Here is a 72,089-nt window from a genome sequence, read left to right on the forward strand (position 1 = left end):
GAGGGCATTCGGTTTTAAAGAGTGAAACAATGGAAGCTGAAGGTTAAACACTCTGTCTCTTTCCTGCATGACCCTGAGGCAAACTAAATTGCATTTTAGTTCCTGTCTACTGTAGTGGCTAGAGATTATAAATATACAGAATCTGGGAGACTCATGTCTGAATCTCCACTCTGCTGTGAAAGCTCACTGGGTGACATTGGACCAGTCCCTCTGTCTCTCAGCCTAACCTACCTCACAAGTTTGTTGTTGTGAGGAGAAAACAGAAGAGGGTAGAAGAATGTTGGAAGATGTGTTGGGTCCCCAATGAAGAGGAAAGCAAGGTAGAGATACCTAAGTAACTAAACAAATAAACATAGTTGTCCTTGATACTTCATGACTGGGCCTCCTATAGGAGGAAAGAGGGTACAGCAAATTCTGAAATCTTATGTTAGAGGGGGGGAAAATAGCTTGTTCCCTTGATTCTGTCTTTTCCCAACCCCAAGATTTTTCCTACAGACCTGGAAAAGAAAGCTAAGTCTTGCACCTTCAGGTTAGCCCCTTAAGCCTATCATGCCTCACTGCACCATTCTTGAAAGAGAAAGTGCACGACAGTGTACCTGAGATTTATCCTCAGCTTCTGAGCAGGCAGCCATTCCTCAGCGGTTTCAGATTTACAGCAATGCAGAGCCCTCTGTGGTCTTACTTCAGCACACTGGTGGAATGAGGTTGAGGGGGCGAATTACCTATTTCCTTTTCAAATGGAGATTAAATATTTCAGTTTGATTTGCTGGTTTTACTGTAAGCCATTCAGAACATAACACATGAAGAGATACCTGAAGAGGGCAGCTTAGAAGAAACCCCTTGCTTCAGCCAGCAGCCATGTCAAGTGAGGTCTGGCAGATGTTGGGAACTGGATGTGGTCTCTGAGCTCTACAGTGATTGTCCCAGTAACAGAGTTCAGATGCACGTAACAATCGCTCTGGAAGGCTTATGAATCTCCATTAGGGTTTGGCTGAGGCAGCATCCTTTCGGGACTGGTCTAGATAAAAGGAGAAAAAGGATAGGAAAGGGGTAGGTTGTGTTCTAGTTGCTTTTTTAATAGATGGGTTTGAATGGATTTGTATTATTATCTTAACCATAACCCAGGTCTCTGGGGGAAGCATATACATTTTTAAATAAATAAATACGTAGCTTGGAACTGCTAGGATAATGGAGGGGGAGGCAAAGTGAGTCAAGGGAAGCTCAAAAAAGATCTTGCTAGCTGGTTTGGAAGGATGAAAACGAAAGGCAATCTCACCTAATTCCACACTTTACTATTGCTTACTACATCATACATAGCTGTGGGGTTTAAAGCATACATTCAACTGTATATGCAATAGAAGAAGAAGAAGAAGAAGAAGAAGAACAACAACAACAACAACAACAACAACAACAACAACAACAACAACAACAACAACAACAACAACAACAACAACTGCAGATTTATACCCCGCCCTTCTCTCTGAATCAGAGACTCAGAGCGGTTTATAATCTCCTTTATCTTCTCCCCCCTACAACAGACGCCCTGTGAGGTGGGTGGGGCTGAGAGAGCTCTCACAGCAGCTGACCTTTCAAGGACAACCTCTGCGATAGCTATGGCTAACCCAAGGCCGTTCCAGCAGGTGCAAGTGGAGGAGTGGGGAATCAAACCCAGTTCTCCCAGATAAGAGTCCATGCACTTAGCCACTACACCAAACTGGCTCTCTTCCCACCTCCCTTTAAGTTGAATGTTAACACGAGAATTATTCAATGCATGTAGCACCGCACATGGATGCTACATGCATTCATTGTAAACAGGGCTCTGATCTCCACTGGAAGGAAGAAAAGAAGGAAATGGATACAAAATCTTGTTCTTGGAATCAAAAACACACTACTTATGTTCTGGCCCTCCCTGCAGACAGTCTCTTATCTGTACTACAAAGAGACTCATTTGTTAACTCTTGGTTTGAATTTGTAGATTCTAAACTTCAGACCTTGGGATTTAATGCTTTTTTGTTGACTTTGTCTTATTCCAAAGCTCGATCCCTGATGAAAAAAAGACTGTTTCAGTGGGACTTAAACAGCACTTTTCCCATGCTTGTCGCGTGTGCTCTCCTGCCTTCTTTGGTTTTACATATTTCAAGTCCTATTGTCCCTATATAGATTTTCTGACCATACCAGCTTACAGAAGAGCGTTCTTTTTAGCCAGGTTTAATGTGCTTCCTAGTGCTGTTCTTAGTGGGCACTACATGAGAAAGCCCTATTTTGAGAGATTATGTGGTTGTGGATCCGGCTCTGTTGAAACTGTAGAACATGTCTTTTTTGTTTGCCAAAGGTATAACTACTTAAGAAAACAGTTTATTGACCCATTAATTTTTGATATTGATCTGCCTGTGGCAAATAAGCTCCAGCTTTTGCTTGGTGGATTTGATCTAACCATCACGGTTTCAGTTGTAAGTTTTCTTCTGGGAGTGTTTAGATTTAAGAGACAAGAGGGGGATTTTAAGAAAATGAGAAATGATGTTTTAAGTTGTGCACTTTGCTGATTTTAAATGCTTATCTTGTAAAAATTGTAAAATCTATATTATTGATGAATTTTGTATCTCATTGCCATTTGCTTATGACCAAATGGTCTGTGAGCAATAAATATATGTGTGTGTGACTGCTTATGTTCAGTGTTGCCTCCCCTGACTGGTGGCTAGATCTCAGGCAAAAAAAGGCCTTTCCCAATACTTGCGCCCAGAAACCATTTTAAAGAGGAGATGCCAGGGGTTGAAACAGGAGCTTGTGCTTATTACTGTCATGGACTCTCCCTTGTATACTTACATGGACTGACTTCATTTGCTTAATTTCCAAAGTCCACCACTGACAGTGCATTATCAGTGTTATTTTGTTGTTGTTTCAAATCAGGGAAAGCTTTCTGGGACTTGCATCAGTACAAATGATAATATGAAAAACTACCAGGATGTTTACTAATTGTATTCACCGAGATAGCCTTGGATAGCAATATACATAACAGTCTCCATGTGGGTAAACAGCGAAGACGACCACAGAAGGACCAGCACAAATACAAAACAGGCCCAGCGCTAGGGTTTCTAGCACCCCAGGCTAAATGCCATGCCCCTGCCCCTTCAGATTCTTAGTGATATCATCAGGCCATGTGCACTTCCCACGACCGCTCAGCTTGTCCCTCTCCTGCTTTAAAGGGAGGTGGGAAGAGGCCACATCCTTCTTTCTTGTGAAGAAAGAAGGAGACGGCCTCGTTTCTGGGTCCCTCTGAAGCAGGAGAGGGCCAGGCAAGGTGAGGGCATGGGCCACATGTTCTTTCTTTGAGAACACACAGCTCGGCACGCCCCCACCCCTTGCCAGTCCCTTTCCGGCTTCAGAGGAACCCGAAAATGAGGCCACTTCCCTCTTTCTTCACAAGAAAGAAGGATGTGGCCTCTTCCTGGCTTCCTTTGAAGTGGGAGAGGGGTGGGCAAGTGGCAGGGGTGTGCCAAGCCATGTGTTCTCAAAGAAAGAATGTGAGGCCCCCACCCGCCCCTTGCCTGGCCCTCCCCCGCTTCAAAGGAAGCTGAGAAGAGGCCACCTCCTTCTTTCTTGCCTCTTCCTGGCGCCCTCTGAAGCTGGAGAAGGCCAGGCAAGGGATGGCATAAGCAGGGATGACATGAGCAGAGATGGGGAGGGGTGCCAGCCGCCGCCCCCACAGCGAAGTGGTGCCCCAGGTAGCCGCCAACTTCACCGACTCCCATGCGCTAGCCCTGCCTACTAAAGACAATTGCTATTCTTCTTTCATAAAGCGTAAGTTCATATAAAAGTCAATCCATACACTCCAGTCCAAATTATTTTTCAATACTATCCATTCCAACGCTGTGATACTCATCCAATAATTGGTGCCAAATTCTTCAGTAATTGGTGCCAAAAATGCAATCTTGTACTGGACCGCGTAATCCACGTCCAATGTAGCTTCTCTCGCTGATTAGCTCATTTCAAGTACTTTCCTCATGGAGGGGCAAAAAAATTCTCCACATGCATCAAGTTCCAGTCCACTTAAATAGGTTCAAACAGCATGCCAAGCACAGATCATCTTCTATAGAGATAAACACCATAGAACTTGGAGAAGAATAGAGACTTTGCACAAGCACTTTATTGGATGAGTATCACATTGTTGGAACGGATTGTATTGAAAAATCGTTTGGACTGGAGTGCATGAACTGAGATTGGTTTTATATGAACTTATGTTGTATGAAAGAAGAATAGCAATTGTCCTTAGTAATTAGACCATGGTCTTATTTTTGTATTTGTGCAGTCCCCATGTGGGGCCTGAAGATCTCCTGGAATTCCAACTCCAGACTATACAGATCAGTTCCCTTTCCTTTGGAGGGTAGACTCTGGTTTTATAACACCCCAAGGTCCCTCGCCCCCACCTCAAACTCTCCATAGCCTCTCCATAGCCTCCACCCCCCAAATTTCCCAACCCAGAGTTGGCAACCCTATGACCTAAGCCAGGGGTGTCAAATATGTGGCCCAGGGGCCAAATCAGGCCCCTGGAGGACTCCTATCATGCTCTGAGCAACTGGCTGTCATATGCTTCCTTCTGTGCTTTTTGGCAAAGCAAGCTTGCTTAATCACACAGGAGCTTCAGAGCAAAACCTCTATTTTCTCCATTGGTGCAGAAGGAGCGGAAGGATACCTTGCTTCAAAGGAAGCTCTGGCTCTTTCCTTCCTTCCCAGGGGACCAGGAGAGGGAAGAGCCTCAGCCAGTAGAAAGAAGAGAGGCTTGGCTCAGTAGCTCTGCTGTGCAACTGAGAGAGCCTGGACTGCATGAGAGAGGTACAAAGAAAGCACCTTTAAGACAAACAAGTGCTAATGTTCTAATGTTCTAAGCATGTTTTAAGTTTTGTAAAAAATCTTTCTGTTTGTCTGCGTGCTACCTGGCATTACATTTTAATGACACACATGGCCCGGCCCAGCAAGGTCTCATTTACATCAGATCCATCCCTCATAACAAATAAGTTTGACTTCTCTGACCTAAGCAGTGTTACAACCTTCTCAGTCCTTTGAAGTCAATGGGTTTGGAAAGGTATAGCTCTGCTCAGAATAGCAATGTCAGATCTTGGGAAAAAGAAACAACCAAAAGGTCCCTCTCTTGGAAATCCATTAGTTTCCTCAATACCTTTCCAGCACACACACACCCCCATGCAATACAAGGGACCTGGGGCTTCACTGGAGTTGGCCCAGGAGGTATGGCTTAGCTCGAAGTATGCCAGGTGATGCATGAAAACCCTGTTGCAGGCCACATGCTTTTAAGTGGTTCCATCCCCAGTGGGTGGATCTTGCCTTATAACCAAGTGGCAAACCAAGAAGGGTTAATGCTGAAGTTGATGGCACAATGTTGGGGAAATAAGGGCTGGCAGAATCAGCTGCCTCCAAAGCTGACTTGAGGATTTGAAGACCTTCTTGAAGAGATTAGGTGGCTTTGCCATCTAATGATAGCAACACCGTCCTGCTTAACCCTGGGAATTGCGTGCTTAGTCATTTTGAGGACAGTTTGATTGGCAGCACAGAGCAGCCATTGTTGCTTGCCAGACTGCTTGCTGATTTTGCCCAAGTGCCCATGGACATTTTGGTTAACCACTTGGATTTTTGCTAAGAAGGGGAAGACATCAGGACACTTCGTATGAAAACCATGAGGCAATTTTGCGTAAGTATGGGCAGGGGACTCCTGGCTGTGATGATGGGTTTAGCATATTTTATGACCGGGCTGTGGTCCTGGTCCTGATGCCCCCTCCAATGCCTGGCACAAATATTTCCCCCCAACTTTAAAACATTCAAATGCATCAGCCCCATAAGATAGCATTAACCCCAGATAGTCCATTATCTGCACTGTAGTTCCCAATAGTTTGGGTTTTATTACTGCTATGTTATTGTTGCTATTACTGCTGAGAGCTAATATGGCATGGCATTTAGAGTGTGGGAGATCTAAGTTAAAATCCTCATTCATGCCATAGATGCTCACTTGGCGACCTTGGGCCAGTCACGGATGCAGTGCTTAGCCTACCTTGCAAAGTTGTTGTGGGAAGAAAGGAGGAGCATAAATGAACTAAGAAAACAAATTTTGAATCACTGCTGCTTCTATCGTTCTTGTTTAATATATCTGTGTATTATATAATGTATTTGTACCATTATGGTAGAAATGTGGTGTGTGTGTATCCCCAGGCTAGAGCAGAGACTGAATAGCTCACCAAACGCCACCTGGTTAGGAAGAGCCAGGGCTTCCTGATTATAAACTATACTTAGCATTTATGGAGTATTTTTACTGTTCATAGTGTTGCGCTCACAGTCTCTTGCCATAGCCCTTATGACAAACCTGCAGAGTAGGCTCGGATTCCTGCAGATGGGAATGGTGGGGGAGAAAGCCTTGCCTTAGACTACCTGGAGAACTCATGGCAGAAAAACTTGGCCTATTATTCACTAAGCCAATATGCTACAACAGCCAACTGTGTCCACCAGAAGAGGACACAATGGGGGGGGGGGGGGGGGGGCGGGAATCAGTGCTGGTTGAACATATGAACATATGAAGCTGCCTTATACTGAATCAGACCTTTGGTCCATCAAAGTCAGTATTGTCTTCCCAGACTGGCAGCGGCTCTCCAGGGTCTCAAGCTGAGGTTTTTCACACCTATTTGCCTGGACCCTTTTTTGGAGATGCCAGGGATTGAACCTGGGACCTTCTGCTTCCCAAGCAGATGCTCTACCACTGAGTCACCGTCCCTCCCCAATGTGGTTGTGGCACAGTGGTCAGAGAAGTGGACTAGGATTTAGGAGACCCCAGTTCAGATCCGCACTCAGCCATGAAGCTCAATGGCTGATACTGGATGTGTTACAGGCTCTCAGCCTAACCTACCTCATAAGGTTGTTGTAAAGACAAAAGCAAGGAAGAGGACCACATACGTCACTCTGAGCTCCTTGGAGGAAGTGCCAGAATAACACTTTTGAATGGATAAATGGCAGGCTCCTCTGCAGTAGGCAGGCTAGAGAAAAATACTGGCCCTAGCCTTCTCAGCCAATGTTGACCATGGGCTCTGGTTTATAGAACCATAGAGTTGGAAGGGACCTCCAGAGTCATCTAGTCCAATCCCCTGCACAATGCAGGAAATTCACAAATACCTCCCCCTGAATTCACATGATCTTCATTGCTGTCAGATGGCCATCTAGTCTCTGTTTATAAACCTCCAGGGGAGGAGAGCCCATCATCTCCTGAGAAAGCCTATTCCACTGAGGAACCACTCTAACAGTCAGGAAGTTCTTCCTAATGTTCTTCTTCTTTTGATTTAATTTCAACCCATTGGTTCTGGTCCTACCTTCCGGGGCCACACCCGGAAGGTGTGCACCATCCTCTATATGCACCATCTTCTATATGACAGCCCTTCAAGTTCTTGAAGATGGTGATCATATCACCTCTCAGCCATCTCCTCTCCAGGCTAAACGTGCCCAGCTCCTTCAATCTTTCTTTGTAGGTCTTGGTCTCCAGACCCCTCACCATCTTTGTTGCCCTCCTCTGGTCCCGTTCCAGCTTGTCTATATCCTTCTTAAAATGTGGTGCCCAAAACTGAACACCATACTCCTAGGGTTGCCAAGTCCAATTCAAGAAATATCTGGGGACTTTGGGGATGGAGCCAGCAGACTTTGGGGGTGGAGCCAGGAGACATTAGGGGTGGAGCCGAGATCAAGGCTGTGACAAGCACAACTGAACTCCAAAGGGAGTTCTGGCCATCACATTGAAAGGGACCGCACACCTTTTTAAATGCCTTTCTTCCATAGGAAATCATGAAGGATAGGGGCACCTTCTTTTGGGGCTCGTAGAATTAGACCCCCTGGTCCAATTGTTTTGAAACTTGGGAGGTATTTTGAGAAGAGGTACTAGATGCTATACTGAAAATTTGGTGCATCTACCTCAAAACACAGCCCCCCTAGAGCCCCTGATATCCGCAGATCAATTCCCCATTATTCCCTAAAACTGCTGGAGATCTGGAGCTGTGGGGGGTGGGGCTTCCCCCCCCCCCTCTGCTGGCTAGCTGGCTGGGGGGCGGGGGAAACTTGTAAAACCAGGAGATCCCCCGCTGGGACCTGGGGATTGGGAAGCCTAAATACTCCAGATGAGGTCTTACCAGAGCAGAGTAAAGTGATGTCATCACTTCACGTGATCTGGACACTATACTTCTGTTAATGCAGCCCAATATTGCATTTGCCTTTTTAGCCACCACACTACACCGTTGATTCATTTTCAGCGTAAGTTCCACTAAGACCCCTAGTTCCTTTTCGTGCATACTACTGCCCAGACAAGCCTCCCCTATCCTATAACTATGCATGGGATTTTCCTACCTAAATGCAGAACTTTTACATTTATCCCTGTAAAAATTCATTTTATTGGTTTCAGCTCATTTTTCCAGCCTGAAAGGGTAAAGCCAAGCTGGCTTGGTGTCATGGAGTGTGGCCTAATATGCAAATGAGTTCCTGCTGGGCTTTTGCAAAAAAAAAAAAAGAGCCCTATTCTATAGTAGATAGTTATGTGGCCTACCAACATTTGAAAACCCCAATCAATGATTGTTAGGCTCCTCTCTCTGAGTTGAAGTCCACACATCTATTTGACTCATGAAGAGAGTAAGGATATGGTAGTAAAAAGTGCTGTCAAGACACAGCTGGCTTATGGTGACCCCCAAGAGTTTTCAAGGCAAGAGATGAACAGAGATGGCTTCTGCCATTGCCTGCCTCTGCATAGCAACCCTGGACTTCCTTGGTGGTCTTCTACCCAAGCACTAATTGGGACCAACCCTACTTAGCTTCTGAGATCTGATGAGAACGGGCCTACTCTGAACCATTCAGGTCAGAGCAACAGTGAGGGCTATTCATACCATCTTTCAAATCTTATTAGAAAATAATACCAAATTATACTTTCAGTGGGTTAAAGTCTTCTACTGTACAAACATTAATGGTAACAATGCACTGTTCTCTCACTGTTTTGTTTCTTATTAATTATCCATTATTTAGAAATTCTGCTGAATGTGATTGGGTACAGAAGCTGCCTGTGTATTGTGAATTGCCTGTGAATTGTGGTCACGATACACAACAACAACAAATTTTATTTATATCCCGCCCTCCCCGCCGGAGCAGGCTCAGGGCGGCTAACAACATAGTTCAGGGTTAAATTATACAAATGAATAAAATTACATTAAACATTATAAGCATTTAATTAAAATCTGGTTAAGTTTTAAAATTAAATTGATTGAATTTTTAAAAGTGCTAATGCTATGTTTACTTTTTCTGATTGCGGTTTCCTTCGCAATTTCCATTTTCATCAGCGAAAGCCAGTCTGAAGAGGAAGGTCTTGCAGGCCCTGCGGAACTGTTCTAGGTCCCGCAGGGCCCGCATTTCCTCTGGAAGTTGGTTCCATAGGCTCGGGGCTATAGAGGAGAAGGCCCGGTTACGGGTGCTTTGCAACTTCACCTCTCTCGGTCCGGGGATAGTCAGCAAGTTTTTCCCAGCTGACCTCAGTGCTCTCTGGGGTTCATATGGGGAGAGACGGTCCCTAAGGTAGACAGGTCCTCGACCATATAGGGCTTTACCCCCGCTATCTAACTGACAGGGCCTTCTCGTGGTGGTACAAGATTTTCCTTCTGATGGAGGTTCAGAAGGAAATTTCCTTCTAATGGAGGTTTATATAGCTCAGTCATTGCTTGGTTTAAAGTGACATCGCATTTTCCAAGGGCACTTGGGCAACTAGGTTTTATGTTATTCTCTGATGCGCTCCCTGCCCCATCATTGAGTTGTAACTTTACAGCTGCTTTATCTACTTTTTTATTGCTATAGACGCTTTATCTACTTTGCTTTATCTACTTTTTTATTGCGAATATATCATTGTTTGGTTTTGTTGCCTCATAGGAGTATGAATTAGAAAAGGTAAAATATTTTCAATAAGCAAACAAATAGAGGCGAAGTGGGGACATCAGCTGCATGCTGAAGAACTGCCAGGGTGGCATCACACAAATTGTTTCATCAGGATTTGTGCAAAATCCTATTTATCTGCCAATAGAGCAGCTGTCAGGATTAGAGTATCAAACGGAGGGATTGGGCAGCTGAATTTCAGCCTATGAGATCCACAGCCACACTCTTGATCTAATTGATGCAAGGAGACCTAATGGCTTTGTTATCACGTTGCTCACACTGGATTTATTCTTGCATTGCAGTTACCCCTAACTGTTCCTCGGGATGATCCAACCACAGACTGACTACGTCTCTCAGCCACAGACTGAATACCTCTCCACCACAGGGCCCTACAATTATGAACAGCCCCTTCCCCCTGTGGCTCGGACAAATGCTGTCACCCAGGTGCCACCGGCTAAGAAGATAACCTTCTACAAGAGTGGGGACCCTCAATTTGGAGGTGTCAAAATGGCCATCAACAAGCGCAGCTTTAAGAGTTTCAATGCCCTCATGGATGACCTCTCTCACCGGGTCCCCCTGCCTTTCGGGGTGCGGACCATCACAACGCCACGGGGGATCCATTGCATCAGCAATCTGGACCAGCTTGAGGATGGAGGATGCTACCTGTGCTCCGACAAGAAATATGTCACACCCATCAGCTTTGGTGCTCCCAGCCGGAAGGCCGTCCCTCCACGGAATAGTCGGCCAACCAGCGCACTCAGGAGGGCGGCCCAAGAGGCCAAGCGTGAGGATTATGCTGGGACTTTTGCCCAGCAGAGTCCAAGGATACCAAAGAAAATTACACTGGTTAAGAATGGGGATGTCTCCACCAGGAGGCCAATTATTCTCAACCGGAGGAATGCCCGGAGTTTCAAAACGCTCTTGGATGAAATTTCGGAGATCATGCAATTCACAGTGAAGAAGCTCTACACAGTTGATGGGAAGAGGGTGAGTCTTTGCAATTCATATAACAAAGGTCTGAGAGAGGCCAATGAACTTGGTCTCTGGATTTTCTACATTCCATATATCCTGAGGATATGACATAAATGTTTGAGTGCAGAAGGCTTTGATCTAGCAAACCTAGCACTTACTTTGCTAGAACTCTGGAGAGCCTGAGCTGCTAGATAAAAGTTAGCTATATAAAAGTCATTTTGCATCACAATACTGGAGAAAAATCTACCTAATTCACTTTATCCCATCTTTCTCCCAAGGAACTCGGGATGGTGAACATTGTCTTTCCTTCCCTTTATTCTCCCAACAAGCCTGTGAGGTAGATTGGTTTGGGTGTGCATGAACAGCGCAAGGTCATCCAGTAAGCTTTATGGTAGTAGAGAGATTGAATCCAGCTTTTCCAGACTTGCTCAGATTTTCTAACCTGTCTCTCTCACACACATACACACACTCAGAGTCACGCACACAAAAAGGCCTAATTCTAATGACACTATAGATAAATATTTGGTAAATAGTACCCTTTTGAGCCTTACACACTAATGAGGTAGCAAAATCATCCCTGGCTTATACCACATCTGACTGTAGGTGGGGAGTCAGCATAGTTGAAGGCCCCACACAACAAAATCCCCTGCATGTAGGAAACGAACAGATCAAGGAAAGAGCTCAACTAAAACTCTTCAACTTGGCAGCTAGTTTCTATATGTGGGGGATTTTAAAAAAATATATAGAAAAACATTCAAGTACATCTCTCACTCACAAATCTTCAGTGGGACAGTCCATGAATCTCAACACCCACCCATCTGCTGTCTGGGAGGCAGGAAGAACTTCTTACTGATGCAGGTGGCTCAAAGTAGGTTGATGGTGGTGAAAAGTGCCATCAAATCACAGGTGATTTATGGCGACCTCGTGGGGTTTTCAGGGTAAGAGACAGAGGTGGTTTGCCATTGGCTGCCTCCACACAGCAACCCTAGACCTCCTTGGAGATCTCCCATCCAAATACTAACCAAGGCCTACTTAGCTTCCAGGATCTGACGAGAATGGGCAAAGACCAGGTCAGGGCCAAAGAAAGTTAGCTCACTAAAAGGGCTACAAAAGGTTGCAGAAAATGCCATTGCAAAACCTATCCTTTTCAAATGTATGAGGTCAAGTAATCTAAAGTTCAACAGAAGCGACACCAGAAAGAGAGGTGGAGGTCAGGGTATGGTAAGAAAGTGTATTTATTTTACTTCATTAGGGCTGGGTCCAAACCAGCATTTTGAGCCAGTAGACAGACAAGACACAGGCAGACCAAAAAAGCGTGATGAAACGTGCGCATCTGCCTCCTGTCCCACTCCTGCCCCCAACCTGTCCGAGGACTATCCCACTCGTACCGCAAAAAGTGGTAGCTTTTGGCAGCGCAAGTGGGACGGCCTGTGGGTGGAAGTGGGACGGGAGGCAGACGCATGCGTTTGGCTGCACATTTTTTGTCTGTCCATGTCCCGTCCGTCTACCAGCTCAAAATGCTGGTCTGGACCCAGCTTAGGTGTAGTTTCAATAGGGAAGGGAGACTAAGTGGTTGTGCTAAAGGCTCAGTGGAAATAGTGCGCTTTGAGGAGGGGCTTGATGGAAATAAGAGGGGTGGCATCTTTTAGGGTTGCCAGCCTCCAGGTGAGGGCTGGAGGTCTCCCAGAATTACAACTGATCTCCAAACTACATAAATCATTTGTTATTCATTTAAAATATTTGTTCCACTTCTCCTAGGGAAAATGGCTGCTTTGGAAGGTGGACTGCTCAGCATTATATCCTATCAAGGCCGCTCCCTTCCCTAACCTCTACTGTCTCAGGCTCCACCCTCAAATCTCCAGGTATTTCCAAACCTGGAGTTGGCAACCCTACATCCCATAGGTGTTCTGTGAGGTAATTTTAGATCGGGGTGGCCAGGCTGCCGCTCAGGAGCAACATGTGGCCCTTTCACACATATTGTGTGGCTTTTGAAGCATTTGTCTCTTTAAATCATTTCTCCAAGCCAAACCAGCTGGCAGCTTGGAGAATTCATTTAAAGTTAAAGTTCCTTTCTTTTCACCTCTCTCTCTCCCTATTTGCTTTCCTCCCTCCCTCTCTCTGTCTTGCGGCTTTCAGACATCTGATATTCATGTTTTGCGGCTCTCAGATACCTAATGTTTATTCTATGTGGCTCTTACATTAAAGCAAGTTTGGCCACCTAGATCGAAAGGATCGCCAGATAGGCAGCAGGAGATTGCTAGGAGTGGTGAAGCCATACATATGAAGGGCATAGTCAGGGTTAAATCAGGATATTAGAGCAGTAAGAGGAGGGAGGGCAAGCCCATGGAAAGCTTGGAAGGTATTACTAGCTAGTAATATCCAGCGACTTATTTCACTTTTGCTTTAGCTTTCAAACCATGTTCCAGAGAATGAGAGATTCCTTAGAGGTTTATCAGAAGTTCCTCATTCAGAAAATCCCTAATGGCTGCCTAACTTCCCTGAAAAAACATGACACACACACCCCATGCACAGTGCAGCTGAAGGGCAGTGTTGGGTGCTGTTTCAGCCAGGACCGGCCACAGGGCACATGGCACCCTAAGCAAACTTGTGGCCCACCGCCCCCCCTCTGCAGTGCCTCACTGCCCCCCTCCGTCCCCCCTTCCCTTCCCCACCAGGTCTATTTCAATGCCCAGGAATGGGTGGTCAAGCACTGCACTTCTGGGCTATTTAAAAGTGATTGCCGGGTAAAACACGCCAGAGGCTCCCGGCTCCTATGCCGGCCCACCTGCGCGCTCAATGTTGGTGCCGAGTTGAGGGGGCAGGCCAGCAGCAGTGGGAAGGACCAGCAAGCCACTGAAAAAGTGGCAACCACCACTGCCTACTCCCCACTTCCTTCCCAATCCAGGAAGGAAGTGGGGAAAAGACAGTGGCGGATGCCACTTTTTCAGCAGCTTGCTGGTCTTTCCCACTGCTGCTGGCCTGCCCCCTCAACCCAGTACCAACAGTGAGCATGCAGGAGGGCTGGCATAGGAGCCAGGAGCCTCCATCATGGTTTTACCCGCCAATCAGCTGATTGGCAGGGGGGGCGCCATTAGATAGCTCGGGAGCGCGGCTCCACCACCCATTCCCGGGCATTGAAATAGACCTGGCGGGGAAGGGAGGGAGTAGGAGGCTGGAAAGCAGGCCAACTAGGCATTTGCCTAGGGGGGAGGGGGGAAGGCCAAGTTTACCTAGTGGGTGAGCTGGCCCTGGTTTCAGCATATGCAGAATGACAGTAAGGCAAAAAAGGCCTGACTGGTGTCCTGTGCAAACTGTGTACTTCAGACCAATTCCCAGAATTTTCTGCAACACCCAAAGGCTCATTGCCATACATGTGGGAGTTCCTCAGCAGATAAGTTGATGCAACAGGGTGCTGTAAGGGTGAAACTTTGAAAACCTACTGCAAGATAAAAGCCAAGACTTTTCATGGGACATATTACTTTAGAAAAATACAGCGAAGGGTAGTGATACCAGCAGAACATGCATGTCCTCTTCTCTATATTCCAGCTTCAGCAACTGATAGGGGTCACCTTCAGTGCAAAGGGGAACATTATGTATGTACGTCAATGCCATCGAATTGCAACCAACTAATGGCAACCCCAGCAAGAGGTTTTCAGAGCAAGTGAGAAGCAGAGATGGTCTGCCACAGCCTTCCTCTGCAGTGTCCCTGGGCATCCACTACATCCAAGTATTGACATTGCTTAGCTTCCAAGATCTATTTCCAAGGAGAACATTCTCTGCCTGGTTTCCATCTAATGTTGAGATAAATCCCCCTCTGACCTTTTACACACCCCTTCCAAAAAATTCCACATGCAATGCCTTGGGTGCCATTTGCACAGTGCTCAAGATGTCACAGCTTGGTGCATTCTAGCTAATGTAGCCTGCAGTATCCTAGACATTAAGTTGTCCAATGCCAGTGAAAGGAAGAGGCTAGGCAGGGGAAGAGGGAGCGATTCTCTTTTCTGTCTACCTAGTCATAATAAGTGATATGAGCAAGGAAGAATATGATGGGGTTCCTTATTCGAGCCATTCTAAGTTCAGAGTTGGGCTGGAGGGTGGACTTGATATTTGCAAAAATTGGTAGTGGTGTTTCCCCCCACAAGCCCTGTTCGAAGATGGTCTCATGGGTTTTTTTATTTTGATTCAGCAGTAGGGGGGGGGGGATGTCCCCAAACTGGCTGGGCCTGTTGGTAGGTTTGAAATGTTAAGAAAAGGTAGTAGTCACAACCCAGAAAAATATGTTTTGTAAGCTAAATTAATCGGGTCTTAAGTATAACAAGTCAAACTGGAGTTTTGTGAACACTCATGTGGTTCCCATGTAATGAGTGTCTGGGGACCTCACTACCAACTAGGAGTAATCATCTGCCATGTGGTATCAGGCACATGTGGCTCCAGCCCACCACCACAGAGGCTGTGCTAACATCAATGGAATTCATATAAACATATGAAGCTGCCTTCTACTGAGACCCTCAGTCCATCAAAGTCAGTATTGTCTACTCAGACTGGCAGCGGCTCTCCAGGGTCTCAAGCGGAGGTTTTTCACGCCTATTTGCCTGGACCCTTTTTAGTTGGAGATGCTGGGGATTGAACCTGGGACCTTCTGCTTACTGAGCCATTGTCCCTCCTGTCATGATGACTTCTGGCTGAGTCTTGCTTATTTGTATGGATTGGCTTATAGTTGACATAAATTTCTGTTTTCAGTAGCTGTTCACTATTTTTAAGAACATAAGAGAAGCCATGTTGGATCATGCCAATGGCCCATCCAGTCCAACACTCTGTGACACACAGTGGCAGAAAAAAAGGAGGTTCACAAATGGGGCTAGAAGCCCTTCCACTTTGCCCCCCCTCCAAGCACCAAGAATGCAGAGCATCACTGCCCCAAACAGTTCCAATAATATGCTGTGGCTAATAGCCACTGATGGATCTCTGCTCTATATTTTTATCCAAACCCCTCTTGAAGCTGGCTATGCTTGTAGCCGCCACCACCTCCTGTGGCAGTGAATTCCACATGTTAATCACCATTTGGGTGAAGAAGTATTTCCTTTTATCCATACTAACCCTACTGCTCAGCAATTTCATTGAATGCCCATGAGTTCTTGTATTGTAAGAAAGGGAGAAAAGGACTTCTTTCTCTACTTTCTCCATCCCATGCATAATCTTGTAAACCTCTATCATGTCACCCCGCAGTCGATGTTTCTCCAAGCTAAGGAGCCCCAAGCATTTTAATCTTTCTTCATAGGGAAAGTGTTCCAAACCTTTAATCATTCTAGTTGCCCTTCTCTGGACTTTATCCAGTGCTATAATGTCCTTTTTAAATGTGGTGACCAGAATTGTACACAGTATTCCAAATGAGACTGCACCAGTGATTTATACAGGGACATTATGATACTGGCTGATTTGTTTTCAATTTCCTTCCTAATAATTCTAAATAATAACATAATAAATAAGAAAATAATATATAATAAATAATAAAAAATATTTTTTTATTTTAAAAAAAACTCATATTGCCAAACAAAGAGGAGATTTGCACATGCACACATTTTCATTTCATGCCTCTGACAAAGTAGCTCTTGACTATGAATATTTGTTGCCAACCTAAATTTGTTAATCTTTTAAGTACTCTTTAGCTGTAGAGTTATCCTGCATAGATTGGAAACAAATAAGAACATAAGAGAAGCCATGTTGGATCAGGCCAATGGCCGATCCAGTCCAACACTCTGTGTCACAGTGGAGTCCCCTCTCCAAAACCCTCCCCAGAATCCACTCCCAGATATCCAGGAATTTCCCAACTTGGACGTTGGCAGCCTTAAAGTTCATATACATTTGTTGAAACATTCACCTCTACCCACATTTGCCCCTTATTAGGAACTCACCTGCTTTTTCTTTCACTGCCTTCCCTTTGTGCTCAAGCCCCAATAATTCGCACTCAAGCTCTCCACAAGGGTCGTTTTTCTTTCAACAGTCACAGAACCTGTCTTCTAAAATGTGCCTTCAATCTGGATAATAGAGAGGGACAGTTTAGACATCTAGGAGAATGACAGAGAATTTATATGCAGTTCACATGATAGTAGTTTCCTGGACTGTACCATTTTAGTCTAAAGATGGTGGTGGGAAAACTGCATGCTTCAGCGTTCTTTCTTTTTCTAATTCACATCCCCACACACACCCTCCATGTTCACAGAGAAACAGCAAGACAGAGAGACTAGGACAGACATTTACCCAATATGGACAACAGTTCAAATATGCATAATCTCTCATCTATAGACTGAAAGTAGAGAATCCAAGAAAAAAAATTATCACTTTATGCTGAAGATAACAACAACAACAATAAGCATACAAGCAAGTAGTTTTCTTAGGTAGTTTGAAGAAGTGAGATTCAAATCATGGACAGTTTGATGATACAAAAGGACTATCCCAATGTTCTTCCTCAGGGATTTTTTTTAATTATTTGTTTTAAGGAGAATGGAGTATTTCTTGCTGTCTCTTATTCTTTTGCCCATCTTTTGATCCCTTTGAAGGAGCCCCAGAGAAGAAAGCAATCATGTAGGCTCACCAAAAGATGTATACTGTCTAGCAGGGCTTTTTTTTTTTTTTTTTGAGCAGGAACACACAGAAACGCAGTTCTGGCTGGCTTGGTGTCAGGGGTGTGTGGCCTAATATGCAAATGAGTTCCTGCAAGGCTTTTTCTACAAAAACCCTGCACAAAACAATGGTGGCATCAGGGGGTGTGGCCTAATGTGCAAATGAGTTCCTGCTGGCTTTTTCTACAAAAAAAAGCCCTGCTGTCTATAGCATCCATATATAGTGTCAAAACAAAGTTCCAAGTCTGATTAGAGCCAAGTCTTTGTTCCAGAAAAAGGCTAGCTGGAAATTAAGGGCCTTGCTGAAAGTTTAAACAAAGGTCTAGATCTCCTATTCTAAGCACTTCTGGTCTTTTCTCCTTTACAAGCAGAAAGCAAAGCACCTGGGACTTGATCTTTGAAGAAAGAAGGAAGCAGGGATACAAAAAAACCCCTCAAGAAATGTTGTAGTTCTCCCTATCATTCTGCTTTCCCTTGAAAGTTGCCTTGACTTCCACTTCTGGAAAAAGACTGGTGGAATCTCAACTGGCCAATAAAGGAACTCTTTATGTAGCTAATCAGGCAGTGTCACTCAGTCATAATTTCATGAGGGCAAAAGGAGTTGGGAACGAGCCTGAGTAGAATTTGATCATGACACATTTAAAGGAATCTGAAAGAACATAAAAGGTAACTTGGTGAATCAGGCCAGTGGTCCATCTAGTCCAGCAACTGGCCAACCAGTTGTGCTGGAGGCCCAGCAAACAGGGCAAAGAGGCTAAGGCTGTTCTCTGGTGTTGAGTCCAGGCACTGGCATTCAGAGATGTGTTGTCTTGATTTCAAATTATGCTCCATGGAACCCTGGAGTGCCTCGGAAGCTTATCACAAATTCCTCAAACATGACAAAGATGACAGACCTCTGTCTATGACGTATCTCTGCCCAAGAGTATATTTATGTATGTATCCAGTCCCAATTTGAATGTGGGCTACAAAGGAGGCAAGAAGAGGTTAAAGGGAGTAACTCCATCAAGTCCCACTTAATTTCTCTGATAACAAATGAGCTTCTTGCATGGATGTCAGCATTTTAAAGGGGGGAAAGTTGTGTCCTTTAAAAAAACAATGTTCATTTCCATTTAAACTGCTAATAAAAGCACAGCCAATCCGGTTTCAGTTGAGAATCGAAGAATCTTTTCTCCTCTTCTCATGAAGCATCTATCTCAGGCCAAACTGCACAATGTTTTTGGTATGCAGACTTCTGAGATTAAGCAGCTGACAGCTCAGCCCTAAGCGGAATTTTATTTTAATATTTTAAATAACTTTTCCCAAGAACTCAGAATAGTTTAACAATAATTTAGGCCCCAATCCAGTTTTCTGCTAGCCTCTGTTTTAAAGGAGGTGTGAGATAATGATTGACAGTGTTGCCAACCTCCTGATAGCACCTGAAGATCTCCCACTATTTCAGGTGATCTCCAGACAACCAAGATCAGTTTCCCTGGAGAAAATGGCTACTTTGTAGTGTGGACTCTATGGCATTGTATCCTGCTGAGATCCCTTCTTCCCCAAACCCTGCCTTCCCCAGGCTGCACCCCCAGATTCTCCAGGTATTTCCCAACCCAGAGCTGGCAACCCTAATGATTGGCCTTCAGGATGGTGTGTTTCTGCCCCCATGCAGTTCCGTCAATAGAATCATAGAGTTGGAGGGGACACTCAGGCAGCAGCAGTCCTACATCTAGTCCAACCCCCTGCACAATGCAGGAACTTCACAAATGCCTTCCCCTAAGATCACAGGATCAGCATTGCTGTCAGATGGCCAACTAGCCTCTGTTTAAAAATCTCCAAGGAAGGAGAGTCCACCACTTCCTGAGGAAGCCTGTTCCACCGAGGAACTGCTCTGTCAAGAAGTTCTTCCTAATGTTGAGCTGAACAGGAAAAGGAAATGAAACAGCTAGTTAAACTGACTTCCCGCTGCAAGGTTTTCTGTCATTTGGCTTAGAACAAAGTTGGAGTCCAGTAGCACCTTTAAGATGAACATTTTATTCACAATGTAAGCTTTCATGTGCTAAAAGCACACTTCATCAGACAACAGTATGGGATAAGATTGAAGTAGCAGTCCTACATATATAGAGAGTGGGCAGTGAACTCGTATGCAAAATAGTGAAAAATTGTTTTAGCAGATTAACATAATAGCAAGTTGGGGTCTGGCAATTGTCAGCCTGGGTTGATTGGGCAGAAAACCCCCCAGCAAAGGCAATAAACATCAGAATTGGAGATTGATGTCCATGCCACCAGGCCTCCTAAGTGTGAAAAGTAATAAACTAGAGTCTGTTGTAATGTTCCATTGATCTCCTCTAAAGCAAGGGTTAAAATAACATTTTTTCTGTAGAATGAAGCTGGAGTCTACTGTGCTCTGTTCAAATGCTAACACAAAAATACATTAGAATACAGTGGATATATACCTCTCAAGTGTGGGTAACATCTTTTTCTAAGAATAGTTCTGTCAGAGAAATTTCTACTCTGTTATATTGTATAATATCACAATCATTATTCTGATACACTATACTAAAAGAGAAATACATTGGAATACAGTGGATGCATATCTCTGTTTGGTGAGAATAGGTTTAGCATATGTAATGAGATAAGAAACCAATATCCCTGTTCAGTCCTGGGGAGGTATTTGTTCCAAGTTTCATAAAAACTTGTAGTTTGGCTTGTCCACTCACCTTGTCCATCCACCCTCTGCACAGAATAACATGTCACTGAAATTTTTGGTGCTTGTTCCACATTGTTTGAGGGGTTGGTAGGTTAATTAGGTCTAGTCTTGGACTAGGTGGGCCATAACTCGGCATTGGGAGGAATGCTGCAGGTTCTGGCATGTCTGTAAGGCTAATTGGTGAAAATGCTGAGGATGAAGGGCTGTTCCCAAACCAGCCTATAATTGGCTTGAGCATCCAGGCAGGTTGGGGAAGGGTGCTGAGATACAAGTTGCCAGTCTTGGTGCTGAGATACAAATTGCCAGGGAAGCTTGCTAGTGGGCATTCCTTTCTGCCCACTGGAACTTGGAGCGGAGGCAGGAGAAATTTTTTGAAAGATCAACAGCAACTTTGATGACTTTGCTGTGTCACTTCTGGGGTAAACCTGGAAGTCACCACAAATTCCCCCCATATCCCCACCCAGCCCTCCCGTCAGCCTGGACACCCTGTGCTGAGCAGTATTGATCAAGACCTTAGTTGTTTGAGCAGAATGTGGGGAAATGACAGGGGTGTCAACAACCTGTAGAAAAAATGTTTTGCCCCCTTAATAGAGATTTAATTGAATATTATTTACCAGGTAATGTAATTTACCTGCTTGCCATGATCTACAAGAACATAACACTAGCCTAAAATATAGTGCAGGTTTCTGCTCCTAAGCCATGGCACCCTCATACCCTCCATTCTCTGCAACACCACCCTTGAAATTTATTTATTTTTCTTCCTGCCATCTTGGAAACCGTATTGTTTTATTTGTTGATATGTCTCATGTATTTTAATGATGGTTTTAACTTAAATTATTTATTGTAAGCCTCCCTGAGCCCTGCTTGCAAGGAAGGACGGCCTAACAAATTTAAATAAATAAATAAGATTCACTTCCTATGTCCTTCATATTAAAAGGGCAGGACTTTTTTCTCTTTCCAGGTTGTTGGCAACCCTAGGGAGGGTGATGAGGTTAAACCCCTCTCAGTGCTGTTTTATGAGCCAGCTACAATAAACAAAGCTGATGAAAATGTTGGCCAAGTTTGGAGATGGTGACTTTGGTTCAAAATGCTGCTGGCTTCGAAGCAGAAACCCACACAAAGATTTTAGGGCACTGTTATGTTCAGCCATGAGTAAAAACTAATTTAACCCACACATTTTATGTTTCGTGTCTTTGTTTTGGGTAGTACAAGAGGCCAGTCAAGCCACCTGTGGGCCAGGCAAAACTAGCATGTGATGAAGAACAAAGCATTTTTTGTATTCGAATCATATTAATAAGGATGTGTGTGTGTGTGAACCTGGATCTCCCTAGTCATGGCCTAACACCCTAACTATTATAGCACCCTGGCAGTCCATCTAGAATTTAGGGACCGACTAGGCCCACTTTTTTCATCTATCCACATACTGCTTTTTTCCTTCGACCTTTCCCTTTTCCCCTGCCCTCCACTTCTTCTACATAGCCTATGATTACACCAAGCAAACTTTCCATCCTTTCTCCATCTGAGGTGGCTCCCAGGATTACAAAATGCCAGGAGGGGGAAAAAAATGTCCTGTCCCTTTAATAGAGGCTTAATGTGTGGAAATGGGCAGCTGAAGCTTGTGGTGGCATGAAGGCAAATAACATCACCAGGTAAAAATATCCCACTGAGCCTCTATTAAAGGAATAGGACACTTTTTCCTCCCAGTAGCTGGAACCCTACTCTCAGTGCTCAGAAAGGGCTCCTTAGGCAAGAGGAACTTCCTGTAGTCTAAGGTAGAATACTGCCTACCTGCCTACTATAGGGTTGCTAGGGGACTTTGGGGGTGGAGCCTGGAGACTTTCCCATTCCCTAAAACAAACAAACAAATGAAAACACAGCAGTGCAGTCCCCCTGAATACAGTCTTCATTTTCTCCTCCTCTTTTTTGCCTTCAAAGGGTTTCCAAGCAGCTGCACTTCCACTAAAGTGAACACACACACACTCACAAAGCAGCCAAAATTAACATTTTGCAAGCCCACACTTTTGTGGTCTCACTGGAGCAATGGTAAATTGCTTTATTCACAGGAGTTGCTGAATGTAACAATCTGCTGTATTTCAACCAACTTCTTCAGACTAATACAGGAAAATGAAAGTAAGAGCACCAGAGGTCTAGGGGGTGGAATTTTCCTCCATCCCATAATCAGGTTCTAGTTCACTCTTTACTATCTATTTTACTATGCAAACAACTTCTGAAATGAATGCAAAACTAACAGGACTGTGCTCTCTTCCTCTCTCACACACTCACCAGTGCCTGCTCACTCCTTCCCATGCAGCTTTTGGGTCCTGCTGAGATTTAAAGACACGCACACATTCCCAAACTCAAAGAGCTTGCAAGTATCTTCTAAACCTGTGGAGATCTAAAGGCACATCATGGCTGTTGGGGCGGGGCAGGGCTTCCCCGAACCAGCCAGCTGGTGGTGGGGTGGAGCCTGCAAAAATGGGGGATTCCCCTGCCTAGACCTGGAGGCTGGCAAGCCTACCTGTCAAATTCCACTTGACTTTCCCTACCACCCTACCACCTCTGTGATGACACAGTAATTAACACCACAATGGTGCACAACCTGATTAAAGAGTGGATAAAGGTTTATTTAGGAATTAATATATTTGATAGGAAAGAGGAGAGACAGAGATCGGTTCCTAACTGCATCACTAGCTCAAATTTTGAGTCCAGTGCATCTTTAAGACCAACAAAGTTTTCTTCAAGACATTACCTTTTGTGTGCACACACACTTCCTCAGTATGTCTCACACCTTGAATAAAACTTAATTGGTCTTAAGAGTCACTAGACTCAAAATTTGTTCTACTGCTTCAGACTAACATGGCTGCCCACCTACATCTCTAGCTGAGAGAGAGGAAGGGGAAAATTGCCCTGAGAGGTGCAATCTGGAGACAGACAAGGAATGACACTTAAAAGAAGAGAAGGTGCTGACCTCACTTGCTGCCCCCCTGTTGGGTCTTCTTCTCTTCTTCTTTGCATACCATGCATTGCTTTTTCCAACACCCCTTCTCAAGGTTTAGTGTACAAAGTCCACAAGATGCATCTTCTCATGTAGACTTTCAAACTTTTCTCAAGAAAGTGGCTTGGTGAGTACATCTGCAACCATTTCATCTGTAGGACAGTATTCCAACTCAACAAGCCCTCCTTCTTGCATGTTTCTTGCTAGATGATGCTTTACATCCATGTGTTCAGTTCCTGAGTTGATCTTCTTTGTCTGCGGAAGTTTTATGCACCCTCGGTTATCTTCAAAAGGTTGTACTGGCTTGGATTCCTCTGTCCCAAAGTCTTGCATTAGTTGCAGTACAGATTTCAATTGTCTGCATGCTTCCGCTGCAAATATATATTCAGTTTCAGTTGAGGGACACAGCTAGTTTATTCCTTCCTGCTACTCCAGCTGACTGCTTTGCTACCATAGAAGAATAAATGTCCACTGGTTGGCTTTCTGTCTGTAGTATCTCCTGCCGAGTCTGCATCCACGTATCCCACTAGTCTGGGACTGTCACTTGTTGGTAACTTTATTTTCAGATATGCAGTGCCAGGCAAGTACTTTGCAAGTCTTTTGACTGCATTCTAGTTCCTTTTGCTTAGCAATTCCATCTTTCTGCATAATATGAATACAGCTGATGTGAGATTTGGATATGTCAATGTGCTTATGTACCACAGTCTTCCAGCTGCTTCTCTATATTGCTTGTTGTCAAGTATAAGTTCACTACTTCCCTGCTGCTTCGGGTAGTTTATTTCCATAGGAGTTCTTGCTGGTATAGCTCCTTTCATATTCACATAGTCCAGAAATTCTAGGATTTTCTGCATATGATTGAGGAGATAGTTTCCATCTTCCTCTTGTTCTACTTGTATTCCAAGATACTAGTTGATGTTTCCTAATTCCTTCACTCCTACTTCTTGATTCAGATGTTGAACTATTTCATCACAGTCCTCCTTGTCTCCATAGTATAAAAATCAGATGATCCACATAAGTAAAAATGTAAGTCCATTTGTTGTCTCTATAAACTCGAGTATAGGCACTGTTCTGCCTTGCCTTGCTCCGATCCTTCCTTGGTTAGCATTTGATGAAGTTTCTCATTCCAACATCTTGCAGCCTGTTTCAGTCCATATATGCTCTTTTGCAGTTTACACATTTGCTTGTCTTTGGATTGTTCAAATCTTGGTAGCTATTCCATGTAAACATCTTCCTGTGTTTCTCCATGTCTTCGTATACTCCACATGCATTTTTCTTGCTGCTGCTGTGCTCAAGACATAGTGGCTTTTCTGCTTGTTCTGCTGATTTTCTTGCTATGTCTCCCCAGAACCAGGCCTGATTCCTCCACATGCACCTGCCAATGTGACCTTGGGTCAGCCACAAGATCTCTCAGAGCCATTCTGCTCAAGAGCAGTTATTGGAGAGCTCTCTCAGCCCCACCTACCTCACAGGCAGGGCCGTACCCAGGATTGCATGTTTGGTGGAGCCCACAGCAGGATTTGTTGTTTGGAGGGGTTGGGGGGGGCACCCAGTTTGGTGGCCCTGGGATCTCGGCACTGTAAACTGCCTTGAGTTCCACAATCTAACACCCCCGCCCCTTTGCTCTGCATGCTGTGTTAGGAGAGGGGAGAAAAAAAGCAAAAAGACTAGCAGCAATGCTGCTACTTGTTCAGAGTGGTGATGAGCAAAGGGGACAGATCGGGGGCCCTCCAATGGAGAGGCCATACAGTTGGAGGGAGGGGGGGTTGAAGGATAGGCCTGGCCCCTCTGGGCCCCCTGTAGTTATGGGCCAGCTCACAGGGTGTCTGTTGTGGGGAGGGGGAGAGAAAGGAGATTGTAAGCCACTCTGAGACTCCTTTGGATAGTGAAGAACAGGATATAAATCCAATCTCCTCCTCCTTCTCCTCTTCTTCTTCCATGTGGAAGGCTCAGGTAGAAGTTCAGCCTTTGCTAGATAAAAAAATATTCTTGGAGGTACCCCTTCATTTGATCTGGTTGATTGTCTCACACTTGGCTCTTTAGCCCCTTCTGGTTCTTTAGGCTCTGCAGGTGTATCATGTGTCTTGAACACAGTGTCCAGATGCACTGTCCAGATTCACTACTTTCTCCATGTTTCTTGATCTCTCCCTTTTATCAGTGCAGACCCAGGCCTCTGATTCAGTGGGAGCTCACAGGAGCACAGCTCCTGAGCCTTTCTGAGAATTCCACCTCCTCCTTCTGAGAGTTCCACCTCCTTGTCCATTGAATAGTATTGCAGCTACAAAACAACCTCTGTGTAGACCACATTACAGATCTTGACTGTTTTTGTTTCTGAGTTGAGGATTCTATAACCTTTGCATCCCAATGCATAGACTCCAAAAATTCCTTCTTCTGCTCCAAGATCCATCTTGGTCTGCCTTACTTTAGGGAATGTAAGTGCAGGCATTTGGTCCAAACACTTTTAGATGATTCAGGCTGGGTTTGTGCCATGCCACAGTTCAAACGGTGTACTGCTGGCACCTTTAGTAGGCAATCTGTTTTGCAGGTAGATAGCAGTGCTGATTGCTTCTCCTTAGAATTTGTTAGGTAGCTCTGCCTCAAGGAGCATACATCTGCACATTTTAGTGAGAGAGCAGCTTTTCCTGTCTGCTACACCATTCTGCTCTGGAGTGTATGGAACTGTAAGCTGACGTTTTATTCCTTGTTCAGCCAAATAATTCTTCACTTCATGACCCACATATTTTCCTCCATTATCAATGTGGATTGTTAGTGGCTTTCTTTGAAACCTGTTACTATTACATTGCCACATATGTATTAAATTTTTCCAGCACTTTACTTTTCTGTTTAATTAGATAGGTCACAGTATATCTCAAAAAGTCATCAATAAAAGTCAGCACATATTTATTTTCACCGGGGGTTGAATTTTCATTGGTCCACAAACATCACTGTGTATCAGCTCAAGGGGGTCACTGTGACTGGCTTGTCTCATGCTTTTTGTTAAAGCTAGGTCTCACCCCCTTCGCTTGAATGCAATGCCTACATTTTCCTTCAACAGCACATTTGCTCATCCGCATGCCTTCCTGGCTTTCAAGTGGGCTAATTCCTGGCTTTCAAGTGGGCTAATTGAATAACTGTCTCTGTGTCCCAAACATCTGTGCCATAGCCAAGAGCAATTATTGTGATCACAATGTTTGGTAAAATTTGCTATCTGCATGCAAGTCTCAAGAGCATATAAATCCTGATGCACTTTGCCAGGTGCAATTAACGGGACCTGTCTGATATAGCATTTTTTCTCCAAAAGATGTAATCATGCCTTTCTTCATGAGTACAGAAATAAGATTATTTGCCAGTTCTGGGTCAAAAAGGCAGTCTTTAACAAGGATATCTTGGCTCTCTGCTAGGGAATTTGCATTTTATGATTCCTGAGCCAATACCTTCTGCCATTATAGACTGTCCATCTGCAACACTTAATGTTTCTTTTCTTTGTCTAATGCTTCAAAGAAATGAGCATGCTTTATGAGCATGCATATTTGGTGCCTCTGTCTCAAAAAAACATCCCCCTAGAGCTCCAGGTACCTCCCGATGATTCTCCATTATAACCTATGGGGCTCATAACTTTAAAATTACTAGCTTTTTTCACTCACAAGGTAGAATCGCTGCTCATAACACTATGAAGCTCAGAGGGAACATTGCTGTTCACCCCAGAAGGTAGCCATCTTTGTTCCTTTGTTCTTGCCTGCTCATGCCAAAAGCCTCTGGCAATCTGTCTGCCTTCAATCAGAGATGTGTTTAATCTGGGCCCATAACCCCTGTTGGCAGGGACGTTAACATAGCAACAGTGCACAACCTGATTAAAGAGTAGATAAAGGGTTTTTTAGGAATTAATACACTTTAGTAAAGAGGAGAGACAGATAGGTTCCTAACTACATCTTTAGCTGAGAGAGGGTAAGACTGAGTGTGGCACTTCTGAGAGGAAGGGGGAAATTGTCCTGAGAGTAGCAATCTGGAGACAAAAAAGGAATGACACTTAAAAAGAGAGGAGATATTGACCTCACTATACCATCTAATTGTCTTCTTGCTGCCCCCTGCAGAGTCTTCTTCTCCTCTTCTGTGAGAACCAGATTTGATTCCCCACTTCTCCACATGCACCTGCTGATGTGACCTTGAGTCAGTCACAAGTTCTCACAGAGCTATTCCTCTCAAGAGCAGTTTCTGTTAGAGCTCTCTCAGATCTACCTACCTAATAAGGTGTCTGTTGTGGGGAGGGGAAGGGAAAGGAGATTGAAACCTGCTCTGAGACTCCTTTGGATAGTGAAGAACAAGATATAAATCTAATCTCCTACTCCTCCTAGTTTTTCTTCTTCCACCAGACATTGCCTTTTCCAACACTTGGTTTGATCTCATTTCCCATATTGCTATTTAGGACTCCACTGACAAGGGCAAGGCCCAGATGTAATGTTCCATGATGTGTCAATGCCACATCTGGATTTTAACACAGAGTTTCAAGAGTGTCTGCTGATGCACTGATGTCACTCTGATGACACATTGCATGATGATATTCCTTCCCACTGACCAGGATGCAGGGGCAGATAGGAAGCCCAGATGTGTGGCAGACAAACAGTATGCCTAGTTGTGACACAAAGAAAAGCTGTATCATCCTCAGACACTCTAAACGCTCTTGCTCTCTTTAATGACTCCACCCTTTCTCTACCACTTTGTCTTATACCTGGAACTCCACAGTGGGTTGTGAATCTCCACAGGTGGTTTGTCTGCACTGGCAGAGAGGAGGTATGATGGGGTGACTTGGGAGAGGACGTTTTGATGGCCAATTTGAGTTCACCTCTGCACATACAGCATACTGTTTGATAACACTATATATTTATAATGGGGGATTGAAAGAAACATATACCAGAAGGTGGGTCTTGTAAAATTTTGAAATGGGAACTATGGGCAAACTATAGGAGTTGCTGACACAATGGGTGCATTCACACTACACTAAATAATACACACGAACCTAAGATAAGCCATGTTGGATCAGGCCAATTGCCCATCCAGTCCAACACTCTGTCACACAGTGGCTAAAAAAACCAGGTGCCACCAGGAGGTCCATCAATGGGGCCAGGACACTAGAAGCCCTCCCACTGTGTTTCACCTCCAAGCACCAAGAATACAGAGCATCACTGCCCCAGACAGAGGGTTCCAACAATACACTGTGGCTATTAGCCACTGATGGACCTACGTCTTGCAACTGGATTTTTATTGTGTAAGAATAGCAAAAATCCAGTTGCAGAACTCATTGTTTAGTGAAGTGTGAATGCACCCAGTGAATAAAACTTCACAGGGCAAACCATCATTTCTAAATTGGTGTTTGTGTGGTTCTGCTGTTTTTATCTCACAAGCATCCTGGAAGGTATTACTGGCTGGTCAACTGGTCAGAGGCCACCCCATATGGTTTAAGGAGTTGTGGGGTTGTTGATAGAGCATTTGCTTTGCATGCAGAAGGTTCAATCCTTGGCATCTCCATTTACAAGGATTAGGCAGTAGGAGATGTCTCCTTGAGACCCTGGAGAGCCGCTGCCAGACTGACCTTGATAGATCAGTATATGGCAGCTTCATGAGTTCATAGCTTTGCAGAAATCTGAACCCAGTCACAGTCTAACACTGTTAACTGCTACACTACACCTTGTATCGAGCATAATATCTGGTGGGTAGCTATGTTTGTCTATAGTAGTAGAACAAAATTTGAGTCCAGTAGCACCTTATAGACCAGGGGTGGCCAACGGTAGCTCTCCAAATGTTTTTTGCCTACAACTCTCATCAGCCCCAGCCAGCATGGCCAATGGCTGGGGCTGATGGGAGTTGTATCCAAAAAACATCTGGAGAGCTACCGTTGGCCACCCCTGTTATAGACCAACAAACTTTCCCAGGGTATAAACTTTTGTGAGTCAAAGTTCCCTTCGTCAGATACCTTTATCAGTATCTGGCCAATGAGCTTTGACTCACAAAACTTTATACCCTAGGAGAATTTGTTGCTCTTTAAGGTGTTACTGAATGTGAATGTTGCCCTGACCAGCATTGGCAGAGCAGGCTTACACATACCTAGCTGTGACCATTGCTGTGCTTGTCTCCTCTCCAGATTGACAGCATGCAGGCACTGTTGCATTGCCCTGCTGTGCTCATCTGTGTGGGACGAGAGCCCTTCAAGCCAATCGTGACGGAGAGTTCCAGGAAGCCCTCCTCGGAGAAATTGCCTGGCTTGGCTTCGCGATCCAACAGCAACAATGTTGGTGAAAACAGTGAAAGTAAGAAAGATGGCGGATAGCAGTCTTTTTTTATGAGTTGGTATCTGGCTAAGGGGTCATGAAGAAGAACAAGCTGTATCCAACCAAGGCTTTCTTGCAAGCCATCATTCTTTATCCACCAGTGGTCATCCAGATGCCATAGAAAGTGCACAGAGAGAGCACAATGCTTAGGAATGCAGTCACAATTTTCCTTATCTCAACTTCTACAGGATTTTTGGTGTTCTGAATTACCTGTTCACTTCAAAAGTGAAACTAATGTATCAGGATTTCTCCACTGCTCCATATTAGATATACATGTGAATGCAGTTTGTCACATCTTTCAGAGCTTGAAATTCATTTGTTTCCTTTTCCCATTTCTGCGCTACTAAAGCACAAATGTGTATCAGTAAGCAAATTATATGCTGTTTTTATCCTGCTGATTCACTGCCATGAATCAGCATTTGCAGCTTCTTCTTGCTTAATCAGCCATCTTAAGACCAAAGAAACATGATAGGTTACAAAAGATTTATATCTTCTTATACCTTTTTTTATCTGTTGCATTTTATGCCACCTTTTTTTCCTAAGGAGATCAGGCAGAATGTGCAGCTTTCCCCTCCTCAATTTTAGCCTCACAAGAAACCTGTGAGGAAAAAGAATGATGGCTTACAAGAGATCCCAGAGTGGTTTAATAGTCTACACCAGTAATAGCCTAGACTGAGGAATTCTGGGTTCAGATCCCTGCTTCCAGGACACAGTTACCTTAAAAATGTGATAGATATATAGAAAAAGATTAACTGGCCAAAACTCATTCAACAAGCTTCTCAGTGGAATGGAGATTTTTACTCAGGGCCCTCTAATTTTTGCTACTGAAAACTGAGAGTTTAGTGTAGTGATTTGTGTCAGAGACCAGGGATCAAACTGCCATTCTTGTATGAAGCTCACATTGGGCAGTTACTGTCTCTCAAGCTAACCTACCTCAAAAAGTTGTTGTAAAGGTAGAGTGAAGGAGAAAAAAACCATGCATGCCACTCTGAACTCCCAAAACTGAAAATAGATGGGCTTAGGCTGGGTTAACACTGTATAGGATTGCTCCAGTGGCCACTTGCTATGTTCAGATGGTGGAATTCATAACCGAGCCAGTGTGGTGTAGTGGTTAGTGACAGAGTAGGAACTGGAAGACTCAAATCTGAATCCTCACTCTGCCATGGAAGCTTGCTGAATAACTGTGGACCAGTCACACTCTTAACATAACCTGCCTCACTGGGCTGTTATGAGGATAAAATGGAGGACAGGAGAAGAATGTATGGTTCTTTGGATCCCCACTGGGAGCTTTGGATCCCCATTGGGGAAAGGAGAGAGAGAGAGAAAGAAAGAGAGAAAGAGAGAGAGAGAAAGAAAGAAAGAAAGAAAGAAAGAAAGAAAGAAAGAAAGAAAGAAAGAAAGAAAGAAAGAAAGAAAGAAAGAAAGAAAGAAAGAAAGAAAGAAAGAAAGAAAGAAAGAAAGAAAGAAAGAAAGAAAGAAAGCTTCCAGTTATGGTCTCAGAGCTGGTGGGAGACACACTTGTCCTTGAGCTCCTGGGGGCTCCAAAGGCAAAAGCAGCACTTTGCAGTTGGCCCAGAAGTGAACTGGCAACTATCGTGGAGGAGTTAACATGTTCCCAGCAGGTTGCCCTGCTTTGGGGTGGGGCTATGGCTCAGTGGTAGAGCATCTGCTTCAATCCCTGGCATCTCAAGTTCAGAGGATCAGGGTGTGACAGATCTCTGCATGTCCTGGAGAGCTACTGCCAGCCTGAGGAACTAGTATTAACCTGGACAGACCAGTGGATGAACCAATAAGGCAGCTTCAGTTCTTTACATCCCCCATCAGGCTATCACCCTGTGGATCAGCTGCAGTTTCTGACCACTCTTCAAAAGTAGCATCCACACAAATGCAATAGTACAAATGCTCACATCACAATTGCCTTTTCTCAGGGTTTCATCAATACACAAGTGCTCGCTGGTTATACAAAAGCAGAGAGAAATGTTTCAATTCTGGAAATGATTTTGAAGCAAGTATCCTGATTCAATGAAATTAAGAGGGACAGAATGCAGGACAGAACAGTAACAGCAAAAGAACAGAATGGAGGATATCGTCTTAATCTCTGCCATGCATTTTCGTCCCCCCCCCTCCCAGCCCCCCGCATTCAGCATGGCCTCAAATTGTGGATGATCCATTGAGCTCATTGTGGCAAATATCCATTGACAGATCAATATTCCATAAAGTGTCTAATACTTAAAAAAAAATCCTCTAAACTAGTAGCCATCATCTGTTCTTGGTGATTCCATCTTGTGGATTTCTCCAGAGGAGAAATTAATGATGTAAGCTGCAGGATGGTGATGTTACAATTCATGTCCATTCTACTGCACCACTAGAATCTGCTGGGACTGGGACATGGGGTAGGCTTGTGCAAAGGGGCTTGGGACAGGCTCAGTCTTTCAAGTCTGTTTGCACTCAGCTTGTCAACGCACTTAGCCTGGAGTTGCAGCAGACACCCGGTGAACTGCCAGAGTATTGCTAATTCATTTATTTCCTTCATTTATACCCTTGCTTTCCCTGCCATAGGGACTCAAAGTGGCTGACGTCATTCCTCTCTTCTCCATTTTAACCTGGCAGCAACCCTGTGTGACAGGTTAGGCCGAGATTGACTGGCCCAAATTACCCAGAGAGCCCACCCCCCAATCCTCATTCAGCACTCTGACCATTACACCATGCTGGCTCTCGTTGTAAGGTGTGCACACTATTTCTATGTCCAGAGGCATGCTGCATTTAAGCGTGATGGATAATGGGGTGGGGGTTGGCTTAGCGGTATAGCACCTACCCTGCCTACAAAATGTCTCAGGTTCAATTCCTGGCATCTCCAGGTAAAAGGGTCTCTAGGGTAATGGATTTTGGATCTCAGGTAGCAGGCTTTGTGAAAGGCTCTTCTTGGCCTAAGATTGTAGATAACTACTTTTGGTCAGAACAAATGATGCTGAGCTTGACAGACCAGTGCTCTCATTTGCTTCATACACTCAACAGCTGTCATGGACACATTGGAGTCGACCAGGTATTGGGGTGACACTGCTTCCTGGGGCCAGAGCAGAGCTCAAAAGTAAGCCTTTGATGCAAAAGCTGATCAAATAAAGGGAGGAAAGTCATCCTCCTCTCTAAGGGAGGGAAAGACATCTAGCTTGACCCCTCCCACCCTCAGAACTTGAACAACTGACCCATATACAGTTTGATTCTTGTACAGCAAAAGAGCTCCCAAACCCCTGGACAAAAGAGGGAAGGGCAAGGTGGCTGAACACCAGCTTCTCCACTAGTCTCTTTAATGAACACCCTTCCTGACCTAGTTGTAGCAAACAGGAGTTCTGCTTTGCGGCACAGCAAAGAGAGGAGGGGGAAAGTTGGACCAAGGGAGTGGGTGCAACAATGGAGCAGGAGGCAGAATAGCAGCTGCATCCTCTCCTCCTGCTGCAGAGCTTTTAAAGGGGCAGGCATGAGCACACCGCAGCCTCTACCTTTGATATTTGTGCCAAAAAGGATTATGTGTGTAGTGTGTGTGTGTGTGTGTGTGTGTGGTATAGGCTTTTCTTATCCCCACAGCCCCACCTAGCTGAGAGAAGCAGCAATTTTGCTTCTATAATTCGATTGGAAAAGTACTCACTCTTAAGGGCCCAATCCAACTAACATGAAGCTCTTTAATGCTTCCACTGATTTCAAATCCACTGTCTTTTCCTGTACCATTCAGGCAGCCAGTTAAGACCTGCCTCTCAAGCCCTGTTCTCTGTGCTTCTGCCTGCAGAGGTGAGGCAGGCAGCAGCTAGCAAAAGAGCATTTGGGGGAAGTCACACATGACCTCTCTGGAATGCCCTCCCTCTTGAGGCTTGCCTGGTGCCCATCGCACTTCCTTTCAGGCACCAACCAAAGCATACATAATAGTTTTTTTCCCCTTTTATCAGTTTTTTTTTTATCATCTGCTTCTGTTTTATGGACAGCTTTTATGTGGTTTGTGCCAATAGTTTTTTTTCTTTTTAAATAAATATTTTATGTTGTTTTAATTGTGAACCACATTGAAGAAGGGGAGGCTGTGTAGAAATATCCTAAATAAGCAAATAAACACTATAACCTCCTCTAGGATGGTCAGCCTTCCAGTGGGACCTGGAAATCTCCTGCAATTACAACTGATCCCCAGACTTCAGTTCCCCTGGAGAAAATGGCTACCTTGGACGTTGGTCTCTATGGCATTATACATGGCTGAAGTCCCTCTCCTTCCCATACCCCACCCTCCCCAGGCTCCACCCCCCCCCCAAACCTCCAGGTATTTTCCAACCCAGATTTGGCAATCCTAAGCATTGGGAACCTGACAGCCAGCATGGTGTAGTAGTTAAGAGCAGTGGACTCTGATCTGGAGAACCGGGTTTGATTCCCAGTTACCTCCACATGAAGCCTTCTAGGTGACCTTAGGCCAGTCACAGAACTCCCTCTCTCAGCCCCACCTGCCTCACAAGTTACCTGTTGTGGGGAGAAGAAGGAAAGGCGGCTGTAAGCTGCTTTGAGACTCCTTAGGGTAGAGAAAAGTGGGGTATAAGAACCTACTCTTCTTCTCTAGAATGAGCTAGCACAAAGTTAAGCACTAGACTGAGCTAGCACTAAGCTGACCAATTACAAGCCAGGCCCAAACATGAGTAGCAAGCTTCTGGAGCATCTTAGTTTGTTATTCTGAACCCCCTTTACAAAGTATGCTATCAACACTAAATACAACGAGTAAACAAACAAAGCCAGGATTCCTTGAAACTGAGGAGCACCAACATGAAATCCTTGCATTACAAGATGTGTACGTATGGAAAATTCCAGAGTTGCTTTTAAATTATGTTTTTATCCTCCTCCCCTTCTTCCATGGAGCTTTTATGTTTTTTTAAAAAATGGCACAAGGATATCTTAATTTTAATTTAATTCATTGATACCCCCCTTTCTATTCATTTATACCCCCCTTATGCTCCTCATCTCCCTTTTATCCTTATAACAAATCCTATGAGGTAGGTTAGGCTGAAACTGTGTGACTCACTACCCTATCACCCAGTGAGATTCTATGGCACAAGTGGGGATTTGAAACTGGGTCTCCCAGACATTCTACAACCACTACACCACACTGACTCTCACATTATATCGCTATTCTGTTGTAATAATGTCCAACTACACTTGATATTAACCAAATGGCTGAGAAGTGTGTGTAGATGTAACAGGTTCTCTGAATCCTCACTTTTCATTTAAAAGGTTTCTATGCCTTTCCTTTGCAAACATATATGGGAAAAGGCATATATTTGCAATGAAAGGAAAACTGAAACTTCCCGGAATTTGTTACTCCTATTGTCACAATGGTATATCAGTATAATGGTATTCTGTGCTGATTCATTAAAAAAAATTGGGGAAACCTGGGGGTCCAGAAAATGGGAGGAGCTGCTAGGGACTGGGGTGGGGAAATTGCATGGAAACTGGCCATGTGGAAGCCTATTGCCACTGTGCTCATCTATAGCCATGCCAGCAATGGGAAAGCCACAGCAGCCTGTTCCTGTGTGAAAACTACTTACCTAAAATCAGTGAGACAGAAATATGCCTAAGCATCCTGTAAATGCCAGAGATTGAATCTGAGGTTTTGCAAATAAAAAACACATGCCCTATCACTCAGCTATGACCCTCCCTTTACTTCTTAGTCTATAAATTCTTCTAATTTTTCTTCTCTGTTTTCTCATTTATGTTGAAAAGTGAACTTCGGGCTGAAAGCCAAGAAGAGCGTGATCCATCCGAGGTCGTCTCTGAGCAACCGATCCACGAGGTTTTCTTTGTCATCTGAAAAGTCATTTCCAAATGGCCAGACAACCTCAACAGAGAATGGTGCTGCGAGTTCAAACAACTGCGCTCACTCTAAAGCAGGAGATCTGGTCCATACCCTAGTCAATGATGACATAGAAAAGAAGGTGCACGTGAACAAGGATGGCAGCCTGTCGGTGGAGATGAAAGTCCGCTTCCGCCTGCTCAACGATGAAACGCTCCAGTGGTCCACGCACATCAAGAAGTCCAGCCTGCTTAATCAGATGCCCTGTGAAGAGCTGGGCGTAGAAGAAGACACTGGCTTAGACCCTATCGAGAAAATGAACCCAGAGGCTAGCTCTGAGGCAGATGAATCATTATACCCCTGTGATGCTGACTCTTATATCTCAAAGCTTGACGAGTCAGAAATTGAAGAAGCCCATTGTCACAACTGTGGACGCCAATGCAAGGACTATGACATATGGAAGAATCCCATACATACTTCCCAAAAAGAAGAGCCTGGCCTCAGGAACACCTGGTATACACATTCGTCTTGCTCAAGCACTTCATCACAGAGGAGGATCATCCGGAAAAAAATAACCTCTTTTACAGATAGCATCCACACCTCCTCTAGCGGGGAAGAATACTCTGAGCGCATTGTACGTGAGTCCTCTTCATACTCAGAGACTGTAAGGAATAGGTTGGGTGGCCGAGCTGTAAAAAAATGCTGCTGCCAGAGTGATTATACCCAAGCAAATGCAAGCCAAAGGGGGTCTCCTGAGGAGCCAGAAGCTGCAGCTTGCCCAGCTAGTTCACAAAATGAAGATGATGAGGATGCTGTGGAAGCCTCTATGACAATGGGAGAAGATGCTGAAGGGAAAGAAACCAAAGCTGGGAGTGGGAGATCAAAAGCATCTCAGTGTTCCATAGACAGCCAGACAAAAGTGTGCGAGGAAAGCAGCACAGTGGCAAGAAGCCTTTCATCCTGTAGCGTTAAGAAAACAGAAGACTTGGAAGATGTTGCTGGCTGTGCATCCACTCCACACAGCATCTGCAGCAAATCCAGTAAATGCAGCACCCCAAGAGCCAAGGATGACCAAGAGGCGACGTCTGAGAATGAACAAGTGATCCCTTCTTTCTCCAGCGAGCACTGCCCTAAGAAAGAAGCCACAGAAGAGGAAGCTGGGAAGGTAGAAGAAGACATTGAAGAAACAAATTCCATCTCTGAAAACATGGTGTCTAAGCAGTTGGTCAAGGATGAAGGAAAGCCCTTCCATCCTCGGACGCATGAGGGCATGAGAAGTGACAGCGATAAAGTACAGATTTGCAGTGTGGCTTCTTCTTCATCCAGGATATCCAAGAAAAGCAAACACAGCCAGAATCACCTGGAGGCAGATTCCAAAGTGTCATCTAAGGAGTCCTCCACCACTACAAAGAAAAAGAAATCAAAAAGATCTCTGCATGCAAAAGATGTCAGGTCCAACAGCACAGCATCCTATGGCTCCAGGGGCTCACGTGAACTCGAGAGAACAGCCACAGAAGGTCATGGCTCTCGTGACTCAAATCCCCACCTAAGTGAAGTGGCACCACCATCTGCTACCAATGTTGAGAGCACAAGCAAGATTTCCAAATGCTACAGCAAGTCCTCCAGAAGCAGCAAGAAAGACAGCCAGCCAGAAGCTGCCAGCTCTCCTCATTCTAGCTTCTCAGAGATGAAAGAAGAAAAAGAAGAAGAGAAAAACACAGATGGCACTGCCAAAATTAGTTCTCAGCTACCGTCTTCAAGAAACGGAAGTGTGTCTGAATCCATATGCTCGAAATGCGATCATGTGGCAATAGCCAGGAACAACAATCACCAGAGTGTTAATTCAAGAATATTGTCTCATTCTGGGACTGAGGCAGAAAAAAGTGAAGATGCCTGTTCCCAATCTAGTGTGGTGCAGTCATCTAAGCATAGGCAAAAGAAAATGGACAGCCTCCGAGCTGATGCAGAGAATTCTAGTCGAGCCTCAGTGTCAGACACTGCATCTGTGTACAGTTTGCATTGCCCTGTCCCACCAAAGGGGAGACCCAGCAACAGAAAAAGGAGGACGGTGGTTCTGAAGAACAGCTCAAAGAGTGCCAGTGTGTGTACTGAATCAGAGCCAAATGCAGACAAGGAGCACAAGGAAATAGGTGATTCTTCTTGGCTGGCTTCCTCTGTGTCAAAATCATTAGAAACAGATGCAACAAATGCAGAAGCAAATAATTCAGATACAATGAAAGAGGAGACAGGATCTTGCCAAGAGAAGAACCGAGAAGAAGAAACAGAAGCCGCTGTGGATGGAGGTGGTGAAATGATACCCTCTTCCCTTCCAAATGCGACTCCAGAAGAAGTCGTGCATGAATGGCTGCGTAAGATCCCTTCAGAGACATTGCTGATGAAAGATGAGATGGATGATTATGGGGAGGAGGGCACTGACTTAAGCGCAGAAATACCAAGCAGTTATAACCTCCAAGAATGCTTAGAAGAAGATAAGGAGGTCAATGGCACTGAGGAGCTAGAAGACGTGCTAGCCACTGAAGCAGTTGAAGACAGAGCTGAAGAGCAGGCTGAGGAAGCAACTGAGGATCACAGTGAGAAGGCTTCCAAAGCAATGTCGGAAAAACCTGAAGCTGGTCAAGCAGAATGCAACCATTCAGCCGTCTTCAGTCAGAATAGCCCTCAAAAAGATTTGCCAAGCACCATTCAGACTTCAGTGCAGATCATGAAAGCACTGCTGGCTTCTAAGCAAGATGCCAAATTGGATCGTTCACACAGTCTGCCTGAAGTGTCTCCTACAATGGGGAGGAAGCTCAGCAACTCAGCCAAAATTTTGATCACATGCCTCGCTAGCTTGCAGCTTCTCGATGAAGAGCTGGACTCCCCAGATAAATCAAAACCCTCAAGCAGGCCAAGGTATATGGAGCTGCTGAACATTTTCCAGACCCTCTGGCATGGCTGTGGCTCTGAAAGCGGTGGCCCAAGCAGAGAACAGCAAGGTCATGAGCAGGTAAAGGTGGCCTCAAAACATCGCTCAAAACACGGTAACTTCACAGCCACATCTTCTTCAGGGGTTGATGTCAGTAGTTGTGATGGAGGCTCTAGAGAGGGAAGTGTGGCTGGTGCCCACGATCGTGCCTTGTCATCAGAGGTAATAGAAGAGGCAGAAAACACCGAAGAAGAAGCAGTTGAAGAGCAGACTGAAGAGATCCATAGCAAATTATTTCTGGAAGAGGAGGAAGCTGGAGGCGATGAAGGAGAACAAGAGGGGCCTTCTCGGCCAACAACAGCTTGCTCCGAATCTCAAAGAGAAAAAGCAGAGGAAGTGGCTGAGGCACATGACAACCAAGGCAGTGAATGTGAAATGGGACAGGGTGAAGAAATAGAAAGTACCAGAGAAGAAGAGAAAAAAGAAAGCAGCAGCAGAAACGAAGATGAAAACGGAGAATGTGCAGAAACAGATGCTGAGGCACATCCTACTCAAGAAGGGCTTGAAGAGAAGCCTGAAAGGGGAAATAGTCCCAATCAAGAGGAGGCTGATGGAGCCATAGAACAGCCAAGCAATATTGAAACTGAATCTGACCCAAATGCAAGTGAAGCTAATAGAGAGAGAGTGAAGGAATCCACTGCAGAAAAGCAGCTGGTGGATGAGCCTCCAGCTGATGGAGATCCCAGCAACAGAGTTGTGCACCAAGCCACCGTGACAACTTCCCCAGCAGCCCATGAAAGATTCATGGACCCAGACCCAGTTTGGGTCCTGAAGCTTTTGAAAAAGATTGAGAAGGAGTTCATGACTCACTATGTCAGTGCCATGAATGACTTTAAAACAAAGTGGAACCTGCAAAACAATGAAGAGCTAGATGTAATGATTACAGAACTGAAGGAGGAAGTAAGTAAGAGAATTCAGAGGAGCATAGAGAAAGAGTTAAGGAAAATTCAAAGCAGGGCAGGCAAGAAGATTCCACGACCCCCAAATGATGAGCTGAGACGGGAATCTACCCTACAAACAGGAGGCAGAAGACGACGTTTGCAAAGCATCCATAAAATGTCACTATTAAATGGAAGCCAAAGTAAGCAGCCAGAGACAAGGAACTTATCACATGATCGAGATGAAATGGATTTCTTCTTTAGTACCACAATTAAAGATGATGTTAGTGACCTACTAAGTGATGACGAATATTGCCCCTGTGATGCCTGCTTCAGGAAGAAAATGTCTTTCAAACAGACAATGAACACTGTGGTAACAATGTCCAACGCCCCAGTTGTAAAAGCTTTTGATCTACAGAAAATTCTGCAGACAAAAAAAGATGGTGCTGAAAATAAGGAACCAGATGATATCACTGAAGAGACTCAGGATGAGAAAGACGTTCCTGTTGAGCCAGCAGCAGAGGATCCTGAAGAACACAAGGAAAAACCAGTAACAGAACTCAGTGAAGATGGAACAGAAATTATCACTGAAGAGGTGGAAGCAGAGGGGGAAGCGGCAAGTAATGAAGATACAGCGAATGAAACGAAAACAGAAGGGGAAGCAAAGGTACCAGAAGAAGAGGAAGAAGTAAAAGAGGATGGAGCAAAAGAAGAAGTGGAAGAAGACAAAGCAGTAGAGGAAGGACAAAGGGAAGAAGAAGATGTGAAAGAAGAAGAAAAGGAGGAGGAGGAGGATGTGGACAAACAGAACGGGCAAGAGGATGATGTGAAAGAGGAAGATGAAGAAAAAGAGGAGGAGGAAAAAGAAGAAAAGGAGGAAGGAGAGGATGTAAATAAGGAGGGCGAAGGAGACCAAGATGGTGGAAAGAAAGAAGATATGAAAGAGGAAGAAGAGGAAGAGAAGGAAATTGAAGAAATAAGAGAGGAAGAAGATGATGTGAAAGAGGAGGCAGAAGAAATGGAGGAGGAGGAGGAAATGAAAGATGACAAAGAGGGAAAAAATATGGAAGAGAAAGGTGAGGAGGAAGAGGGAGAAATGGAAGAACAAAAGGAGGAGGACGGTACAAAAGAGGGAGAGGAAGAAATGGGAGAAGAAGAAAATGGAGAGGATATAAAAGATGACCAGGAGGAAGGAGAGAGTATGGAAGAGATAGGAGAAGAAATAGAGGCAGAAGAGGGGGAAGTGGAAGAAGAAAAGGAGGAAGAAGATGCAAAGGAGGAAGATGAACAAAAGAAGGGAGAGGAAGCAAAAGGAGAAGAAGAAATGGAGGAGGAAGAGAAAAAACAAGAAGAAGAAAATATGGGAAAGGAATATGAAGAAGAGGAGGAGGAGGGAGTGGAAGAAGAAGAAAAAGGGGAAGGAGATATGAATGAGGAAGAAGTAGAAAAACAAGAGAAAGAAGAAAAGGAGGAGGATGAAGAAAATAATGTGAAAGAGGAAGTTGATGAAATGCAGGAGGAAGTAGTAGAAGAAAAGGAGGATGTAAACGAGGAAGGAGAAAAAGAAGAAGAGGATGAAGAAGAAATCATAGAAAATGTGAAAGAAGAAAATGAAGAAAAGGGGGAGGAAGAAGAAAAAGAATTGGAAGAACCACAAGATGAAAAGGAGGGGGAGGAAGTGAAAGAAGAAGATGAAATTAATGAGGAGGAAGAAGACAAGGAGGGGGAGGATGCTGAAGTAGTTACAGATGAAGAAGAGGAAGTGAAAGAGGAATGTAAAGATGATGAGGAGGAAATAAAAGATGAAAACATGGAAGAAGAGTTGGATATGATAGAGGAAGTAGAAGAAAAGGAGGAAGAAGAGGACCAAGTAGAAGAAAATGATGTGAAAGAAGATGAAGAAAAGGAAGAGGAGGAGGAGGAGGAAACAAAGGATGAAGAAGCAAAGGAAGAAGTGGCACCTGAAGAAGATAGTCAGGAAGCCAAAAGCGGAAGCAAAGAAGAAACAAATGAAGAAAATAAAATAGATGAAGAAAAAGATGAAACGTCCATGGAAGTTGAGGAAAAACCTAAACTTGAAGATGAAACTGACGGTACAGTAGAGGAACCAAAAGATGCTGAGGGGGATAACCAAGAAAATGCATCTGATTGTGCAGAAAATATTGCTGATGCAGAGACTGACCAGGTTTCCGGAGAAGAAGGTGCAGAAGAAGATAATGACATTAAAAATGAGACTGAGGCCATTGGCAGACAGGAGACTGAGGAAGAGGCTAGCCCAGAGACAGGTTGTGAGGCATGTTCAGAAACAGCAGAAATAGAAGCTGATGGTGATGATGCTGAGAAAGAGGAAAAGGAAGCTGAAGAAGAAGAGAGCTGTGAACCTGTGCAGAATGATGAAGATGAAAAACCCAATGAAGCTGAAGATGAGGAAATCATTGAAGGACTAGAGCCTTCCAGAAGTGCTTCTGCCTTCTCCTACAATTCTTCCTTAGGTAACTGTTCCCTGCAATCCCAGAAGGGTTCAGAGGATGTGAGCGATGGAGAAGAATGTAATGAAGAGGAGTGTGTGAACATCAACAACGTTAATGAAGATGTTCTAACAGAAACCAAAAGTAAACCTGCCACGATGTATCCTGAGAGTGCAGAAGAGGAGGAGGAAGAGGAATGAGATCGTGCATCCTGTCAGGAAAGCACTATGAGAGGTGGAGAAGCCAAAACCAGTAGGAGCAAAAAGGATGGTGGCCAGACGTCAATAAAGCAAGGCAACAGCAAAGAGGCAATTGATCCAGGTGATCTTGACTAACAGTGTAGCCCCATAATGATTTTGGGGTATCATCTTGGATACTTTTTTTCTCTATTCATATTTCTTGGTTACTGATTTTTTTTAAAAAAAAATACTGATGTTTTAAGGAGCATTCTGAATAATACTGAGTGTGTTCATTCTCATTTCGGGAGTGTCGGCACACTTTATAAGACCAAGATTTTAAAAGCAGGTGTATTTCCATTGGACATTGCTAGTCACTTGCATACCCCCTCATTATTTCTTTCATTATATGTGCTCTCATTTGAAGAAGAAGAAGATATTGGATTTATATCCCACCCTCCACTCCGAAGAGTCTCAGAGCAGCTCACAATCTCCTTTACCTTCCTCCCCCACAACAGACACCCTGTGAGGTGGGTGGGGCTGGAGAGGGCTCTCACAGCAGCTGCCCTTTCAAGGACAACCTCTGCCAGAGCTATGGCTGACCCAAGGCCATGCTAGCAGGTGCAAGTGGAGGAGTGGGGAATCAAACCCGGTTCTCCCAGATAAGAGTCCACACACTTAACCACTACACCAAACTAGCTCTCCTCCAGAGACGTGCATAATGTGCTATATAAATGACCATGTATATTTTTACTTGCAAACTTGGAACAGCTGTGGGAAATATCTGTGAAGTATCTGCTTCAATTTACATACAAGGAGAATGTTACAATATGGTGAAAGTCTGACATTTGGTTGAATTTTGAAAATATGCCAAAAGTTATAAATAAAATAGTGAAAATTGACAGTCACCTAATTAAAATTTCAGCACTCACCAAGAGTACATCTGAAAAGCCTGAACCTACACCAATGTAAATGAAAACTCTTTTTTAAAAAAACACCTTGTCAGCCATTAATGGTGGCATTCACTAAATTGCAGGCTTCATTTAATTTTTTATATTCATATCCCAATGGGGACCCAAAACAGTTTACAATATCATTTTCCCCTCCTCCATTTTATCCAATAAGAATATATGAGGTAGGTTAATTTGAGGGAAAATGACTGGCACAAGTTTAGACACTGAACTTCTATGGCACAGGTGGTTTCCACAGGTGCATAGGCTTATGTGGCTTCTCCATTGCTCTGGCAGAAGCCAATAAAGCACAGCTGCAGTGGGGCTTTCACATGGCAGGTTTCCCCACAGTTTCCCTCTCTCAGTTCCTTGGCAGCAGCCATCCCCCCTTCCCTTGGCCTACCAGAACTTTCCCACTTTTTAAATTTGTAACTGAATATTATTACATCTATATAATACTACAACAGCCTGTATATTAGGTTCTCTGTATTTCCACCTTTCATTTAAAACAAAAAGTAAATCTTGATCCCATTTTGCTATGGAGCTGCAATGAAAGGAGCTACAGATTGAGGGGTGGGGATACAGAAAGACCTTCCTTTCCAGTGACAGGAAAAGGAAATGGCCACCGCAGGGACAGGTCAGAGAAAATCAGGGTTGCCAGGTCTGATTCAGGAAATAGCTGGAGACTTTGGGGGTGGAGCCAGGAGATTTTGGGAATGGAGCCAGGAGCAAGGATATAACAAGCATGATTGAACTCTGAAGGGAGTTCTGGCCATCACATTTAAAGGGACTGCACTTTTTTTAAATGTCTTCCCTTCATTTGAAATAATGGAGGATGGGGGTACCTTCTTTTGGGGTGGACACCTAATTCAGTCTTTTTAAACTTAGGGAGATTTTTTGGAGAGGCACCAGATGCTTTGCTGAAAATTTGGTGCCTGTACCTCAAAAAACAGCCCCCCAGAGCCCAAGTTACCCATGGTTTGATTCTCCATTATACCCTATGGAGACCAGTCTCCATAGAGTATAATGGAGTGCCCAGCAGACACTTCCCTCCCCCCTCCCGCTTTCTGATAGCCCTGAAATGGGGGAGGGTCTCCAAACCAGGGGATCCCCTGCCCCCCACTGAGGATTGGCAACCCCAGCGCTGCCATGTGCACAGGAAATCTAAACTTTTCCACTCACATGGCACCCGTACAGGCTTTACTGCAACCTTGCCAAAAACTTCACAGCAAAGCAGGTTTGGAGAAAAGCCAGGGAAATGCTGGGAGATGCTGTACCATCATGCTGTAGCAAAGCAGGAAGGGGGAAAAAAACAACTACTCTGCTTTCCAAGAACATCAAACCCAGGGCAAAAAACCTGTATGGAAATAGAGTGGAGATTCAAGCCTGTGTCTTCCAGATCCCAGTCTGACCATTATACTATGCTGGCTTATTATTTCTACAAAAATACAATGTGAAAATCAGGATTTAAAACCCCCAATAGATGGAGGGAATATCTCTCAAGAGACATTAATGTAATTGGATTTGTGTATATGCTAAGGATCTTTGGAGGTAGAAAAACAATTCCAGTTTGGGTTTTTAAAGATATTTTTGGTGCAAAGACAAGATTGCTCACACCACTCTTCTTTGAACACTGTGACTAGCCTGAATTTTACAATGCTCCAAGTCTGCGCAAATAGGAATAAATAGGAAGACCAAGAAGCCATCATGGCAGCAGGGAAGATGCCTCTCAGCTCCCTTGCCAAGAAGACTGCCAGGGTGAAGAGCTGGGGACATTTCGCACAGCTGTATACAGTGTATCTGGTTTTGCAGTGTCTAATGAGAAGGCTTTCTTTCGATGCATGATGACCTGTAATTTTTCTAATAGTCAAGTTTTTAGTCAAGTGTTTATATGAAATGTGTTAAATGGAAGCTTAAAACTGGAAATAAAACAAACCTGCTTTGTTTGTTTGTAAATCTTTTTCTTCTAAAGAAATAAAACCACCACATTTCCAATCAGAAGTATCCATTTCCCTCCTGGCACAAATATAAGAAGTTCAGGCTATATGAAGAAAGAAAGAAAGAGAGAGAGAGAGAGAGAGAGAGAGAGAGAGAGAGAGAGAGAGAGAGAGAGAGAGAGAGAAAGAAAGAAAGAAAGAAAGAAAGAAAGAAAGAAAGAAAGAAAGAAAGAAAGAAAGAAAGAAAGAAAGAAAGAAAGAAAGAACACAAATTCTGAGTTCAGTTGGGCTTACTCTCTAGATAGGTGGTGTATATTTGCCTGAGGGGAAGCCCAAATGTACTCAACAAGGTTTATGACCTAGGGGTTTATACCGTCAGGGGATAGGTGCTGCTGCACCTGCAGAACTCCTGCTTCTAATACTGCTTCTGCGTGTGCTGCACAATCTGAACATCAGAAAATACCAGGTTTTATGGTTCTTCCATTATCTCTGTCTCCCCAGACCCACTGCAGTACCAGTGATGTCAAAGGTGTGGCCTAGTATGCAAATGAATTCCTGCTGGGCTTTTTCTACAAAAAAAGGCCTGACAGCATCCATGCTTCCCCCCCTGAAATGGTGCGGGAAAGGGGAAACAAGCCATGCTGCAAGCTCAATCTGGATCAAGCTCTTGTAACATGCTTAAAATCCTTTTTTTTAATGGCTGCAGCATCCCCAGATCAGACTGTGGATGCTGTCCCTTCTACTTTTGCCCTCAATCACTGAAATCAATGGGCTTAAATATGTTCAGAATTAGCCTTACACTGCTGTCCCATCTGGTGCCAACATATTTATTAATTCATTTATTTTTAAATGGTGCTATTTATAGTCTTTCCACTGAAAACTCAAGTCAGATTACACAATGGATATCAATGCAGCTAACAGAATATCTGATAAGCAAAGTAATAGGACTAGGCTTGCAGAAGTTTGAAAAAAGCAAGTATTAGACATCACATGTTAACAATACAAAAATGGGAAGTACAGAGGTATAAAACAACATAAGGAGAGCAAGACAAAACACAGCAAACAGGTAATATATACTACACACAGTAGTGTAACACGGAATCCTGATCCCTTTATTAAAGCAGTTTCTTGAACAACTCAGTATTATATAGCCCTATTGCCATTACAAAAGTGCCCTCCAGAATCATTCTGTTTTACATACGTGCTTTCAAACAGCAGCTGTTTGCAAGTGGATTTCACTATTCTTACACAGTAAAAATCCAGTTGCAAAGCATGATATTTAGTGTGTATGAACGCACCCAACATTTGAAGGATGCCAGAAGAGTTGGGGCCTTCCTGACCTTCTCAGGTAGGTCATTCTGCAAGATAACTAACTTGAATTAGCAATGACAGAGTAACCACATGTACAAGTAGTTGCAGGGTGGTCCCTGACCTGGATGGCCCATGCTAGCCCAATCTTATCAGATCTCAGAAGCTAAGCAGGGTCAGCTCTGGTTAGTGTTTGGAAAGGAAAGCACTGAGGAATACCAGGTTTGTGACATGGAGGCAGGCAATGGCAAGCCACCTCTGAACATCTCTTGCCTTGAAAACCTTAGCGGCTCACCATAAGTCAACTGTGACTTGACAATCCTTCCCACCACCTGCAGAAGTCCTTGAAGAGATTAGCAGAGTTATCGTAATGGAACATAGGAAGAGAGGCTGTTCTGCAGATCTGAGGATCCAAAGTCATGGAAGGGCTTTGTATAGAATAGCCAGCACCTTGATCTGAGCCCAGTAGCTGATGGAGTAACTGCAGAATGGGTGTAATATGCATGCTCCAACTAGCCATGATTGTAGCCAAGCTACAGCCTTTGGTACCAAGTGGCACTGCGGGGCTGATTTCAAAGGCAGGCCCATGTAGAGCACACTTACTAGCCAGGATGGGAAAATGTCCTCCCTGGTAGTCTGTTGGCAAATGCCTTCATTCATTGCCTTCCTACTCCCAACTAGCAGCTCTGATTAGAAGGATCTCACATAATTAGACAAGCCCTTGGAGAGTCACTGCCTCGCATATCACCTAGGGTGACCAAAGAGCTCACTCAGCAGAGGGTAGCTTCATGTGAAGACAGAAAGCCCCATGGTTCATGGTGGAACACATACAGTACCTGACACCTCTAGCTTAAAAGGAATTCAGGCAGCGGGGCTGAGAGACTTCCCCCCCTCCCCACAAGATTCTAGTACACTGCTGTCAATCACATGAGAGAGTAGTGGACTAGAGGGACTTCATGTGCTCATATTTTTAAAAAAATGTGCTAGCAGAATGTGCTTATTTTGGTATATATTTTTATTCTGCCAGTGTTAGTCTTGTACAAGAAGCGTTTTTCAAAAAACTTGTTTATAATACAGTAAATTCTGTGACTTTTTTTCAAACCTACCTTCATAATCTAGAAATCTAGATCTAGAAACTTGTTTTTAACAGCAACTAAGATGAAGTTGGCTTTGTGTTGAGCATGCTTTTGTCCAGCACTGTGTAGGTGGTCCTCTGCTGAGGAGCTTGTGCCCTGTCTCGATAGGCCCTTTGGGGCTCAGGAGAAAACACTAGGATTTTGCAAATGGGAGCACCAAGCACCAGAGGAAGTGACTGTCCTCTGAAAAAGAAGATATTGGATTTGTATCCCGCCATATACGCTGAATGTCAGAGTCTCAGAGCAGTCACCATCTCCTTTACGTTCCCCCCACCCTTCCCACAACACACACCCTGTGAGGTAGGTGGGGCTGAGAGAGCTCTTACAGCAGCTGCCCTTTCAAGGACAACTCTTATGAGAGTTCTCCCAGATAAGAGTCCACACACTTAACCACTACACCAAACTGGCTCTCTGCACAGTGCTACCTTCACAGTGCCTGGATAGAAGAGCACCCAGAGCAAAGGTCCAGGATCCAAGTCTTTATTTCTCAGGATTTCAACAAGAGTCAAGCAATCCTTTCTACAAAACATTTGCTGGCCTATCACTACCCACTACACTGGGAAGAGGAGCACAATCAACAGAGGCTAGATGGCCATCTGACAGCAATGATGATCCTGTGAATTTAGGGAGAGGTATTTGTGAGTTTCCTGCATGGTGCAGGGGTTGGACTAGATGACCCTGGAGGTCCCTTCCAACTCTATGATTCTATGATTCTAACATGATTCCAGACAGAGAGTTCAACTAAATAGTAATTAAGGCAATTTAAAATATATATATGGGCCAATCATTTCTGTGACCCTGTTCGCAAATCTAGTGCCCCAAACCCTTCAGGCTAAAATGCGCTAAGAGGAAAGAGATGAGGAAGCTAACCCACGCCATATCTGAGCAGACATTAGCAGCAGGCTTGTTCTTAAATCTGTGGAAATTAATTGCATCCGATGTCTCCCAGAGTGACCAAGCAATTGTGGGAAAGTTTCCAGATCTAATCAGCTTCACCTCAGAGTGGCTTCTCAGAGCTCAGAGAGGGAGAACAGGAAAATAGATTTCTACACGTGCCTTACATGCCTGTAATCTCATCACCAGGTAATTGGAGAGCCTTCTCAAAAGGCAAGGAGCCGAGACAAGGTGAGACAGGTTCTGACAACTGGTGTAAGGTCTTCCCCCAAACCAGCAGTTATTCAGATCCTCCAGATGTCACCCTATATGCTGAAAGCAGGGGGGGGGGGTTAGCAGGAACTCACAGGAATGCAGTTTCTGCTGGCTTGGTGTCAGGGGATGTGGCCTAATATGCAAATGAGTTCCTGCTGGGCTTTTTCTACAACAAAAGCCCTGGCTAAAAGTATGCCCTACAGCATAAGTCAAATTCAGATGTCACAACAAATTCTGCTTATTGGTGACAAGCATGAATGTACCAGTCTGTTCTCCTTGCAGGTTCCCCACCACCACCATCTTGTGATTGAAGGCTTTCTCATTTCAGAAGCCTTGAGATATCTGAATGCAGGCATCTGGGCAAACTGGATTCTGTTTGGGAGTTCTCCTCTGCACCTTCTCTCCTCTCCTGTAGTAAATGTGGGAGAGGGAAAAGAGTGACTGGCAGTATGTGAGGGTTTCTATTTATATTATTTTAGACTGGTGACCAAACCAACATGGACGCAAGCAGATGGACTCATACAACATAATACACACCACATCCCCGGATCATAATTACATCAAAAAGATCACATTAGCATTGTTTATTCAACTCATATATCACTCATATACCACAAAGCAGCATTATGGAGTGTTTTCCTTACAATGAACTTGTGAGGTGGGTTAGACTGAGAGGATATGATTGGCCCAATGTGATCCATTGATCTCCATGGTGAAGCCTGGTCTCTTTATTCAAAGGACCAATTCACACTTACAGAGCTCTTGTGTCCACCATGGGTAGTGTTAACAGATGTGCTCTGAGAGCCTTGTGCTCAGAGCTTAATTCTCAGATGTGTGTGAACAGTATTTGGATCAGGAGCATGGCACACCAGGAAGGGTGCTTGAGACTTCCCCCATGGCAAAGCAATTCAAATAACAGCTGTGGCTCAGTAGTAGAGAATGTATACAGAAGGTCCCAAGTTCAAGCTCTGGCCTCCCTGCTTAATGGGTAGCAATAATAACCATTAGCACTTACATAGAAGATTCAGTAGACAAAGTACTTTGCATATATGGTCCCAGTAATCCTTAAAACAGGCCTGTAAGATAGGCCGACATTATCTCCATATGACAATGAGAGCCGAGGTTGGATAAGACTGGTTTGAACAACATAAACTAGCAAATTCATGGCAGAAGGAAGGTTTGGAGCAAGTCAGAGGCCATTCTCTGTCACTACACTAAACCACCTCACAGGCAGGAGGTCTGGAGATGGCTTTTGAGACCCTGGAGATGGCTTTTGAGATTTCCTTTCAGGTATAAGGTAGCTTTGTATGTCTCAGTTCACTGACTGCCCTGGGAAAGTTGAGCAAAGCAATGTTTAATGAGAAACAAAACCCTGGGTGCAACCAGCTCTTCAACACAGGGCAGATGGCTGAAGCAGAGCAGTCTCCCTGTTTGTCATCTGAGAGCCTGTGCTAATTGATTCCCTGGAGGGGAGGTCTGCCTGCTGCCAAAAGCAAGTGCTGAACTGGAACTTTTAGCCTGACTCCCTCAGAGATGAAAACTGCTTCTCTCTGGAATAACCACATGAGAAAAACCTTGCTTTCCATGCAAAAAGACAAAACAAAAAAGCTTTCTTTTCACCTGGCTGTCCAACCTCCATTGGTATTCCACTCATGTTAGCACAAGCTCACCTCACCTCACGGTAAGGCTGCACTGGTGTGATCTGGTTAGAAAACCTGGTTTGAAATTGGCTAAAGAGCCAGAACAGCCAACATGTCTCAGCAAGGCAGGGCTGGATAAAACGATCCAAAGCACTAACGGAAGTAGCCAGCCACAGAGCAGCAAGCCAGTAGCTTCCTCCCAAGGAGAACTGCTGCTCAGGTTGAAGAGCAAGAATTTAAATTATTCATTATGGAGGACTCATAAGTACTCAAAGCAGCTTGCAACACACCAGTGCCAGCACCAGACTTTGTAAGGTCAAGATGACTTCTTATACCTCCCCCTTCCTGAATGACCTTTCATGCTCTTCTTAGCTGCTCTTTCATTTGCTTTCTGCTTCTGGAAAAATGGCCTGACCAGGGTTTTTCCAGTCCAAGAACCAAACTATTTTATTTTTTAAACACTGCCATTTATTTTTTAACATTCCTAAGGAACCGTGGGGTTGGTGCACAGATAGCATATTGAGGGGCAAACTGGATGAAATTCTGGAAGACCAACACATTCTGTTTTGACCAATAGCAGCCATGGTTACTATGGGATTTGGACTGGGATATGGTGGGGTGGAGGTTAAGTCATCCCCTCTGCACATTTACCCAGCCCCCAAATGCTATCCCCACCACCACCAAGCTGCTATTTGAGAGGAACATATACCTTGTCTGCACACTTTCTGTCTCCCCTAATGCAGAAAATAGCAGCTTGAGAGGGTCATTGAGTTTGGCATGGAATAAGAGAGAATATCTCCCTGCTTCCACCCCCTGTCCCAACTGGATCTACTTGTGGCTGCTTTTTACAAAGTCACAAGTCCAGCCATGGATTTTCCAGTATCTCATCTGGTCCAGTTCTAAGAGAGAATGCTCAGATTATTTTAGAAACCTAAAATGTGGTGATCACTCAGAAGGGAGGGGAAAGTACTCTGCACATTCTCAGAGACAGCCCTCTTGATGACTGGTTTCCCTGGAACCACAAAAGATGGGAAACACCTGAGACAGCAACCCGTGGAACTAAGGTACAAGGTACAAAAGAGACCAAGGTACAAAAAGAGACCAATCACTTTTTAATCATATAAGAATTTACAGCACATTAAGAAAAACTGTAGTACCAAGTCACACAACAAGATTTCTGCTGAATTAGACCTGCCTGCTGCATCTGGAAATCCACACAACTGTTATTGCTGAATCTTTTTTTTCCCTTTGAGCAGTAAGGACTTTTAGATTTAATTGTGATTTGGAAGAAATAAAATTAATCTGTTTTTCCTGCCACATGGAGTGCTTAGTGTGATTATTTTTAAACATCTTGTGCTTTGAGCACTTCATATTTTTATAAAACTATTTGAAAAGTGCACCTTATGGAAATATTTAATTCCATTGGTTAGATTCAGCCCAGGAAAAACTCTGGCAGAGAAAACAAACATAGACGCTCAGATCTCTCAAACCACTTCATATCTTGTTGTCCACATAGGCTTCCTGCTCTGTGCTGTAATCTTAAATACCTCACGGTCTTTGCTTTGCATCTAACTCAAATGAATAGTTGATGCATCACTCAGCTGCGTATTGGTCTGAAATTCCAGGAAAAGAAGACCTGGATCCTGGGAGATGAGATGATATACCAGTCACTGCATATGATTCAAGGCAGCAAACCAAATTGTGAGCAGAAGCAGGAGGTGAGCCAAGACCAGGGATCAGCTATAATGGGAAGACTTCACTTTGATATATGGTGCCTGGGCTGTTATTAATGGCATGCCGGGGTTTACCTTTAAAAACTTAGGGTGGATTATTTATTATGTCACTGCAGTAAGTCTATGATCTATAGATGGGGCCTGGAATATTTACTTGGAATTTCTTGAGAGGACAGGGATGTTGTATATACAGAAAAAAGAGAGGAGAGTCTTTAATTAAGGACTTAATCTATAATTGCATGAGCATCTTCCCCATGTGCCACAGGCCTCCACCCACACGTTCTCAAGAAGGCCCACTGATTTTATGGAGGCATTCTGGAGGAAACATGTCAAGAACTATAGCCACACAAATGTATATATTATATACATATCCACTTATCCAACAAGCAGGGGAATAAGTAATGAAGATCCTGTGAATTTAGGGGGAGGTATTTGTGAGTTTCCTGCATTGTTGGACTAGATGACCCTGGAGGTCCCTCCCAACTCTATGATTCTAAGAAGAGGATTGCTGGATCAGACCAATGGTCTGTCTAGTCCAGCATCCTGTTTCCCTCAATAGCTCACCAGATGCCATGGAAATCTCAGATCAGAGGGCACAAAGCCTCTCACATTGATGCTTGCAACAACTGGCCGACAGAGGTACAGTGCCTCTGAAAGTGGAGGTTCCCATTAGTCATCATGGCCAACAGCCATTAATACACCCATTCTACATGAATTTGTCTAATTTGCTTTTAAAGCCTTCTAAGAAATTAGTCATCACCAGATCTTTTTTCTGTGAGTTCTGCAAGTTAATCCTCTGAATCCCAGAGCCAGGAGCAGGGCATTTTTTGAGCAGAAATGCACAGGAACGCAGTTCCAGCTGGCTTGGCCTTTTGGGGGTGTGGCCTAATATGCAAATGAGCTCCTGCCGGGCTTTTTCTGCAAAAAAGCCCTTTGTGAAACAATGGTGATGTCAGGGGTGTGACCTAATATGCAAATGAGTTCCTGCTGGGCTTTTTCTACAAGAAAAGCCCTGGCCAGGAGGCAATGTCAGGAGAAGACCTCAGCCTCTATGTCCTGTTGTTGGCCCTCCAGAGGAACTGGCTGGCTACTGTGTGAGACAGGATGCTGATGGACCACTGGTCTGATCCAGCAGGGATATTCTTATGGAGAGTTTATTTGTCTGTTTCTTCAGATTTATATTCCACTCTTTCCACAAAGCTGGCAGATTACAACAAATTACAATAAACATAACAAATAAAAAGTTCAAAAAGTAAAAACAAGGAACTATAAATCAAGATGGCATTATAAATTACAAATCTAACACTATCAAAAGAACGGGAGCAGCTAGCAGCTATAGAGTCTTCTCAGAGGGGCTGTATGATCAGATGGAAATCTGTAGCAAGAAGAAGAAGAAGAAGAAGAAGAAGGCAGATTTATACTCCGCCCTTCTCTCTGAATGAGAGACTCAGAGTGGTTTACAATCTCCTATATCTTCTCCCCGCACAACAGACACCCTGTGAGGTGGGTGGGGCTAAGAGAGCTCTCCCAGAAGTTGCCCTTTCAAGGACAACTCTTGCAAGAGCTATGGCTGACCCAAGGCCATTCCAGCAGCTATAAGTGGAGGAGTGAAGAATCAAACTCCGTTCTACCAGATAAGAGTCTGCACACACCAAATGGGAGATGAAGTAGATGGAGTAGATGGAATAAATGGATGCACCTTTACTTTTCTTGATGGCACTAGATGCCAACTCTGTGGAGAAATTCCTGGAGATTGGGAGACAGAGCTGGGAAGAGCAGGGCTTGGGAGGAGGGACTTCAATGTGATATTATGTCATAAAGTCCTCCTTCTGGACAGCCATGTTCTCCAAGGGAAGTGATCTCTGAAGTCCTGGGATCCATTGTAATTCTGAAAGAATTCAAGGCCCCATCTGGAGGCTGGCAACCCTATGCTGGGGAATAAATAACCAAGTGACCACCACCATCATCATCCTGTAATTCTTGTAAATATCTATAACCATCTGGCTGGTTGTTGTAGGAAACAGAATACAGGGCTCTGATTATGTTGTTAAGGTATACTTCGAAACTCATGTTAATCGCTAGTCACTTAACACTACAATTATTCTGGAGCCCAGACACCAGAGTAGCTCTTTCTAGCAGCTTTTGTCCAGGTGTGCTCAACTCATGCAAACACACTTGCAGAACTTTTACAGACTTTATTAACATCCCAAGGCATTTTCAGACTACTCACTGCGTCCTGCCATCAGGTGGGACATGCGTGCTGAAATGGCTCTTATAAGTTATGGATGTGAGTTGAAAAGACAGACACATCCCCTTGGGTCACCATGTTGAGCAAATAGCTTAACAAAGGATTGTAAAACAGACAGGAAAAGGACACTAAACTTTCCCGGTCCGCAGAGGGGGCTGAACCTTCCACAATTAGCCAATTAGGGGGAACTATATGATCCCACCTGACCTATAGCACCTAAAGAACTACAGACCCCATAAGTCCATGCATTTAAAGGTACAGCATTTCCTTCTTACAGAATTAATTCTCTGCCTTCTTAGCAGGCAGAACACTCCCCGTCTGGAATACTATGAATTCCACTATCCACATGCAATACTAACTGGAATTCTATACTTGATCATGCATACATAGCATGCTACACTACTGCTTATCTAGGTAAACTTTTAAGGCATGCAAAACTTGAGCTTCATTCTTCACATTCTTCTTTGGTACAGAAGAGTACCATGTCAGCAATCAGCCGGGGTTGATCTTCTGGGTGAGCGACATCACGGACTTTAGGCTTTACAAACAAGTCTATTCATGCTGGGCAGGATCGAGTTCACAAGTCTCTTGGGCCAAGAGTCTTTAAGAGTCTCTTTGGTTTTCAGCTGGTCAGCATCTTCTTTCTTCGAGGTGGACTTGGCCTTTTCTCGTCGGTGTTGGCTTTGACAGGTTGGGGACGGTAATTGCTTCTGTTGCTTCTGATGGGCGATCACAGGAAGTTGCACTCCTCTCTGCTGTTTCTTGTGTGGGTTCTTGGCAACAAGGTTCTTCTGGGGTGCTGTCTGATCGGCAGACCTTCGCTTTGGCAAGGTTGTTGGTGTCAGAATGATCGAGTTCTCTGGATTCAAGGGTCTGGCATTGGTGAGGTTCTTGGACTTGGGTCGGGATGGAACTTGTGCTAAGTCGGCGCTCTGCGGCGGGCTCTGCACTTTTCCCATTATGACCCATCTGAAGTCTAGTCTCTGAGCATGTGGTGTTCCAGGAGGTCCTGTAATCGTCTTGTGGGGTATCATCAGGTCAGAAGCATCCGCTCCCAATAGAAGTATGATATCTGGATCCAGTGAAGGGATTAGATTCGCTACTGGTGCTAGGTGAGGATACCGCAGCACTACATCTGGTGTGGGGATTTGTCTGCGGTTCTTCGGTAGGGCATTGCACTCCAGCAATGGCGGCAGAGAGCACTGGACTTCTCCGTCGAGGGATTCGATCTGGAATCCGGTGGCTCTCCTCCCTGCCATGCGCTGGGCCCGGTGCATGTCTCCGAGTTGTATTCTATTCCTTCTTCTTGTAGGTTGAAGAGTTCAAAGAATCTTGGGCTGGCCAGGGATCTATTGCTTTGGCCATCCAAGACAACATACATCTTTGTGGCCCCTTCTGGTCGGCCTGCAGGAAAAACCTTTGCCAGGCATATTGGATGGCAGGTTTTTGGTCTGTTCTCGGGCTTGTGCGCCTGGGTGCAGTGAGCGCTGATGGCCTCTCTTTGGTCTGCGGCAGCCTCATTCTGATCTGTTCTCTCCTCCTGGCTGTCAGTTGCAGGGGGACTGGATGCGCGTGACTGTGACTGGAGTCTGAATGTAAGGCTGTGGGGTGTCTGCTGCTGTCACACTCCTGGCACTTGACACTTGTGTCACAGTCTCTGGCCAAGTGTTGTCTAGATTTACAACACTTGAAGCATACCCTGTACTCCTTAATCAGGGTTTTTCTTTCTTCCAGTGGCTTCCCTCTGAACTCTCTGCAGTTGTTCAGGAGGTTAGGTTTCTTGTGGTATGGGCAGAAAGCTTCTGGTGACTTGTTTGGCTGTTTCATCTTGCATTCTGCTGGCTAAGTTCCCTTGGGTCTCGCAGGAGCCTCTTCCACCCCTGTTTTCCTCATGGACATGACCATCTTAGCCTTTGTGGAGGGTGAGGGGTTCTCATTCCAGGTGCTATGCCGCGGTCCAGTGTAGAAGTGACTCAGGGGGTTGCTGTGGGCTCTAGCCTGCCGATTAATAAAACTTACAAGGTGTGAGAATGGAGGCCACGCACCACCTTTTCATGGTAATCGTAGGCTGTTTCTCTTTAATCTCTCACTGCATCTCAAAGACGTCAAGGCACATGAGCCCTGGCAGGTTCTGCTCCTCCTTGGCCACTTGCAACTCTGTTAGGAGGTCTGCCAGGCTCCATAGCTTGCTCAGATCTCTGAAGGTTGCGTTGAGGAACTCTTTCAGTCGTTGTTTAAAGGACATCTCAGCTGGGGCTCCGTAACGGATGTCCAGCCTCTCCCAGATCATCTCAAGAGCCTTCTCTGGCTTCCCTGTGTTCGGTTTGCAGAGTTCATGTGCTTCCTTGCTTGACTTTGGGCCCAACCATGCTATCAGGAGCAAGACTTCTTCTATTGGGGGCACTCTCAGTGTGCCAAGGGCGTACTTAAAGGCTGTTTCCCAGACTCTTTAGTCCTCTGGCTTGTTGGAAAACTTCTCTACTCCACGTGCAGAGAGGTCTCGTTTGGGATACAGACACATGCCGAATCCATAGTCCATAGGGGGGTAATATTGTGGAGGTGACCATAAGGTTCCCTGAGGAAGAGCAGGGTAGCCTACCCCTGTTGCTGGATAGGTATAGGTGAGCTGTTCCTGAATTGGCACTGGTGCGTAGCTAAGGACGGGCTGTCCCTGGACCGTTGCTGGCGCATGGGCCACATATGTTGGTGCCAGGGCAGCAGGTGTGAAGGCGGGAGCCACGGGCCTCAATCCAGAGCTTGCCAGCGTGTAGATTGGAACTACCATATTAGGGGCATGTGAGCTTAAAGCCAATACAATGTCTCTCTGTGCAGGCTTTCCTTAGTCAATATACCATTGCAAAAACCCTCAGTGTCATTTTTCACTCTCTTCAGCTGGAGGATCGACTTGGGATGATATAATGTTCCCCATAACCTGTCTGTCCAGAGAGACTGCTGGCTCACTCAATACCCTTGTCAATGTGACAGGCCTGGAGCCCTGTTCTAGGCCTTGATGGATCATTCTCCAGCTAGATTTCATATATCTTTTGCTTTCCAGAGGAGACCTGACACACATAATTGGTGTCACTTTTTTCAGCCCCGTGCCAATTGCTGACAAAACAGTTCATAACAAGGCGCTCAGCTGAATCAGAAGGAAGAAATCAGACTTCTGATCCTTAGTTTGGTCTCAGTTTAATGGTCAAAAAAAGTAATCGGAAAGTAAGGCACACATAAAAATGCTAACTGTGCATAGTCATTGATGAGATGTGAAAGGGAGGTGCTGAACGGGGAGGAAGGAAGCTAGGGTCCCATCTTGTGGTGATCCAAGAAATGGGCATTCAAGGCAAATGAGAAGCAGAAGAGGCTTGCCGTTGCCTTCTTCTACACAGCCTTCCTTGGTGTTCTCCTATCCAAGTACCAACCCTGCTTAGCTTCTGAGATCTGATGAGCTTGGGCTATACCATGCCACCTTCCCTCACCCTGTAGTGGATAGCTAAAAAAAAAAAAAAATCAACTCAGCAGCAGTGAACATGCAAATTCCACAATAGGGGTTTTTAGGAAAGGAACTGAAAATAAATTGGCCCTTGTAAAGATCAGTGGCATGGCTATATTTGGAATACTGTGTACTGTTTTAATTGCCCTGGCTCCCAAAGCATGCCTGATTTGGCCTTGAGTATGGACACCAGCATTCGCCTGTCCAATAGGCTTTATCTATTTTTCTCTCCCCCCCCCCCCCAGACTCCTTTGCTAGGGACTAGGGATGCCAGCCTCTAGGTGGATGAGGGGATCCCCTGGAACTACTGTTTATTTCCATATTGCAGAGAAAAGCTACCCCAGAGAAAATGGATGATTTGGAGGGTAGACTCTATGGCCTTGTTCCCCACTGAGGTCCCTGTCCTCTCCAGGCTCCATCCCTGAATCTCCAGGAGTTTCTCAACCTGGATCTGACAACCTTACTAGGGAGGAACAGACATCTATGGCAAGTGAAGATTGAATTGGATCTACTAACCCTAACCCTTCTTCATTACTAGCATTTCTCAGGACTTGGTTTTTTGCAGGCCTTTTAATGATTAATATCCTTCTTTTACTTGCTAATCATTTTTATTGGCATTCTTAGATTGTTTTGAAGCTGGTTGAATTTTTACTACTTCTGTGTGTGGTAAATTGTAAGCTGCCTTGCATAAAGCAAGATCCAAAATTTTTAAATAAATAAAAATAAATCTGTCAAGTAACGAGTGTGTACATAAGAACCAGCTCTACCAGTAACTCTGAAATTATTCGTCTGTGCTTTTTAGAAGAAGAAGAAGAGGAGGAAGAAGAAGAAGACGACAAAGATGAAGAATGTTCTGAAATACACTTTTTTGGGGGAAAGTGAAATCCTATGAATTGTCATGCCTTGAGATTTGGATTGCAAAATTCTACATCTGTATTTGATAAATTTTGGAATTGAAATTTCAAACTCCAGCTTTCAGTGACAGTGTTACATCTTCAGGAGATGTTTCTGGACTGGTCAGATGAATGGACTTCACCACTTATTACTCATTACATTATCAGGGTGTTCCCCATATTGTGACTGCACTTCAATGGCAAGATATTAATTGTCACTAAGTGTTACATGCCTGATAGTGCCAAATACTGGGTTGAATCCATAGGGTTGCCAGCTATGGGCTGGAAAATATCCAGAGGTTTTGGGGGTGGAGCTGGAAGAGGGTGGGGTTTGGGGAGGGCAGGGACCTCAGCAGGATATACTGTTATAGAGTCCACCCTTCAAAACAGCTGTTTTCTCCAGGGGGACAGGTTGTGGTCATATAGAGATTTCTAGATGCCACCTGGAGGTTGGCAACTCTATCCACCAGCTGGTGAAACAAGAGAGACGTTGTCATTACTTCTGACAACCAAAAAGGCTATGCTGAGGATCATGGGATCTGCATGGATAAAAGACATGGGGGAGAGGAGCTGACCTTAGTAACAGGATTATATGAGGCTGAATGGAAAAGCTGGCTGGATCCAACCCACTGACTGCTACTGAGGCATCATTGGATGCCACTTGCTCATGAAATCTTCACCACTGGGTTTGCAAGAGAGAAATTTTGCAAACAGCCGTTGGGGCCAAATTTGGCACACTTCTTAACAACACCCACATTTCTGTAGTTGAGAAGGCAGCATAAATAGAGGGGGGAGGTATTGTGTCCCAACAACTTCCAGAACCCAATTGTTCTCCTCCCCTACCACTTTTCCCTTTACCGTATTGTTTGTGTTATCAGCAATTCACATGCACTACACTGCTGCACAGGAAAATATTTCAGCACCTGGCATTCAGCTTGTATCCTGTCTGCAAAGGCGTCCATTCAACAATTCAGCTCCACTCCATGCTCCTGGGGAGGAAGCTGAGAGAATGCACACAATTGATGGAAGATACAGTGGCCACACTTATTGAAATAATCAAAATCTTGCAGTGGCTGAGGCTGCCCAAATCCTTTGGGGAAGGGGCCATAGCTCAGAAGCACAAACATTCTGGGCCTGTGGAAGGTCACAGGTTCATTCCCTGGCATTTACTATTAAAGGATCTGAGGTGGCTGGAAAGATCTCCGCTGGAGACATTAGAGAGCCACTACAACTCCAAGTAGATATGTCTGGATGGGATCAACTAGTGCTCCAACTCAATAAAAGTTCTGGAAAGGGTAACATTATTCCTCAAAATTGGAGTCCAATAGCACCTTTAAGATCAACAAAGTTTTATACAGAATGTAAGCTTTTGTGTGCATGCACACTTCATCAGACAAAGAAATGGGGTGCAATGAGCAGAGTTACATATAGCTGGTGGGCAGTGATTAAGCACGCAAAATAACATTCCAGGTCCCTCCTGGAAGTTGGCATCCCTGAGTTCTTATCAGAATTATCTGGGCATGCTGCTCTTCACATGTGCTAGGTTTTTTGTTGTAGGCAGGAGGTGAAGGTCATCTAAATCACTCGTCCATAATAAGAGGTCCTTCTTCAAACCTGGATATTGTGTTTCACTGGTAGTTCTATTTGGTTAGTGATAAATTCACTTCTGGTTATTCTAATTGAAAGGCAAGGTAAAAACCAAATGTCCTAAATAAGTATATAAGGTCATTTCATATGTTCAGCTGCATGATCTGTCAGGAACATCTGTTGCACATGCCCAGTTGGAATAGAAAGGGCTTCTTGCAGGTGAATGTGCATGTGTCCTAGCAAAATGAATTTCACAGATGCTTGTGCAGGAAACAGTTCCTCACTTTGTAGGACTTGTGCCTCTTCCCATATTTGTCTACACTTTTAACAGCAGCTGCAGTAGTATAACTAAGGTGGGATGATAGGGTGGGATGGCTTTTGCCCAATGTCCAAAGTCTTAGGGGGCATATTTGAAGTCTCTTTTTTAAAAAACAACCTCAATACATACATGAAAGTAGTGTGGTAGCAAAAGGAACTTCCTTCTTCCTGACATGCTCTTTTTCAACCTTAAGAATTTTATATGGAAGATGATTTTACCACACCTGCAGCCTGAAGTGGAACAGTCCAGGAAAAGTGATTCTGCTGGTGGTGTAAACCAACTTCCCAAGAACAGGTAAGTATGGTCGATTATGTGATTTCTTCACACCCAGACACTGTCTGTCCAGAAATGAGTGCAAGTGGGCAGAAGGGAAGGAATCTTCTCCCCCCCCCCCCCCACCTCTAGGTCTTGAACCCAAATACTATCAGACTGGTGTGCCCAAAATTATGGGGAACCTAATCCCATGTGACTTCTGTGGGACAGGAATCAGCTTTTAGCCCAGTAGTGAAAGTAAGTAACAAGCTGGTCTGAAGTACCAGTCAAAAGGTGGTCAAAATAGTACCTCTTATCTTCTGCTTTGAGTCCCTCAAGCGAGACAATACCAGTAAGAAATGTGAGTTACTTTCACTCCTGTTTTAACCACAAGTATTATTTAGTTGCTTGTATTCAACAATGTGAGACTTTTTCTTCAACCAAGAAAATGTTTTGCTGAAACAACTGGGCTGGACGTTCACAAGAGGCATTTTTAATGTTAAACGTGTAACTTCTCTTGTACTCTGAATCAGAACAGTAATAGTAAGGTAAACTCCAGTCAAGTCACAATTTTCCACCAGGCCAGATTGACCCAGGGATCCTGGAGGGTGCACATCGGGGGGGGTTGTTTATTTGTTTGTCTTTTTGTAGCAGAAACTCCTTTGCATATTAGGCCACACACCTCTGAAGTAGCCAGTCCTCCTGGAGCTTACAGTAGGCCCTGTACTAAGAACCCCGTAAGCTCTTGGAGGACTGGCTACATCAGAGATGTCTGGTCTAATATGCAAAGGAGTTCCTGCTACAAAAAAGCCCTGGTGCACATTATCACACTGCCCCCAGCAGTTGTAGTTTAATTTCACCTGCCCTTCACTTGCCCCTACATCACCAGCAATGGCAAAGAGCCATCTGGGAATTCCACAAACTGCCTCCACCCATGTCCAGCATTTGTCCTTGAGTATGTTTGAGGGGGAGCAACAGCCATAACTTGCCAAAAGTAATTAAGGTAACTGCCCCAAATAAGGAAGATACCCAGAAAAAAAAGAAAGGATGCTGAGATGGCAGGATCTGATCGCTTAATTCACAGCAAATCAGTGAGAATTCTTTAGAAAGTAAGAATTTTGGGGCATGTACCTATATACCACCTACTCTGTTGACATTAACTGCGCATGAGTAGAATAACATTTAACAGTCTGAGCTGGAAAAGAAATTCTCAGGGAAATGAAGCTCACTATCTGTTTTTAAAAGTTTTATTGGTTTCAAGAAATTAGGGGTAAGGGGTAGGGAGGATAGGGAACAAAAGTACATATTAATCTTATTCTGCATAAAAATACTTTCAAAGAATATAAGTCTACGTCTGCAGTACTCTCTTAAAATACATAAATTGTCACATATTATTGTCTCTGAACTATGCATTATCAACATTTTGATATTTTATGTCATGGATCTTTTTGCTAAGATATCTATTGATTTTGACAATTCCAATAAAGGCAATCTTGTGATACAAAATACAGGGAGAAAAGGAGATATAAGTTCACACCAGAGAATCTTAAGAGTCTTGAGTGTCTAGACAGGAGTAAAATTTCATCCAATATTTTCTTGCTTCTTCCTTAGATTTCCCAGCCAACAGCTGGGACAAAAAGTCCAGCTCTGCTATGTCCAGAATTTTTCCCACCAAGTCCATTCTCGTGGGAATTTCCTGAGATTTCCATCTCTGTGCTAAGAGAATTCTGGCTGCTGTATTGAAATGTGCCAACAAATGTCTCATTTCTTTGGAGTAATCCTCAGGAAATATATTCAATAAAAATAATTCTGGCTTTAATTGAATCTGTGTCTTCATAATCTTCTGTAATAGTTCATGAACCATTTTCCAGTAGTCCTTCACCATCTCACATGTCCACCACATATGATAAAAGGAACCAACCTGTTTAGTACATTTCCAACATTTGTTAGACATATTAGAAGAAGAAGAAGATATTGGATTTATATCCCGCCCTCCACTCCGAAGAGTCTCAGAGCGGCTCACAATCTCCTTTACCTTCCTCCCCCACAACAGACACCCTGTGAGGTAGGTGGGGCTGGAGAGGGCTCTCACAGCAGCTGCCCTTTTAAGGACAACCTCTGCCAGAGCTGTGGCTGACCCAAGGCCATGCTAGCAGGTGCAAATGGAGGAGTGGGGAATCAAACCCGGTTCTCCCAGATAAGAGTCCGCACACTTAACCACTACACCAAACTGGCTCTCTTAGTATAGATCTTACACAATTTCTGTGGAGTCAAGTACCATCTATAAAACATCTTATACAAGTTTTGTTTAGAAGTTGCTGACCAAGTTAATTTAACATTGAACTTCCACAATCTCTCCCATTCTTCTAATGTAATGTTGTGACCAAAATTTTTCGCCCATTGAACTATACAATCTTTTACAACTTCGTCTTGCATCTTCATCTGTAGCAGATACTCATATAGTTTAGAGATTAGCTTTTCTTGCAGGTGAATGTGCCTAGAAATATTTTATTAAATGAGTATTGTTCTGTGTTGAAGCCTGTCATCTTGTCTTTGGCATACCTGGATTCAACTTGCATTCTCAACCACCAGTTCATTTTAATGTCCATATTTTCCCTCTCTAGTTTTCAGCTGATTGTCTTTTCCCAACAAGTCATCATATCTATAACTCTGATTTGGTTGTAAAAGATTTGGATGAGTAAATGCTTCCACTGGGGAGACCCACCTTGGAATTTTTTGATAAATTCTCATTTTTAACCATGACCACGTATGATACAAAGATTTCCTAAACCAATGGTTCTTAAAATAGGAATGTCCTTCAAGTCTTTGATACCATAGATTCGCATGCCACCCCATAGTGAGATCATGTCCCTCTAACAACAGTAGTCTCTTGTCATTCAATAATATCCAGTCTCATACCCACAAAAGCACAAAAGCTATGTAATACAATTGCCAGTCTGGAAGGCCCATACCTGCTCTTAATTTGGAGTCTTGCAATGTCTTTAGTTTGATTCTAGGTTTTTTTGCCTTGCCAAACATATTTGGAGACCATCTTATTCAAGTCTTGAAAAAACCCACTATTTAGACATTCTAGAATAGTCCGATACAAAAATAATAGCCTTGGAAGGATATTCATCTTTATTAAGGCTATTTTTCCCATTAAGGATAAGTTCAAGTCATGCCATTTTTCCAAATCTTTTTTAATTTCTTTAAGTAGTTTATCATAATTGTCTGTTTTTAAATTGCTGCACTTATGTGAGATAAGTACACCTAGATATTTGATTCTTTTCTCATACAAAAACCCTGATTTTTGCTGAAGAGATTGGATTTAAAACAAATCAAATTCAACCATCAAGTCTCTTCTATGTTTAAAGATTGGTGTGGTTCTCCTCATGCAGATATTATAGGTATCACCAAGATATGCAGAAACTTTTAGAAGAAGAAGAAGATAAGAAGATATTGGATTTATATCCCGCCCTCCACTCCGAAGAGTCTCAGAGCGGCTCACAATCTCCTTTACCTTCCTCCCCCACAACAGACACCCTGTGAGGTGGGTGGGGCTGGAGAGGGCTCTCACAGCAGCTGCCCTTTCAAGGACAACCTCTGCCAGAGCTGTGGCTGACCCAAGGCCATGCTAGCAGGTGCAAATGGAGGAGTGGGGAATCAAACCCGGTTCTCCCAGATAAGAGTCCGCACACTTAACCACTACACCAAACTGGCTCTCCAGAAGCCTTGAAGAAGAAGGAGAGAGAGTTCCCCCCCACACCTTCTCAATCTTTTGCCTCCACTTGAATTCCGCTTCAGCCCCGGTTCTCCATTTCCCTGCTTGTCAAGAGCACTGCCTTAAAAGTCAGCAATAAGAAGAAAGAACACTTACAGTCATAATAGTAGAGATGCAGCTTGTCTTGCTATTGCAGTCGCTTAAATCAGAAAAAGGGAAGGAAAAAGCTGGCAGTCGACCCTCGAGTCATTTAAAAATGGCGATCAGAACAGCGAGGCTTGGAGCGAGCGGGATTGGGGAGGGCAGCCGCCTCTGCTGTCACCACCGTTCAACTGCTCGAGCTCCCTGCCTTCTAGGACCCTTCCAGGATCCCATTGTCGAGTCACCCTTCATGGTGGACCCCTCGAACAGTCCGATTTAGAAGCGGCTCTGGACGCGCTGGTCTGAGTCACTCCTAAAGATGCGCTGCCAAAACCGGAAGTCAGAGCTCAATATCTAATGAAGCTGAGCACTGCAAACTGGACAGTTTAATCTACTGAAGCAGACAAGTAGGAATTTTGGGCACCATCACTGAAGGACTATATTACACCAGCCCAGAACCACAGAGAACTGAACAGAGCATACCAGGGGTAATCATATACTTCAATTCTTTTTTTAAAGCATTTTTGGCAGGCAATTGTACCCTGTTCTCAGGATAACATATACTAAGGACAGATAGCAACACTAAAAGCACAGAACAAAACAATAAAAAGGAGACCAAATAAAAAATGACAGAACCTCAGCAGAAACTGGAGTAACAGAAAGTAAGACTGATTCCTCACTAGCAGTCACTCCGCCCCCAGCTTCTGCTTTCCTTGGATCAAGTGATCAATTCCCCATCAGTTGTGGTGCAGGCACATTTTGATCCATGGCTCCCTCCAATTTCTCTCACAGCTTCCTGCTCTGTTTTTTTTTAAGATTCAGAAGCTGCGAAGGAAAGTGGCGGGAGCTATGAGTCAAAATGCAGCCATGCAGCAACTAGTGGGGAATCCATCACTTGATCTAAGGAAAGCAGAAATCCAGGGGTGGAGCACCTGCTAGTGAGCAATCAGTCTAACTGTTGACAAATGAAAATTCACCCATTGCCTCCAAATAAGGTTTAACCATTTTCCTGAAATTTTTCCCTTGCCAGATGCAACGCCATGCCCTCTGCCATTCTTTATGGCAGATTTAACAAGACAGCCTACTCAGTCAGATACTGTCTCTGTAAGCAAAAATGTGTGGAGTCAGTTACTCATATTCTTCTTTATTGTAATTTGTATGCAGATCACAAGTATTTACATCTTTTAGTTAGCATGGTTGATTGTTCTGATGCACTTAAGGTCTATAGACTTTTGAACGATACTTCATCTAGTGTCACTAAGAAAGTGGCTAAGTTTCTTTATTCTGTTTTAAAGGCACGCCAGAGGATCTCATAGCAATAGTTTATGCTTATGCTTTTCCTGATGTATATCTATCTGGTGGAATCAACTTCCGGATGAAGTGCTGGCCCTGCGGAGTCTTGATCAATTCCACAGGGCCTGCAAGACTACTCTTTTTAAGACGGCCTTCGCCTAAATATAGAGCTAAGTTAGACCCACTGTAGACGTATCCAGCCACTAAATTCATTGAAGATCTGAGATGTAGCACCAAAAATGTTAATTTTTAATAGTAATGTTGGTTTTAAACGATGGTTTTATTTAATGTGTTATTTATTGAATTGTACGGATGTTTTATTGTATATTGAATTTATATGTTGTGAGCCGCCCAGAGCCTGCTTCAGCAGGGAGGGCGGGATATAAATAAAATGTATTATTATTATTATATTATTATTATATGTATACAATTGTTCATTTTATCTTTTTTTAAACCAATTTGCTCATACACACACACACACACACACACACACACACACACATATATATATATATATATATATATATATATATATATATATATATATATATATATATATATATATATATATATACTGGCTCCACCCTTTCACCTTGGGGTCATCTGCCATGGCCCAGTAAGCCGGGACGCCGGCAGCGAGTCCTCCAGGTGGTAGGTGTTACATTAACGAGCTCTATCTGCCCGGGTTTGATGTTAGAGGTGAAAGGGTGGAGCCAGTACCGTGCACACTGCGCTTCACCTAAAAAATTCCTCTGCGCAGGCCTGAAGGCATATCCACATAAGAATCGCACTGCTACAGCACCAACCCTAAGTCAGACTTTTCCTTGCAGCCACTGTGGCCGGACCTGCCTGTCCCGCATTGGTCTTGTCAGCCACCAGCGAGCCTGCAGCAGACGTGGACTATTGCACCCTTCTTAAATCTTCGTTCGCGAAGCCAAGCCGAGATATATACATATATATATATATATATATAGCCAATAAAAGGACAGGGCAGTTTCCCCTCCAGGCAGTTGATTTTGCATAGCCATATCTGTAATTAGCTTCTTCAAGAAATCAGCAGAATCAAATTCTCCTGGGCTCGGTCCTGCCAGATCTGACCAAAATGCAGTGAGTGTAACTTTACTCCTCTACTTATGTTGTGTCTGTATGTGATTTAAGGACAGGAGTGATGGGAGAGGTGGTCAGCTTGTATACTTTGCACAAGTTTTAGTTCATTTCTTATTGAAATGTAGACCCCAATGGCCAGGTTGAAGGAACAAGCTGTGGGTACCTGATGCCCCCTAGTGGTGGTTGTGTATGGAAGGAACACACTTTTGGGGATATTGACAATGAATTGGCCTTATACTGGGTCAAACCCCTCTAGCCTCATATTCTTTGCTACCATATATACATTCCAGGATACCAGTCTCAAAAATGATATTGCAGAGCTAGAAAAGAACGAGCAAAATGATCAAAGAGTTGCTGACCTGCCCAAAAAGGAAAGGCTATGTTTGGGGCTTTTTAGTTCAGTGAAAAATATCACTGAGAGGGCATAGAAGATGAGAATTTTTCCTCTCTCTTTCATAATATTCAGACATGGTGGTATTCAATAAAGCTGCTTGGCAGCAAATTGAGGACGAAAAGGAGAAAGCCCTTCTTCACACAATGTATAATTAACTGGTGGGACTCGGGGTCAGGAGATGCAGAGATGGCCACTAGCTTTGATGACTTTAAGGGGGATTAGACCAATTCATGAAGGTGGTGTTGTCTTCATTTCTTCTTCTGGGTTTTTTTGGGTCACTGGGTGATGCTGGACTAGATGGACCTTTCATCTGATCTGACAGAAACTTCTCTCAAGTTGTTACCTGAGTTCCTTTAATGGGATGTGCCATGGATTAGACCTGGGACCTTCTGCATATAAAGTTCTGCCCCTGCCCCTTTCCCCTTTATCTCATTTGCACACCCCACACATCTTCCAAAGAGTGTCTGGTAACAAACATGGTTTATCCCATTTTCCCCTCACAACAACACAATGAGGTAAACTAGGCTGAGAGAGAGAATGGCTGTTCTGAGTAACTCAACTATTTCATGTCACAAGAGAGATGTGATCCAGAGAGTTCCCAGCTCATTCCCTTCCCCACAAAGCTACAGAAGCACTCTGCTACCTGTGAATGAGTTTCAACCACTTAAAAGGTCAACTCATTTAGTTCCAAGGCCAGCCACTGACCATTATAAAAACATTTTGGTGCGTGTGACAGTTATACATATTTCCGGTACCTCAGAGAGGTTCTGCAAGGCTCCACTGGTTTTCATCTGCCTTTTTGGCTCAGAAGGGATGCTAAGAAACTTGGCACGACAAGCTTCACCTCTGCGAGCTGACTTCCGATTTCTGACATGGATTCTGTTGCATACAATGGAGTTCCTTCATACGGCAGGAGAGAACGGGCAGCTTCCTGTTATGAAAACACAGCCAGGAGTCTGACATTCAGAAGGCAGATCTGGACATTGGTGCAATAAACAATACAGATTAAGATCTGCAGCAGAGAACACAATGGCACATCCCCTATCATTGAGACGGAGGAGCACTCGCTCTGACCCCAAACACGTGGATACTCTGCAAGTATTGTTTACAGTCAAGATTCTCACATCACCTTGTGGGATCAGGAAGGACCTTCATTCCCTCAAACAATCTTATGTGATTTCCATCTCTCTCTCTCTCCACCCCTCCCCCCATTACTAGGAGCAGGTTAAACTAGGGTCAATATGAGACCAGGTCTTCACATGCAGGGAAATAAAATGGTGAAAGTGAACTTGATCATGCCAGCCTGGGTGTAGGATACCATTAAAATATATTTTCCCATACTAAAAACACCCTTTGCAAATTAAAAAAAAAAGTGGCACATTAGGGTGAGCAGTTCTAGCTCAGACATTTGGGAATTTTTGCACAGAGTTTTGCACACTGAAAATATAATTCCACCACCTGCAATCTGAATGGGTTATGTTAAATTTTGACATTTCAGGACTTTATCATTGTCCTGTGTTTGCAGACCAGGACTGAATGCTGGAGTGGCCAAAATACTCATGGATGGCGACCGTTAATATTCTCAAAGCACCTAATTCTATAGCATAGTCAGCAAATATTGGCGATGTCATTCCTTGGATGGAAGTCCAGAGGAAGCATTGTCTAAGCTGCTCTAAGTTTTCTGAAGCAAGATAGTTATTAACACCCGTTTATGTCCCAGCCAGCTCTCTAGATTCTAGAAGAGAATTATAAGGATGATGAGGGGCCTGGAGACCAAGCCCTATGTGGAAAGGCTGAGGTTCTTGGGAAAGTTCAGTCTGGAGAAGAGGAGGCTGAGGGGAGACATGATTGTTGTCTTTAAGTATTTGAAAGGCTGTCACTTAGAGGAGAGCAGGGAACTGTTCCTGTTGGCAGCAGAGGACTTGCAAGGATGGGTTTAAATTATGGGTGAAAGGTACCAGCTGGAGAAGTTCAATCGGGGAATAGCCACCTAATAAAGTGGTGAGCTACCCCTCTCTGGCCATCTTCAAGCAGCGGCTGGGCAAACAGCTCTCCGTCACTCACCATAGCACATCAGAGAACTATAGTGCTATGATGAGTGATTGAGAGCTGTGTAAAGCCGGAGTAAGGACTTTAAGAAGCACTGGTTCCGATATTAGTTGTGGCCAAGAAGAAGAATTACAGAAACATGAAGCCAACCCAGGATTCCTGTTGCTGCCTATTTTTTGAAAGTAATACAGCTACTTTACAGTCTACAAGTGCTACCTGACAACATCACCCATCAGAGAAAAAAAAGTTGGCAACTGGATTTTGTGCTGGATATTTAAATCATGGAGTGATGACTGCAGGACACACTAATTGCTAGTGCATGGGACTGTAACTTTAAGAACTTTGATTAGGGTTTATATTCTAAATGCAATTATATGAATAATGTATGTAATATATGAGAAGAATAACATGCTCTTTTGATGTGTTCTATGAATATAATAGAATGTGGTTTGCAAAGGATTTAAGTGGTCTTTAAAACTTTTTCACCAGCTATCTGAGTTGTTCAGTCCCCAGTGTCAGAACTTGAAGAACGTCAAACGAGGCCCATGACTCTGGTTAAAGTCTAAGCGTTTATTGAGAACAGTACAGGTAGAAGACGAGTTGATTCTGATAACGAGCTCAGCAGCAGTTACATACTTTAAGCTAAGCTATTACAATAACAAACTGGTTCCCACCCCTCAAGAGGCCCTGCTTGGTTTCCAAGGCTTCTTATTGATGAGAGAGGAAAGGGGGAGGCAGCTTCAAAGGTCGTGAGCTTCAAAGGTTACTGGCAGATGTTTCCCAAGGACTCCCCGTCACCCTCCAGTTGGCTTGGAATGCGAAGCATTTGTACACACTACTAGATACAGGGCTAGCTATTTCCTAACAGTTGCAATATAGATTCAGCTAAGCTAAGCAGGCATTACAATCATAGAGTTTAATAATTACAAGTTCTGACATACTGCCCCCCCTAGGCCCCCGCCCGGGGCTTGTGCGGGTACAGTTGGTGGAATCTCTTAAGCAGTTGTGGGGCAGACACGTCACAGGCTTTGACCCACTCATCGCAGCTCGGGGGGAAGTGTTTCCACCGTATCAGATAGTGCAACACTCCACGTTGGACCCTGGAGTCTAGGATTTCCTGCACCTCATGGTGGCTCTGGCCCCTCACGCGAGTAGGGGGCGGTTCGGGGGGGCGTGGGTGCCAGGGCGTGGCCCCCGGGTCTTTACGAAGGAGGCTGCAATGAAACACCGGGTGGATCTTACTAAACATTTTAGGCAACTCTAGTTCCACAGTGACCTTATTGATCACGCGTTTTATTTTGAAGGGACCAAGGTATTTGGAAGTTAGTTTCCGACACTTCTGGGGAAGGGGAAGGTTTTTGGTGGAGAGAAATACTGAGTCCCCTTCCTTGAACTCCCACTCGGGAGAGTGCTTACGGTCGAAATGCTTTTTATAATCTTCTTTAGCTTTCTCCAGGTTCTCCTGTATCACCTTCCAGCCCTTCTGGATCCCCTCCCACCATTGTTGACAAGAGGTGGGCTCAGTGGCGTTTTTGGTCGGGGAAAGGAGAGGGACGGGCTTTCCTTCGTAGCCATTGACAACCTGGAAGGGGGAAGTTTTGGTGGAACTGTGTAAGCTGTTGTTGTACCCGTATCCGGCAAATGGCAATAGCTCCACCCAATTGGTCTGCTGGTAGTTGATGTAGCACCTAAGGTACTGTTCCAGCAGGCCGTTCACCCTCTCCGTCTGTCCGTCTGTCTGGGGGTGGTAGGCAGAGCTTAGCCCCTGCTCTATGCCTGTGAGTTTGCAAAACTCCCGCCAGAAGTTGGCAACGAACTGCGGCCCGCGGTCGCTAATTACCTTATCTGGGAATGAGTGATTAAAGAAAAGGTGGGCCAATTTTTTAGCAGTGGGGAGCTGCTTGCATGGGATGAAATGAGCTTGCTTGGAAAAAGTATCTACCACCACCAGTATCACCGTTTTCCCTTGAGAGGGGGGTAGCTCGACTATGAAATCCATCAAGACCACCGCCCATGGTCGCGTGGCTGTCGGTAGGGGAATAAGGTGCCCAGGCGGTTTCCCCCCCCCTTCGTTTCGCCATGATGCATGTGGGGCATGAACTCACGAATTCTGACACATCTCTTTTCAATTTGGGCCACCAGAACTGTCTCGTGACTAGGTTCAGGGTTTTCACGTAACCAAAGTGCCCTGCTAGCCTGCCTGAGTGGCAGTTCTCCAGTACTTCCTTTCGCAGGGTTCTGGGCACGTAGATCTTCCCCTTGTAGTACCAAAGCCCCCCTTCTCCCTTCTCTACCCGTTCGGGCTGATCCCCTCCCTCAGCTTCCGTTTCGGCCTCGAACCGGTCTTTCCCCTTCAGTTCCGGGGCTCCGGTTGTTTTCCCTGATCGAGTGGTGACTCCCCCCGCTACTTGGTTTGGGGAGATCAGGGAATCTATTACCTCCTCCCTTTGACTGTCGTGCTGGGGCATGCGCGAGAGCGCGTCGGCCAAAAAGTTCTTGGTGCCGGGGATATGTTTTAGCACGAAGTCGAATTTAGCAAAGAATCCCGCCCACCGGATCTGTTTTGCAGTCAGTTTGCGACGGCCGGTGAGGGCCTCTAGGTTCTTGTGATCGGTCCAAATTTCGAAAGGGACTCGGGCTCCCTCCAACCAGGATCTCCATGTTTTCAGAGCAAACATTACTGCAAAAGCCTCCTTGTCCCAGACCGACCAGTTCCTTTGTTCGTTCGAAAATTTGTGAGAGATGTAGGCGCAGGGACGGAGTTCCCCCTCCTCGTTCCTCTGCATCAATATGGCTCCTACGGCGACATCGGAGGCGTCGCATTGTACCACGAAGGGTTTTAATTCATTGGGGTGAGCCAATATTGGTTCAGAGGTGAAGAGTTGTT

General features: G+C 44.4%; 1 protein-coding gene across 1 annotated transcript; it reads left to right on the plus strand.

The window, feature by feature from the left end:
- Positions 1-5,633: 5,633 nt before the first annotated feature.
- RP1L1 (RP1 like 1) lies at positions 5,634-41,879 on the plus strand. Its single transcript, XM_060248168.1, has 7 exons — positions 5,634-5,701; positions 10,245-10,929; positions 29,349-29,514; positions 35,278-40,037; positions 40,728-40,889; positions 41,004-41,538; positions 41,704-41,879. The coding sequence occupies exons 2-7, from the start codon at positions 10,267-10,269 to the stop codon at positions 41,877-41,879; spliced, it is 6,462 nt and encodes a 2,153-aa protein (XP_060104151.1). The 5' UTR covers positions 5,634-5,701; positions 10,245-10,266.
- Positions 41,880-72,089: the final 30,210 nt, after the last annotated feature.

Source organism: Heteronotia binoei, chromosome 1 (assembly GCF_032191835.1).
Source record: "Heteronotia binoei isolate CCM8104 ecotype False Entrance Well chromosome 1, APGP_CSIRO_Hbin_v1, whole genome shotgun sequence".
NCBI lineage: Eukaryota > Metazoa > Chordata > Lepidosauria > Squamata > Gekkonidae > Heteronotia > Heteronotia binoei.

Bases quoted from the DNA above. Each gene is read 5' to 3' on its own strand.
- RP1L1 (XM_060248168.1), top strand. From the start codon at position 10,267: ATGATCCAACCACAGACTGACTACGTCTCTCAGCCACAGACTGAATAC. The intron at 10,930-29,348 runs GTGAGTCTTTGC...TCTCCTCTCCAG, and splicing joins ACACAGTTGATGGGAAGAGG to ATTGACAGCATGCAGGCACT. The intron at 29,515-35,277 runs GTAAGAAAGATG...TATGTTGAAAAG, and splicing joins TGTTGGTGAAAACAGTGAAA to TGAACTTCGGGCTGAAAGCC.